Source organism: Vidua chalybeata, chromosome 2 (genome assembly GCF_026979565.1).
Source record: "Vidua chalybeata isolate OUT-0048 chromosome 2, bVidCha1 merged haplotype, whole genome shotgun sequence".
In the NCBI taxonomy this organism is placed as follows: Eukaryota; Metazoa; Chordata; class Aves; order Passeriformes; family Viduidae; genus Vidua; species Vidua chalybeata.
The window spans coordinates 28,636,966-28,709,054 of record NC_071531.1 but is presented as its reverse complement, the minus strand read 5'-3'; the positions used below and the strand labels follow the sequence as shown (position 1 = coordinate 28,709,054).

At 37.4% G+C, this 72,089-nt stretch overlaps 1 long non-coding RNA gene across 1 annotated transcript; it reads left to right on the top strand.

The window, feature by feature from the left end:
* The first annotated feature begins 49,840 nt into the window (after positions 1–49,840).
* Positions 49,841–51,958, top strand: LOC128784639 (uncharacterized). Its single transcript, XR_008429560.1, has 3 exons — positions 49,841–49,917; positions 50,316–50,420; positions 51,661–51,958. It is a non-coding gene; the product is annotated as an uncharacterized LOC128784639 (long non-coding RNA).
* Positions 51,959–72,089: the final 20,131 nt, after the last annotated feature.

Here is a 72,089-nt window from a genome sequence, read left to right as displayed (position 1 = left end):
GTGGAGAAGGACCAAGCTACAACTTATCACAACCCAATTATTTCAGCACTGATTTTTAGCCAAGACTTCCACCATAAGTCCTAACATATTCCTCAATAGTAGCAATAAAACAAGTCTAGCCAATCTGTCAAGAGTAGAGCTAGCCAGGGGAAATCACTGGTGCAAAAGGTGAACTGGTTAAACAAAAATTGAATCTTAGATGAAAAATTTAATCAAAACTTAAATGTGAACAAAAAGGGTTATCCATCAAGATTGCAAAACTTCGACTGCAGCAGTCACCTAATGCATTAAATAAAGTGCTGAATCCCTGTGAATGGCCCCAGTGATGGTAAACATTCACCAGCTTCAGTGAGGAAAATACATGTCAAAGGAAAGGAGCCACACTGTTACTGTCCCTAGATATCATTACTCTTCCACTGCCTCTGCCCTCTAAAAAATTGTGCAGAACCAATTGAAAAGTTCTTGAAGCACAATTATTTGCTCTGAATCAATAGTTCAATGTAGGAGGTCGCTAGGCCAGAATTTCTGTTGGTAAATCTCCATCACTTGAGCATTTGGCAGTAGCACATCGTGTCTGTCATCTTGCTTCCTGACATATTGCACAGGCATTAAAGACATAGGAGAAAGGGGCATAGGCGCATAATGACTAATAAAGGCCACAAAACCTGAGACATAGTTTACTTCTCACAATATACAAGTACCTTAGCTAGGAATTATCGTCACATGTAATGCTTTTAATAAATAAATTCATTCGAGAATTTTAACTGATGGGGAAAGCTTCCTGAAGAGTCTAATGCTGTGATAACTTAATGGGACTATCCATATCCCAGCTGATAAATGCACAGCAATTCATGTCAAGATACTGGCACTCTGTAAAGCTGATGGACAGAATTATACTTTAAATATCACTTACCTCCACAGGCTAACTAGTGTCAAAAAAGACTGACCTTGGAAATTGAGTAACAATGACAGTATTGTAAAAAAATGCATGTAATACCAAAACAAAAGAGGAAAAATTGGTTAATTTATATACTTCAATAGATTGTTGATTGTAGTAAAGCATATTATTTTCCTTTTATAAAACAGTCTGTGTAAAATATGATGCTTTGAGACCATAGAGATTAAAACTCTGTGTATATTTAGTAACACTTATAACTTTGACAAGGAGCTGAAGAAGTCTATATTAAAATTGTCTCAAATTTTCCAGAGAACATTATTTTAAACTGCTGTGACCATGCTGTTGACTTCTTTTAGCATAAACCACTTGGGCTGAACACACTTCAAGGACAGATGTCTTATTTCACCCTGCAATATTTTGCAAATTTCAGCTATAATGATTTGTTAACCAGATTATTTAGAATATTTCTGCTAAAAAAGCCTATTATTTCCAAGTTTTCAGAAAGCTGCCTGAAATCCAGTTCAGAGGAAAAGGGATGAATGGAGAGAAAAGGGTCAGGCTTGTTAGGTTGTGATGAAGTTTTCTGAAGACCATGTTCATACTGAGTGGCCTTTATTTCCTCACAGCTCTTAAGTGCTGAGGAGCTGTGCTGCACCTCTCCCACAAGTACATATGAATGCCCCCATATAAGCCTGCAGCTCAGGGTGTGATTTCCCTGTCAAGTTTCTTTCCAAGCAAAACAATATTTTCTTAAGGCAGGGAGCAGCAGATTGGAAAGCAGGATTTTTCATGCATTGTTAGCATCTGTATTTGCTTGCAATACTGAAGGATGAGCAAGAAATAATCAGTGCAGAAGTGAGTGAACTGCAGCAGGTGCTCACTGCACCATAATGAAAAATTCTAGCTGACCAAAACAAGTTATCTTATTGAAATGACTGGCTTGGTTCTGGAAATGTTGGCAGTTTAAATTCTTGAATTTGACAAGTATAGTTGTTGGGTTTTTTTTAAAGGCATGGTCCATTTTAGAGATAATATCACAATCATTTGAAAGATTTCTGGTGAAACATTTCCTTAACTAAACATGAAACTTCACCAAAATAGGCATTTTAAAGGAAGTGTAGATTTTGCTGAACTTTTTTTTTTAGCTATGAAGAAAGGATTTTTGCCTTATTACGTCAAGTTTATTTCAAGATGTAATTGAGCAATCCAAATTCTGATGGATATGGAACACACTTCCCCCTTTTTCCTCCTCCAGACTGTGGTTCTCCTGGCACTCCTATTTTGCCAGCCATTTTCCCTCTGTCTCACACAACAGTCTCACACAACATAAACTACCAACAAATATTTGAGCTACTCAGTTTAGAACAAATAAAGAATTGAAGCAGGAATAATGATTATTAAATGGCCCTGCTAAGTTATTGGCTGAGTTGTTTGTTTCTGAACATGTTAAATTCATCTAGGATATTTTGTTTTGGTAATAAGTATCTCCATATTTCAAGTTCTGTTAAAGAATCTGTGCATTTATTTTTCATTTAAATTTATTAAAAAAAACCAAAAACAACATCAGTACTGATTCTACTCAGTATCTAGATTCTTCATTGTTTCACCTAAAGGCCACAGAAAAAACTACAATGAAGGGAAGGCATGAAGAATCTTAGAAGAAGAAATTAAATCTGGTAAGCAAAAAATTCTGTAAATCTTTAGCGTTTGCATCAAAAGATATACGAAAATTGCTACATGAGCTAATTGTACATTTGTGTGATGGGTTGACCCAGCAGGATACCAGCTGTCCACCAAATCACTCTGTCACTCCCCTCCTTAGCAAGGATGGGAGGGGAGAAAATGGGGTGGAATAAAATTCACAGATCAAGATAAAGGCAGTTTAACAAAGCAAAAAGCTGCCCATGGAAGCAAAGGGAAACAAAAGAGTTTGTTTTTTTTTTTTTCCTTCCTGTACTGGGATCCAGCACAGGATTTTGAAGCAGCAATGGATACCTTTCTTAGCTTTATTCCTGGAAGCAGCAAGCCCATTTAGAATATGTCTCAGTTCTTTAGCCTTCTGTAGCCTCACTTCTCCACTGAGCTCAATCAATAAACCTGTAACCTTCCCAGAGAAAGTAAATATATTATTCCAATTTTTTTTTTCTTTTTTCTGTGCCTTACGGGTTTCCATATTACTACATTTTATGGTCCTGATGTTTGACACAAGTTTCCATGTAGAGCTTTCACAAGGGTTGTTATGCACCATGCAATGTTTACAATCTGCAACATTTTGGGTGTCCTTTCTAATGTGAAGCAACACTTCAATGACAGTATTTTTTGTTTGCTGCTATAGTTTGCAATACACAAAATGTTAGCTTTAGCAAAGTTAAAACTAGTTTGGATATAATGCTGACACCAGAACAAGATCATAAAACATACTTGAAAATTAGCCCTCATCTGATTTTACTTTCACTCATTAACCATAAGGAACTGACTTTAATTTTTGCTTTGCTTCTGATTGTGGACTTTTTATTTGATTTCTAATTTTTAAGTCTTTTTATGCTTTTGCTCCCCTTTTAAAACTGGAGGTGAACTTGGCCTAGCATTCTTGGTCAAGTGGAATGAGGTGGACTTCATGAGATTTCTTCTCCATCCTTTATTTGGGAAATTTGTCATAGTCCAATGGGTGTCTTTTTTAGGTGTTTCTTCAGCTATATTTTGTACAGTGTTTTCATCCAGATGGAGAAAACAGTGCATATTTAAGGAAGAGGATAAGAAATCATAATACTCTAGTTTGAACATAAGACTCTGTTACTTCTACAGGGGACTCATTTCATTTTTTCATACTTTTCTTACATTACTTAGGATTGTATGTGATTCTTTTTCAACACAAGGCTTTTCTTGAAGCATCTTATCACAGTAGAGTGATTCAGAAGAGCTGCTTAAATATCTACTTACATGTGTACAAGCAAGTATTTCTCACAAGAGCAATTGGGGAATTCATAAGCTGAACAGGATATGCATGCTACACTTAACTGTTGCAGTGAGGACTATATTTAAAATATAATAATAATAATATCAAAATAATAATAATAATAATAATAATATATAATTAATAAATATCAAAATAATAATAATATAAATAATTAATAATAATTAAAATAATAATATCAAAACTGATTCCTAAAATTTTGCAGTGATTGAATGGGAACACCTTAAAATTCAAACTTTAACATTACTTATTAGCTTTTATATTTAGATCCTGTCCACAGGAGAGGATCAGTGCAGCTACCAATACAGCAGTCATTAATACATTCTGTTTGGGGTGCAAGGCATGACCAACATATCTCCACTTAGTGGCGTCAGTCAGAACTGGCCAGACAAAGCAGTCTTAGAGGTAAAAGACATTTTTACCACAAGCTGACAGGTGTACTCAGATTATGGTGCAAGGGACGGGATGAGAAGATTTTTTCTGGCAAAAGAGGACATTGTACCCACTCAATCAGAAAAATTACTCTTCAAATATTAAATTTCAGGAATTTTTGCAATTGGGGTTTTTTAAAATTTTCCTGCTCTCTCACTTCTCTCCAGTCACCAAGTTTGGCAAATTGAACCCATAAATTCTTTACATACTCTCAACAAAAGGAAGCAAGTTCAACCCTGTGAGTGTTATTATCTTGGTGCTCAGCGAGTCAGAGAAATCAAATCGGTATTGATAATGTCACTTTAACTGCTTTCACTTAGCTTGTATTGGGTAATAAGAGGTGCTAAAGAGGAAGGAAGTTGCGGAAGGAAGTTGCGGAAGGAAGGAAGTTGCGGAAGGAAGTTGCGGAAGGAAGGAAGTTGCGGAAGGAAGGAAGTTGCGGAAGGAAGGAAGTTGCGGAAGGAAGGAAGTTGCGGAAGGAAGTTGCGGAAGGAAGTTGCGGAAGGAAGTTGCGGAAGGAAGGAAGTTGCGGAAGGAAGGAAGGAAGTTGCGGAAGGAAGGAAGTTGCGGAAGGAAGTTGCGGAAGGAAGTTGCGGAAGTTGCGGAAGTTGCGGAAGTTGCGGAAGTTGCGGAAGTTGCGGAAGTTGCGGAAGTTGCGGAAGGAAGGAAGGAAGGAAGGAAGGAAGGAAGGAAGGAAGGAAGGATTGCTGTCAGTGACCTACAATGAAATTCGAAGCATACATTTGGGTGTGTAATTTGGACACAATATAAACTCTATACTCATATATAATTATGTCTCCATCAATTTTGCACTGTTTTATTATGTGACATCAAATGAACATGCATATATTTTTAATAGTAAGTTTTGTTACATCATCAATGAGAGTCATTGCTGTAGGTAAGACTTGGCACTTATTTGGCAATAAGTAGCTATTGTTAATGCTTCTTTCCTCCCAAAGCAAACCTCTAACCTCATCAAAAACAACACATCCTTTTTCATTGAAAGAATGTTTAAAAGAGAAAACCCTTTCCTGTTATATTTGTACTGTTGAAAATAATTAATTCATTCATCTGTCTTTTGTGGCTCACTGATCTTTATCTGTGTGTATTTTCCCCTGTCTTTACATGATGCCAGTCTTCTATGCAGCTAATGACAATAGTTCCAGCAGTCTATAACGTACTTTTGAAATAATCATCTTTATTTTAAGCATACAGAATGTGTAAAGTAGATACACAGAAATTAAGAAAAGGAAGGTGTAATAGGCAAAAGAGACTTTATTTACAAAAATATTTTGGATCCAGAATCCTAATATATTTTGCCATTAGAGAATCCAGACCAATCACATTTTAAAGGATTCTGTGTGGACCACTCTGGTTTGTACAGTCATTAAGTAATCACAATGCAAATACGATTTTGGTTCCTACTTATGTTATCAGGTTTTGGGAAAGCACAGCCTTACACACATTTCATATTTTCTTATCCAGCAGGTACACATTTATTGGCTGGGTTTGTTTTTGGTTCTGCAAGTCTTGAAACAATTTGCAACTGCACATTTCAGTGTGCCTCTGTTGAATTCAAATATTTGAATACCAAAAAGCTAAGACGATAGAAAATAATTCCATTAAGATCCCTGATAAGAAAAAGGGTTTCAGACATGTGATTTTGAACCTGTATACAGAAAGTTACATTGCCATTATATATTTGCCAAACTTTGGTGTGAAATATAAATAATTATAATTTTAATTATCGAAAGATTATCATTACCTAGTCACCTCTTTAAAGGTAATCTGCCAGTAAAAAGTGGGATGTTGATTCTTGTATTCAGGCATTTTTTTCTGTTAACTTCTTACCTGTGGTAAGCAAATATGTAAAAATGCCCTCTTGAAATATATAAGCAGATATTAAAAAATAAACCATTGATCTATTAACACTTTGGCACACTCCTCTGTAGGTAAGTAAATAGTTCAAAAAGCACCATATACCTGATGATTTTCAGTACGTTTTTTGCAGTTCACAAATGATTCATGAGCAAATTGTGATATCCCCACACTTGTTCATTACTTTAAATAGTTCTCATGTTTCTGCAGTAAACCATGATTCCTTTAATAGGTCAATAACTTGAAGACTTCATAATTTTTGCTGTGCAGCAGGCAAGTAGTACAGCATGAATGTTCACCCATCAGAAACAGTGTTTTGTACACTACATTCTAATTTAAAAAAATCCCCAAATTCCTGTAGTCATATTAATTGCATAATTTCAAGATTGGTTTTGACAAATATCTGTAATTTATTATAGATCTTTGATATTTGATTATTTTTTTTCCTGTATGTGTGTTAGTGAAACTAACCTCTATCCAGATCTCAAAATTGCTGAAATTCATCCAATAAATAATTCTGTATAAAAAAGTGTCTTAGCTGTGGAAAGTTTAAAGAACAAAAAGATGACATTAAGCCCTATATAATAAATTTTATGCTATCATTGTGCAGATTCCTGGGCTTCAGTGACAAATAGGTCAGAACTAAGAATTCTTTCACAAAATTTTGCAACTTTAATTAATATGCACTCATTTATAAATTAATATCTTCCTACTAACTACCCTTTGTGCTGTTTCAGTGATAAACATTAGTGGAAATATTTACCTCAGAATAAACTTGAAGCTGGTAAAATGAAAAACCTCTTTCTTATTTGTTTGTGTTTTCGAGAGCTATATTACTGTTTATAGAAAAACATCAGATTCTGAGCCAACATTTAAGGGTTTAAAGCACACGCATAAAATACACACAACCAGCTGCATATGTACATATATGCACACAGACACACGTATGAAACCCTCGGAGTAAACAGGAAACAAAAGTAGTTCTGGAGTCCACAATTTCACCTGCATTCAATGTTTATGTATTTCTGAGCTTGTCTGTAATCCTGATAATTAGGCTCCTGGTACTGGTTCTGCTGAAGTGCCTGCAGTGCATTAGAAATGTCAAAATGAATCATTGTAGGAAACACTATAGAAGATCTACAACAAGTAGAGAGGGGAGGAATATAGGAATATTAAAAGTCAACAATACATAGCACTTCATTTGTTTATTACTTGAAAAATATTAAGCAAAAATCAAAACATGTTTTGATAATTGCAGATGAAAAGCAAATAACTAAAGAAATAAAATTGTGCAAGTAAGAATAATTGAGAAAAAAACATGCTATTAATCTTTTTTTTCCCTAATAAAGCAAAAGAAAGAAACATTTCCCAGGTTGTAATAAAATATTAATACACTAAATGTTTATAATTTTTTTCTACTGGTCACATTTAACTAGGCAGAAATTTAAAAATTCTGCTGGCATGTTTGTTTGGAATAAAAAAGCCTGTAGGTCAAGTCTTTCTGAGAGAATGCCAAATGTCTTTGTGTCCAGTTATTTATGGTTTCAGATAATTGTACAGAAAATATCAAATTTGCATAGTGTGATTATTGCTGATTATTTATCTAGCAGTCAAAATGTTTCAGTGGTTCCTAGGATGACAGATTGACAAGTACTTAAAACTCATTCATTTTATGAAATTTGCATGTAATTAGGCAATAATGAAGGGGATGTTTGTGGACAGCGGATTATACTACAATATACTGGAAGTGATTCAAATGCTTGACAAAGTGTTAACATTATCTTCAGTTTCAACTAAGTCTTGAATATTTGGCTCAAAAAATCAGTGGAAAAATGAAATGGGCTATGGAAAGTTACTAAATGCTTTGCTAGAACAAAGTATATATATATTTTTTTACTTCACTCTTTGTCTATTGCTACTTATTTATGCACTGTTGATGAATTGTACTTCAGATATTTAACTTATATCACATTCAGCTCAGCTCATCTGTAATAGTTTTGCTGCCACTGTTTTGGTCATTATCACAGTGAAGTCCTATGAAGAATGGCTTTCTTTGGTTTCTTGGCATCTGTGTGGTATCTGAATTTTAAAGCTCCTGCTTTGAGATTCATACAAAAGAATGTGATTTTGAAGAACTGATTTATCATACAAGATATAATTTGTTTCTTAACCAGTTGTTTCTGCACAAATAGAATATTTAACTTTATGATGCACCCATTAGGTGGAGGTAACCTTCACTAATACTTTGTGGTGGCTGACAACTGCAAAGGTCTCCTACTTGTACATAGGTAAAAAATTAGTTCAGATGTCCTGGTGTCACATTTTGTTTGCTTGTTTTGATTACATGAACCTGTATATCCCTGTTACTAGAGGATTTAATGTATATGTACCAAATGCATTTCTACTTCTCACTCCATAGTCAGTGGTCACCTTTTAGACACATACTAGTGTGCAGGGACCTGAGTAATGACACATGTTATAATCAGCTATTTTCAAATATTTATCTCTCATTTTTGGAGTATATTCTGTAAATTAATTTAATATGCTCCCAAAGTAAGAGTAAAAATGCCATTTAACTTTTGTAAAAGGAAGAAGGTTTCTACATATGGGATCTGCAATGCAGACATGATAATCAGGGAATAGCCTATAGCTGGTCAGTAGAAGAGAGAGGCATGTTAAAAATCTGCTTATCCTGTTTTATGGAATACAAGATCAGCGTCTCTTTTACAGGGCAATGCACACATCTATTAAGGCAGTGTAATCTGGAACCATGTCAACATTTAATGGGATTTTTTTACCAAATGTTTTGATGGTGGTGCCATTCCTGCCTCATTTTGCTGAGGGTAGTGGTTTAAGCTCCCACACAGGAGTCTGGCATTTGGAATAATCAAATTCTAGAATAAAAATCTGAACTCTCTTGTCTGATGATTAAGTCACTCACATGAGGAGAAGTGATGTGTTGAGTGTCCAAGGACACGAATGCTCCAGCTACTGTGTTATAGAATCAGCCTCTTTCTTTTTAATCCAGGTAATACTTAAATATCTTTAAAACAGCTGTGGCAGAAGAGATTGAGATAACGATTGGCCTTGGTAATCTTAGAGGCCTTTTCCAAACTTAATGATTCTATGACTGTATCATTCTAGGATTCTTGCAAAGTTAACTATTGCATGATATTTATACATTCCTAAGGAGGGGATCCCCTGATAGCCACAAGGTCAGAAGAGGAAAAAACTTAATGAGCATCAAGTGCTCTGGCTGAGCATCCTTTCCTGTGATGTGCAGAGGCACCTAGCACATCTGAATTCTCTAGCTGGTTCTGTGCAACTTCTATTTCAACATTCCCGTTTTGATATGAATAAGCATGCCATTTAAGCAGATATAAAAGCTCAAGCTTAATCAAACCCTAGAATGAGGTACTTGCCAGGATTCTCAGTGCTGTTAAGACATTCAGTCATTTGCATTCTCCAGAACTGACCTAATGAAAACAATGACACCTGGAAACTTCAGGGGACTGTACCTATATGAATACCCAAAATTGCTCTAAAACACTTAAATCTTGTATTTAAAACACAAAATCTTTTGTGGATTTAGATGTTACTCTTTGAGGATAATGTGATGGGCTTCTCCCACAGAGCCCCTTCATGATTCCTTGTAATTTCTGGATGTCTGAACTTTCAGTTCTGCTTTTCTGAATCAGTGTAGGCTTCTAGAGGCAAGACACAAGGATTATTGATGCAGCTGTAAGGATGCAGGGTTTATTGAAGTGTTCAAAACCACAGAAGAACTTGATAATGGTCATGCAGGAACAGGAGCTTCTTCCACCAAAAAGGCAACAGGATTGATAACCCAAGTGAAGCTCATCTACACTAATTCACAGAGGACAGCACACAAACACAAGGAGCTGGAAGCCATTACACAGCAGGAAAACACAGTTGTCATCACAGAGACATAGTGGAAGAGTTGCACAAGTGGAGTGCTGAAATGGATGAATGTAAACAGTTCAGAAGGGACAGGCAAGGAACGAGAGGTTGTGGGGAAGTCCTGTATGTTAAAGAGTGTTATGACTGTTTAGATCTGGATGATGGCGATGGCAGGGTTGAGTGTTTGTGGGTAAGAATCAAAGGAAAGGCAAACATGGCAGATATACTGGAGGGAGACTGTTATAGACTGCCCAAGAAGACTGAAGAGACACTAAAAATATTCTATAAGAAGGTCTCACAATTGCTAATTCTTCTCATGAGGGATTTCAACTTCCCAGATATCTGCTGGAAATGAAACACAGTAGAGACGAAGAATTCCATGAGGTTCCTGGAGTGTGTGGAAGGGAACTACATGACACAGATGGTGAGGGAAGCAGTTAGGGAAGGTTCCCCATTGGATCAGATGGCAGCTGGTCACTAGTGGCATACCTTAGGGCTCAGTTTTGAGGCCAGTCCTGTTTAATATCTTTAGCAGTGGTCTGAGTGAGGGGATTGAGTGCACCCTCAGTCAGTTTGCAGAAGACTCCAAGGCAGGAGTGTTGATCTGCTGGAGGGCAGGAAGGCTCTGCAGAGGGATCTGGACAAGCTGGATTGATGGACCACCACAAGTTGTATGAGGTTCAAGAAGGCCAAGTGTTGGACCTTTTACTTGGGTCACAACAATCCCAGGCAGTGCTACAGGCTTGGGACAGAGTGACTGGAAAGCTGCCTGTTGGAAAAGGACCTGAGAGTGATGGTTTTCAGCCACTGAACATGAGCCAGCCCAGGTGGACAAAAGCCACTGGAATCCTGGCCTGTGTTGAAAATAGTGTGGCCATCAGGATGAAGGTATGATTGTCCCTCTGTGCTTGGCAATGGTGGTGCCACACCTCAAGTCCTGTGCTCACTTTTGTGACATTCACTACCCCAAACACACTGAGGTACTGCAGCATGTCCAGAGAAGAGCAACAGAGCTGGAGCAGGGTCTGGAACACAAGTCCTGTGAGGAGAGGCTGAGGGAGCTGAGGTTGTTTGTACTGGAGAAAGAAGTCTGAGATGGGACCTTATTGCTCTCTACAACTACCTGAAAGGAGATTATAGACAGATAGGGTTTGATATCTTATCCTGTGATAAGCAACAAGATGAAAGGAAATGGACTCATTCTGTGCTTGAGGAGATTTAGATTGGCTATTAAGAATAAATTCTTCATGAAAAGGGTTATCAGGCTTTGGAACAGCACGTCAAGGGAAGTGTTTGAGTCACCATCCCTGGAAAGTGTTCAAGAAATGTGAATGTGGCACTGTGGGACATGCTTTAGTGGTGGACTTGGCTGTGCTGGGTTAACTAAGTTGGACTGAATGATCTTAAAGGTATTTTCCAAAACCAGCAATTAATTAAGCAGTGTAGCTGTCATATGCAGTTATGTACCTGCTAAGATTGTATCTCTAGAGACCATTTGGTATCACCTTCTGGGAAGTTTGCTTGTATGGTGGCATCAGCTGATAAGTACTCAGACTCCACCATCTTTTTGCAGATCCAATTCTAATCCATTAAAAGTCTGGATCCTGCTTGTTAACAATTTAGGTCATCCTATGAAAGATAAAATGGATACATATGACAGAAGTTTAACTAAAAGTAATTATTATTATGTGAGATGAAAAACACTCCATCTTGGCTAGCATGTGTGCACGTAAGATTTGTGCACCCCTTTCATCTGTAACAGCAATACATCCTCTTCTGGCACTGATCCCCAGGTGTATTCCAATGGCAGAATTCTTATCAAGAAGCTTAATCTGCACATATCTAATACAAGATCTTTCACCCTTCTTGCCAAAGCAAATGGCTTAAACATTTGTTCAGAAGCAGGAAAAAATTTTGTACTCACTGATGACTACATATTGAGTTCTATCAAAGATTTTGGGAGCATTTTTCAAAAACGATTTCACATTAAAGAGGCCTAAATGTCAGGAGAAGGAGGGGGAGAACATTCAAGCCCCTCATGGACCTTTCTCAATGAGTTTTCTACATAGTATTCTCAAATGCTTTATGTAACCTGAATTAATTACTAAATCTATCCCCTTCATTATCTAATTAACTCATTCCACTGATTTTTTCCCCTGTCTTTTAAAAAGCTGTTCAATTACTAACATTTCAGCATCTGCTTCTGTATTCTGATGCAAGGCAGAAGGATCTGATAGTTTTTTAACTCATTCTGACATGTGCAATTTCAGAACCTTCACATTCTCCCCCAGTATATACTTAGCTACCCATCTGGTTGGCTTTTTGATCGAAGGGTTTGCTAGTGTCAGGAAAGCTGTATGAGAAAAAGGAGAAGGGTAGGTAGAGCGCAACAGGACCATAAGCCATATTGCTAGGCACAAGGAAAACAAGGCCACCCTTTATGGTTTCAGACAGAGGAATAAAAAGAGAAGTATAGTATAGTATATGTATAGTGTACAAGGTGGCAGCTGGAAAGGTTTGGATATAAGACCTGACTTTCTGTGACAGAGAAAAGAATTAAAAGAAATGTTCATTCTTTCATTTATTCATAGAAGAAGAGAGTACAAGAAAAAGAAAAGTCTTTGTGGTACCTGGGGGCTTCCCTAGTCTCATGGGTTCTTTAAACTCTGTCCAAATTTTTACTTTAGACCCCCTTTTAAAGGTTTTTTATACATACAGAATGGTTTCATAGCTGTGAAAGGATTACCTATCTTTGAACTATGGAGTTCAATAGTAAAGAATACTAGATTATTCCTTGTAATGTATTCATTTCTTTCATGCTATTCTCTGTGTTACTTAACATTTTGATTTCTGCAATTAAAATTACTTTAAAATAATTTAAAGGGCTCTAGTTAGAAATACAGCTCTAAGCTAAAGTTTGTCCTTCATGAGCTGTCAGCTTTAACTGAGCTACAGCTGGTGTTTACTGTTTTTGGAGATATTTGATGGGCAGTGGTAGTGATTAGTTATCTGCCTTCACACTGGATTATTTTTGATTTTTGAAAGGAATAGAGAGAATGTGCATGGGACTTTGTTTGCTCTTGGATTATACACTCTTTCTGCTCTAGAAGTGCCCAAATTTACCTAGTTATCAATCTCCGTGCCTCACTTTTCAAAGTGAATTGTTTCTTTCCTGGGTAAGGACTGTTCCAATTATACTATTGATGATTTAAAAAGCCCTTACATCCTCAAAAATTTTCTGCTTTCCTGTCCATCAGCCTCATTCACTTCCTCTTGCTCCAACACCAAAGCATTCAAAGTGGTGGTCCTCAAAGAAACCAGGTTTCCCCCATCCCCTTTCTTTTAGGGAACTGATATTTTTCTCAAAGGAAGGAAACAACAAATTAAGGCCAGAAAAAAATTAAATTAATGTAGCGTCTCAGGGTGCAGTTCTCTATGCTCTTCCATGAGCAAGAAAGGAGAGTTATGATCATCTTTCCTCCTTCCTGAAAGATGAGATGAATGAAGGGTCCCTAGAAAGTGACAAGGAGCTCCTGCAGCAGTTTATGCCGCACCTGCTACAGAGATATGGATAGGAAAAATAATCCCTAGGAATCTGAAAAAATGCAGAGGTAAAGCTGTAATAGTACAAATAATTAATTAGAAGGAAACCTGCTAACTGGGGAAGTCAGAGACTAGGTTCAGGATGAGTTACATATCAGGTTTCTAAACCATAGAATATATGAGGAAAACTAACTTTTGCATGCACTGGAGAAAGTGGATTTGAATCTTAAGACTTTTTAACCTTTAGTATTTGCTAGGAGTCTTGAAAAACCCTTGGCAATAGTGCGAGCCATTCTGTGGTTTCTCTGTCATTCATTGTGTGCTAATACCTGGCTCATGACCTCTTCTGTGACATCTGGAGCTCTTGCAAATGACCCCAAATGGCACCTGATTCATCACCTTTACTAATGCAAGCATGTTACTCCTCATGCTTCCTTACAATCACAACATGGCTGCAGTATCAAAATATTACTAATGGCAACAATTTGTGCTTAGATTCTATCTGTGACCAACATGCTTTTCTAAGACAAAAAGTGTCTTAGAAAAGTGCTATGTTTCTTTCATACACTATTTGGGCAGATAAGCTGGCCTCCAGAACTGTGTAGAAAGAGACTGAAAGGCTTGACAGCCACAATTACAGCAGTATGTGGTGAGTCACAGAATGGCTGAGTTCTGGGAAACTGGACAGTGCCTACTTCTGGGTACCACCCAGAGAAAAGCATGACACAGGGTTTCAGTTCTCCCTTCAAGCACTGTATGGCCAGGATGAGGCTAGTTGTGACTCCCTGATACTGTGCCATCAGCACCCAGGGCAGGCAAAATGACCTTTTCACTTCTCCATCTTGGTATAAGATTCCTTTGGATTCTGTTACTGAGTTGAAAGCTGATCTTAGTTTCTTATCTGTTTGCACTTCTCTAGCAAAATTTCATCTTTAAGCCCTGTACATTTCCACACAGTGCATGGAAAGGGAGTCTTTTAATTCAGGAGTAGACATGAGCTTGCTTTGAGCAGTTTAAAGGTAACCTAACATAATAGGCATGCAGCAGTAAAAGTCTAGTATAATCAATGTAGTTCTGCCTTATCTCTTCATATCATCAAGCCTTTCTCCTCTCCTTGCACTGGGACGGAAGAACAGCTGTTCCTACAGCTGTTTTGCCATCCCTACACCCTTTATGAATCAAGGCAATACCAATGGCAGACCATGACCAAGGTCCCAAGGCATCATTTCCAGTATAAGGAAAAGCTTAAAAATGATGGAAGACAACCTCACATAGAAGCAAAACTAAACTATCTTTTTTTTTTTTTTTTTTTTTTTTCATTTTGAGACAAATAATAACATCTGATTCCTTCAAACTCTGATGATGTTTGCACAGGGAAATATTTAGCAAGAGAAGTAACATTGAAATGTGGTCCAAATAGTTAGAGTGGTTCACAGAGAAAGCAGTGAAAATGACCAAAGGGTTGAATCATTTTAGTTAGATTCATGGCAGTGGTCCTCCACCACAGAAGAGGTTGTCACAGGGCAGCAAATCATAGATTATGTGGAACAGAACTCTTCAGAGCATTGTGAAATGAGCAGAGATTTCTTTCTGATGTGTGATATTTTACCCCCAAGCAACAAGGTATGGGCTCCTTGTTCCCCATACGGGGTCTTCCTTTGCTTATCAACAGAAGTTTTAGGAACAAGATGAAGGAGAAAACCCTTCTCATATGAGTATGATAACTCTAACAGCTATATTTTGCAGCAGCCAGACACTTTTCCAGGAGTTGTTAGAGAGCTATAATAATCTTTCAGTTATAACAACCTGGATAATAGTGGCCATGGTCTAAAAGGCTGGGGAATGACACCTCAATCACAGAAGTATCTATTGTTTGAAGAAAAGAATGGTGTTGGAGTGTTCCTTTCAAATCCCAGGCAGCATTTGAACACATCATTCATGCTCAAGCACTGAAACTAGCAGAGAAAGAAAAAGAACTGTGCCACAATTATAACCACATGCTCTGAGTCATGCAGTTGCCGAGTTCTGGGAAATTATAAGGCCTCCAGTTCTGGGCATTGACCAGACAAGATGACAGTGTCAAGAAAGCCCCCATTGATCACAGGGGCAGAACAAGAGAAAACAGCTGTAACAACTCAGAAAAAAAGACTTGATAGTTCAATGAAGATCTCTACACTGTGCTCAGCAGCAGCCAAGAAAATAAGCAAAATATTGGGATTCAGAAACTGCTAAGAATTGTAAAAGGGGGTAGAATACCCCAGAATATAAGGTGTTGGGACAAACATCCCTTGTAGGCATATTATATCTGCTTTTTCAGAGACCTGCATCTTTCTGTACAGCTGAAACAAGTAGACAAGGAGAGATGATAAAAGACTAGATGGACCACTGATCTGATCCAGTAGTGCAATTTCTCAGTTTCTGACAGTTGGCTGGAATCATAGAGTTAGCCTGTGGCACAAACTGGTATTAAACCTTTATCTCAAGAGTCCTTGTTCAGTTTCTTTAACCATAAGACCATCCTTCATCTCCAATTTCCTCTTTCCATTTCTTCTGAAAATATCAAAGGAGCATAATTTCTCCTAATATTGTAGCATTCCAGTCCTGACCAAAACCAGGAAGTGAGCAGCAGGTGAATAAAAATTAAGCTGACATTTTCAAACTTCAAACAAAGATCTGTGTGAGGCAAGGAATGGTTCTCTTAATTTAATCCAAATTGGTTCACTCAGCTCTGGTGATAATCTGATCCATACCACAGCAAGTTTTCAGTCAGAAGAACAAAATAGTGTGTGAATTATGCTGAACCCAAAAAAACACAGCCTGTTCATGGCCATACACTCAGTAGTTCAGGATGGGAGTAGGGGAAGTGGGAGGGAGGAATCGGGTGGTGAATAAAACTCAAAAGTAGTTGGCGTGGTGCTTAACAGCAGTTAAGCATGAAAAAAAAGAATAAAGATAGAAAAGCAAACAAAAATGAGGCATGTATAAATGGAGGTATTGAACCTAAGTCAGAGGAAATATCCTAGCGCTATGTAAGAAGCCGGTGAAACCATATTTTGAAAGCAATGTGGTTCCCAACCCTCTTGTATTAAAGGCATGTTATACAAATGCATTTACTGTATTGAAGGGTAAGAAAGTGGCTATAAATAGGCTAGAAAGACAGGGGTTAAAAGTAGCATACATGTTATTGAGAAAAGAGCTTGGTGAAAGACATGCAGAACATCTGAAAGCAAAAATGTGGATGTTCCGGTGGTGAGTGGGTTATTCATACATCCACAAACAGAAAATACAACTTAGAGAATTGCATGTTCTAGGGTCAAATTTTTAAATCCTTATTATATTTTTATTCTTTGTTTATTTGGTTATGCAGTGACTTTGTCAGTATTCATTTGAATACAGAGAACCACAGGTCAGATCAGGCATTTGAGATCTGTGAGCCAAGATAGGAGTTATTGTACACAGATCTTTTCCCTTGCTCTATGAATATTAAGCTACATTCACCACTCCATTTTCTGAGACACTGCAGTTGACTGCTTTATGTCAAAAATATCTCTCCTTCCCTTTACAGACCCAGCACGCAATGGGTCTGCATTTCACACACCACTCCCTGGTGATCTGCACTCCTTTTGGTTCTCATCAGCTCTTTGGAAACTGCTTACATTTGGTTCTTGCATGGGCTGTGGGTGGTGAACGGAAAAACCTTCTTTCAACCTTCCCTACACACATCTGTGTAGGGGCCTATAAATTCAGTTTTTGGTAGCCTCTTTAAAGGATAACACAAAAAGCCCTAAAGGTGTCTCCCAGCAAATACTACCAAGCTGCTGAATTAGAATTAATATGTATCTTTTTTTTTTTTTTTTCCGCAATCATTCATACCAGAAGAACAAAAATGATTGAAATAAAAGGTAATAATTCTGTTATCAATGTACTAAATAATGCTTTCTAAAAAGCAAAAGATCAGTGACATTTAATCCATCTGCAAAGAAACACCTTTTAACTCTTTACACTTACTGAAACATATTTTAATGTCTATAAATTGATGTAATGATAGCCACAGGAAAGAACTTTAGTGTTGCTATTTTTAACACAAGAAGTTACTTCAAGCCTCTAGTCAAAACTATATTGATCCCTTTTCCTATGAACCAAATGCCTTATTCATCTGTTCCAAGTATTTTTTTTTTTCTAACCATTTGTCATTTACATAACACTGAGTAACCAGTCTTGGGAATGTCCTAAACTACAGAAAGCCTCTATAATAATTTCTGACACAGGGGATTTCATGGAGAAATCCTTATATTCATCAGCTGCAGATTCATTGCACTTTCTGTTTGACTAACCATTTCCTAGTGGAACACTGATATTTTATTTGGCTGGCAATAGCTTCTAGCACAGGAGAACAGTTGTATTTTTGAAACTACCTATCGGAAAGAATTTCCTTGTTTATTTTTCCTCTGTGAGTGTGTGTGCATGCATGTGTGTAAATGTGTGCATGCATGTGTATGCAAGTATTTTAATTAAATATGTTTAGTGTAAGTTCTCCTTGACACATCTTTGTTCATTAAACAAAACAAAGTCAGTGTAGTATGACCCTGGATCATCTACATATTTAAACCATTTCACTTAGAATGCTTTTATTTTCTTCTCTCTCTTCATGCCTCATTTTCAGTCAGCAATAGTCTATAGAAAGATTTCTCTAAATAGATTTTACTTTGTATTGAAAAAAAATCATGTAAGTTGCCCTGAATTACTTTTTCCACTGTCCTAAAATATGAGCTCCAGTAAAGCAAGAACAAATCCTTCAGCTAAGAGAGAAATAAAATGTCACCTATCACTTTGTTTTTGTTTCTCTGTCCCTTTGTGTTTCTAATTATCTTCCCATCCATAGTGTGTTTCTCAGCAGGAAGAAGAAAGGAAAAAAATATACTTCTGAAATGAGCCTTTCCAAAAATGAAAATAACATTTTATCATCCTGGGATTTTCAAGAATCATGAAGAGAAATAGTATTACAAAATGCATGTGAACTTGGAGTTTACTATCTTAATGGAATTTTCTGTGGAGTCAGGCTATCTTTGCTCTTTCAGCAAATCTGGGAATCCTCAGGTTTATCCTTAGGTACAAGGTGAGAGAATAAGGATATTGAAACCAGTAATTTTCTTTGAAATTTTACTGGATTTTGTTTGCATCTTTAATTTTCTCAGCAATTTTAACTTGCTCCATTTGATTAATACATTTTGGGTCCCAACACCCTTCTTTTCTCCCTGCTCCTTTCTTTCTATTCCTTAAAGGTTTTGTCAGTAAAATTACTTAGAAAGAGGGCATACAGTTTTGAGAAAATCTTTTTCTACCTCATTCAGACATGTGTATTGAAGGAATTTTAGCTCTTTATACAGCTTATTAAATATTTAATGAGACATGATAGTGGGAGTTTTCAAAGCCATTATATGTAGCAGTACTTATGTGGACCTATGTTCACTTTTTTTTTTGTTTCTTTGTCTCTGTTTCTTTTTTTTTCCTTTTTTTTGTATTTGTCTGCAAGTTGAATCTAGTTATATTGTACTAGTCTCTCACACACGAGTAAAATACACTCAGTGACTATCTTTTTACATCTACTTAAAACATTCTGCTTCTGCAGTGATCCATTTTGTTAAATACAAACACCAGAATAGTTTGGTTAGCGAGCTTAGAAAGGTATAGCCACAGAAAAAGTGAATTCAATGGTTTTGATGAAAACAAGTCTTTGACAGAATTTAACCTGTTATAAGGAAATTTCTTAATTTCAGTGTTTAAAAAAACTTTACAAGAGAAGGGGCAAAATTTCTGTTTTCCCAGAAACATTAGGAAAAGATGCCTGACAAAGTGTAGTATAGAAATGGATCAGACAGATCATCAAACAGATGTGTGCCAGGACTTAACCACACAATTAATCTCTTTCCTCTGGTAAGGAAACCAGATAAATTGATAAAAAACCCAAAATGCATGAAAGGAGATGTCTGCTTCCTGGAATTCTGAGGTAATTTTTTTGAGAGTGTATGTTTGTGTGTATGTGGACTCTCCTCTGGAGAGTCTCTGCTCCTGATTTAAAAAAAAATATCAGTTATTACCCAAACTGGAAAATGTTCCTGCCATACCGTAATCCTAATCCCAGTCTACCTGACAGAACATTTCACTAGAAGAGTTTAATTTTTCAGTACCATTTTTCCTCAGTGAGAGCTGCCTTCTATTCAAACATTATAAATGAGCCTTCTTTTGAGTCCCTAGAAAATGCACTGTATCATTCACCTCCTGTCAGATTAGCTCTCGTTACTTGCTATCTCCTGTGGAAAGTGCAGAGGGGATTTCACCAGTTATAAACTCCCCTTATCTTCAGGTTCTTTGGGCAGACTTCAGATTTCCCCTGGATCTTCATCTTTAACTTTTTCAAATTGTTTTGCAGTTCAACTTTTCAGCTTCATACCTGATTTTTCTCTCCTACTTTAGTTACTTTTTATTTATAGGTAGAGAAAATTAGCTAAGTAGGGCTACTAGACTTCCTTTTTCATTGTGAGTTACATTTCATATATCTCTCAAAATCCTTTTTGTCATCTGAAAAAATATATATATATTGAAGCTTTTGGACAATTGAAACCAGATTATATCAGATTACACTCACTTTCCATGTTTTCTTTTAATAGATAGGCATCTGTCAGATATAAAAAGGGCAAATGACATCTCATTGCTTCTTAAATGTGGTCTTAACCTTCATCAATGGTGCCTCACCTCACTATTTTCAGCTTGAATTTTTTATTTCTGTGTTTCCCAAGACGTTTTGCATTCCTACACACATCCTTCAGCTGCATAAAATTAATGGTGTGACAGAAGGAAGATTTAAAGAGGAAAGGAAAATTTTGTTTCTTGATTCTTCAAATCTGGATGTACTTAGAAAGCTTGTTATATCTCAATTTTAACATCAAAATGAAAGAAGGAGGAAGTCTGGGAAAAATAAATGTGTTGTTGAGCAGCGTTTTACTTCTGTGAAAGAGTAGAAATACTCAGGACTTAATGATACATAGAGATTGAAAGATGCATCTCCATATTCACTCCAGTCTGGAAATTTCTTATTTCTCACTCCGGAACAACTGTCTCACCTCAACACATATTTTACTCTAAAATCTTAAAGGTTATAGAGATGCATTTCTTTGCACCTAAACTTGGATGTCCAATGAACTAGATATTATTATAGAAACCTTTCCTGAAATGGAGTAACAAAAGAGAAAAGGCAAACTGCCTAATACTACATAGTGCCTGTACATTGCTTTCCAGACACTTACATTGTCCTGCTAATATTTTTTGAACATCCTCTCATATAGGTCCAAATCCATTATTTACATACACGATGGAGTGTAGCATGTAATCCAAGGTACTTGAGTGTTAGGATTATGATAAAATAATTATAGTATTGCAAATAAAACCTCATGTGTATGGTTACAGAAACACAGAATCATAGAATTGATTAGGCTGAAAAGGATCTCTAGGATGATTCAGTCCAACTTAGTTAACCCAGCACAGCCAAGTCCACCACTAAATCATGTCCCACAGTGCCACATTCACATTTCTTGAACACTTTCCAGGGATGGTGACTCAAACACTTCCCTTGACGTGCTGTTCCAAAGCCTGATAACCTTTTTCATGAAGAATTTATTCTTAATAGCCAATCTAAATCTCCTCAAGCACAGAATGAGTCCATTTCCTTTCATCTTATTGCTTATCACAGGATAAGATATCAAACCCTATCTGTCTATAATCTCCTTTCAGGTAGTTGTAGAGAGCAATAAGGTCCCATCTCAGACTTCTTTCTCCAGTACAAACAACCTCAGCTCCCTCAGCCTCTCCTCACAGGACTTGTGTTCCAGACCCTGCTCCAGCTCTGTTGCTCTTCTCTGGACATGCTGCAGTACCTCAGTGTGTTTGGGGTAGTGAATGTCACAAAAGTGAGCACAGGACTTGAGGTGTGGCACCACCATTGCCAAGCACAGAGGGACAATCATACCTTCATCCTGATGGCCACACTATTTTCAACACAGGCCAGGATTCCAGTGGCTTTTGTCCACCTGGGCTGGCTCATGTTCAGTGGCTGAAAACCAGCACTCTCAGGTCCTTTTCCAACAGGCAGCTTTCCAGTCACTCTGTCCCAAGCCTGTAGCACTGCCTGGGATTGTTGTGACCCAAGTAAAAGGTCCAACACTTGGCCTTCTTGAACCTCATACAACTTGTGGTGGTCCATCAATCCAGCTTGTCCAGATCCCTCTGCAGAGTCTTTCCCTCATCCACTAAACCTGTCACCTTGTCACAGGAGGAGATCAGGTTGGTCCAGCAGGGTCTGTGTTTCATAAAGCCATGTTTGTGCTGGCTGGGCCTGATCCCTCGGCTGTCCTGTATACAGCAGGTAATGGCACTGAAGATGATCTTCCCCAGCAGTGAGGTCAGACACACAGGCCTGTGGTTACCCTTACAATCCTTTGTAAGGATCCTCCTTACAAACCTTCTTGAAGGTGGGCATCACATTTGCCATCTTCCAGTCAACTGGAACCTCCCTGCTTGGCCAGGATTGCTGATAAATTATGGAAAGTGTCTCAGTGGCATTTCTACCAGCTCCCTCTGTACCCTTGGGTGGATCCTACCTGGCCCCATAGATCTGTGTGTGTGTAAGTGGTGTAACAGGTCACTGACCATTTCACCTTGAATTATGGGGTCTTCACTCTGCTCCTTTTCTCTGTATTCCATCTTGTTTCCTGAATTCCAACCAAAGTTCTCTGTTCAGCCAAGCTGGCCTGCCTCCTGCTGGGTCATCTTTTGGCACATGGGGTCAATCTGCTCCTGCATCTTTAAGACTTCCTTCTAGAAGGACATCCAACCTTCCTAGACTCCTTTGCTCCTCAGGACTGCCTCCCAAGGGGCTCTCTCAACCAGTGTCCTAAAGAGGTCAAAGTGCCCCTCTGGAAGTCCAAAGTAGCAGTTCTGCTGGCCCCCCTCCTTGCTTCTCAAAAAATTGAAAATTCTGTTATTTTGTGATTTCTGTGCCCAAGAGGCCCTCTGACCATCACATCATCCATAAATGTTCACAAACAGGAGATCCAATGGGGAACCTTTCCTAGCTGCTTCCCTCACCATCTCTATCATGTTGTTATCTTCCACACACTTCAGGAACCTCCTGGTCTGTTTCCTCTCCATTGTGTTGCATTTCCAGCAGATGACTGGGAAGTTGAAGACCCTCATGAGAACAAGTGCTAGCAATTGTGAGACTTTTTCTACCTGCCTATAGAATATTTTTTATGTATCTTCATCCTATTTTTTTCCCTTGATATTATAAAATTATACTGCTTGAAGACATAAGGCCTTGTTCTAACATCCTAGATCTGACATTTCTTAGTATTTGCTGAACACAGTTTAGTAGCAAAGACCACCACAGGTGGAAACCCACAAGCAGAGTCCACAAGCAGAGAACAAACAGTCCATGGTAGGAATCCTTCAGCCACACACTTCTCTGGTGTCCTGTCCTCCTCTCTGTCTTTCACTATCCAGACTGTGTTTTTTCTGGGGTGTCAGTGACAGTGGCATGAAAGTTACCTAGGTAGTCCTTCAGACTTATCAATGGTCTTCTGCAGACTACATCAATCCTGAGATGAAAACCTCATGTACTGTGTCTCTCAGAGATTTAAGATGATATGTAAATATTTTAATTCTGGCCATAGAATAGCTTTTACAACCATCTCCCTTTGTCCCTTTCTCCTTTTTTACTTTCCTCTCCTTTCTGCATCTCACTCTTCTAAGATCTATTTAATTATACCCATAGAAAAGAAAATGCTGATATCAAAAGAGCAATTCCCTCTTTTGATTTCCAATTCATTTTCTCCTCTCATTCAAGAGAATAGAAATATACAAAGTAATTTGGTATATAAAATGATTCCCCATAATTTTAATCCTTTTAAAGTGCTTATGGAGATTATCACAGTTTGATTTATTTTGACAAGGGTGGTAAAAATTGTAAGAACAATAGTCTACTAAAAATGTTTTAAGAGCCTGTTGCTGTGTTACAGGAATGAACATTTTAGGTGTTTCATGGGTTTGGGGGATGATTTCCTAATACAGCTAAGTGAATTAAAGTAACACAAGGAACAAGCATTCACAATAAGTAGAAATGGACACCATTCTGCTAATGCTTGAAGACTTTTTTCCAGTAGTTAAGACATCACATTTTTCTGTTCTATGTCTTTATTTTATTGCATCTTCTTTTGCTTTTCACAGATCAGGCAGCTAGATGTCAGAGCTACAAGGGAAATCATAGAATTGCCTAAATTTCTTAGTCATAAAGCCTGCCCTACCAAGGATTTGGGTTTGATCATAATATCGAATATCTCCCAGGCAGAATCACAGAGGGAGGGGCAGAGCTCAGCCTCTTGCTCTTATAGGTCTTAACTCACCTCCCCTTTACCCAATATTTCGTTTTGTGTAATGAAGTTTTGTCTGTGCTCTGTTTTGAACAGAGTGTAGTAGCTCAGTTCCTGAAGGATGAAATGAGTGACTGAGAATGTAACAATGAGTGACAAAGGACATTCTCAAGGTCAGACGGTGCACTCAGCTGCTCAGTAACATCATGGTCCCACAGAGAGAGAATGGGTCTCACCATGTGATGTACACAAGGCTTACTCAGCCTTATACAGCAAGGTTCATTCAGCAGCAGAGGACAGGCTGCTCCATAACCCCACCACGAAGTCACTGGGGATGATCTGTGTCAGGATTAGGAGTGCCATCATGGCACAATGCCACAATAGTAAGTGTGTGTGTGCAGTCTTACAACCTCCCCCAGGCTTCTATCACCTTGGTGTTTTGTGATCCCAGTGTCTTACACTGGAAGGGAAGAAACACAAAAGTGAAAATACTAGTTTTCCAAGACCATTAATTGCATCACACATCTATGGTGTCAGGTCATCCCATTGCAAGAAAACATTAGAAAATATATATCAAGTTTTCATTACATTTATTTCCCCTTGTTGTGTTCTTATGCTTTTTGGATATATTAAATTTTGCTCATTGAAGATACTTGTTATTTGTGATGGATAATATATGTTGTTCAGGATAAACCTGAGCATTTAGAAACTGGTATTTCTGGAAAATTGAACTTCAAAAAACCCCAAAAAGCATGAAAAAAATACTACTGGAAGAGCTTAACATTGTGAAGTATGTGACAAATAAAATTCAGAAAGTAATCAGCTGTTATCATAAGATAATTTTTAAACTATCAAACCTAAATTTACAACTATTTCAAAGAAATAGTGATCTTTACAAATACATTAAAACAGCAGAAAAAAAAATGAAAAGAGGAAGAGGGTGAATAACAGGGCAGGCAAATGACTGATCTTTCTGTGCGGTTTTCACTCGAGCACGAGAAGAATGATTACATCCCTACAGCAGTCTTCAAAGTGTTGGAGTCAGAGAGTGGAATAGGAAATGAACTGCAGTTCAGTGACCCTCTGTGGCCTGAACAGTGGGAGCTGGTAAGCACAGCATTTCCACTTTATTCACTTCTCTTTTTTTCAGCCACTGTCAGTAGAAGGCCTTCCCACACACATGCTTTTGCATCTTTATTGTAACCTGAAAAGAACTAAATGTAGCAGATATATCTATGTATAGGCAGATATAATCTGTATTGGTAGATTTTTCAATGCTCTACATACACACAGGCTTATTACACATATGTATGATATAGTAATGAATAACTACAGTTTTCCTGAAGAAGTCCGCTTTCTAATTTGAAATAGAATACATACCGAGCCATGAAAATTTCTTTGTGTTTCATTAGGAATAAAACCACAAGTTGGTCACCTAGGTCTGTTCAGAGAATAGATATAAAGTGCCACTTTCAGCCTGGTCTCTAATTTTCTGCTTCCTTTGTCATGAAACATCAACAAAATGCCCTCAGTAAAATTTCTCTCCAGATAAGGAAAGCACCCTATATAAATAGAGCCACAGTATAATGTCACTTAAGGGATACTCGATCTTCTTATCTTGATCTATTCTCATGATATATGTGAGAAGCATAATCTAATGCTTAATAAAATCTCTAATGCGCATCAGAGTTTTCCATAAAGCTGCACCTCTGCTATGGCATGATAAATGTGCATGTAAATATACCCAGGAGGTAAACCTGCAAGATGTTACAGTATGTGTATCCTTGTGGACAAGTCAAGAGGCTACTTGATGATCCAAGTGAGATTATTTTTCATGCTTTTGTTTTGTAACTGGACATCCCCTGATCTTTGGAAGGGAGTTCCAGACTTTTTAATGTGTTTATCTTAAGAAAGAAGTGAAAGTGAATTATTAATCATCACATCTAGATTTACCAAACTTTTTTACTAAGGTTCAGAAGCAGCTCTGAAGTGATGAAATTATCACTTAGATGCTTAGGGAAATAGAGGATTGAGGGAACTGGTGGGAGATTTTTTGGAGCTTTTTTTTTGTTGTTGTTGTTTTGGGTTTTTTATCAGTAGATAATGATGGCCAATTATCCTTTTGTTCACTATGACTGAAGGAATCACTGAAGACTGTCAAGGAAAAAAAATTAAAAGTCAAGTCTGTAGTCTGATTTTTGTGTTTGTGTTTGAAAGAAATCCTGCATTTCTGTTTAAAAAAATCCAAATTTCCTTGGTATTTCTTTTCACTGCAGCTTCAGGTCTGTGTGATGCCATTTGGACTCTTGGAATTGAGAAGAGGGTGAAGAGTAATTTTTGCCATCACTGTAGAATGATAGAATCACAAAGTGGATTTGATTTCAAAGGACCTTAAAGATCATCTAGTTCCAACCCCACTGTCATGGGCAGAGAAAACTCTCACTAGAACAGATTGCTCAAAACCCCATCCAACCTGGCCTCGAACACTTCCAGGGATGGGGCATCCAGGATTCTTTGGGCACCTGTTCCAGTGTCTCAATACTCTCAAAGCAAAGAATTTCTTCCTAATATCTGTTCTAAACCTGCTCTCTTTCAGTTTAGAAATATTACTCCTCTATATCAATATAGGCCCTGATAAAAAAAAATCCCTTTCCATCCATTTTAGAAGCCTCTTGTAAGTTTCTGAAGGCCACAATAATATCTTCCCAGAGTCTGAACAATCCCACTTTTCTCAGCCTGTCTTCTGATCATTTTCATGGCCCTCCTCTGGATGCACTCCAACAAGCCTATGTATCCCTTGTACTGAGAATCCATTGAATGTAATAAAACTGAAAAGAGTGAAGGTGTCATTAAATAAAGAGCTATAAAGTACGCTTCCAGACAAATCTAAACCATCATTAACACCATAGTATAAAAGGGTGCAGGGTTCTTAGTGCCTATTACACTGTCTTTAATGTCATTTTTCTTTATTATGAGTAAGGACTACAAGGCAATAAGATCTATTTAGGCGCTTTCTTTACAACAAAATTTATCCTCAAAAAGCTTCACAGAATCTCTTGATCGTATTGTGAAATGTGAGAAAAGTACCTCCAAGGCCAGTAAATATCTTTATTTTTTACAAAATCTTTCTGATATGAAAGAATTTTGTTAAAATCTTGTGTATTTTTACAGTATTCTGAAGTTACACTTTTCTTTCACTTATTCCATTTTTATCTGAAAAGACAAGATACATATTTGAAAAGAGATATGCAGAGAACATGAGTCTAGCAGTCTGTGTTTTTGGAAACTCTTTTTTTTTTAATTGAAGGTTTGTCTGTTTTCATATGGTTTTCACTAAAATTCTCTGTAGTTTTACAAAAGAGACCAAGTCTTCATTCCTCTTACATTAAAAATCTGCATTTTACAAAAGAAATGCCTAATACAGTACTCCTGAGAGCCCAACAAAGAAACTCCTAAATGAATAATTAAGAGGTGAATTAATGTTTTTATGATTCAAAATCTGGGAATATAAATGGAGGGATGTTGCGTCATCATGTGGGCTGCAAACAGAATAAAGGGTTATGTTAAACGAACACTGAAAATAGAAACTTTGCCTTTTCCTCTACAGTTCCTTGTTGAAGGCAACCGCTTGATAATTACTCTTGACTACTTCCAAATCCCATCACAAGAACTGTCTTTTCCTCAGCCAAGGAATTCTAATTCACTTCTGCTTTAATTAAAGAATCAGACCTTTCTCCTAGGACTCAGCCTTTCCTGGACTCGCTGTTAATATCAAAACTTGCCCACTTGTCCACTACACCCTCAATATCTGGGCTATATGAAAATTCTTATGTCCTACACAGCTTACTTATATTTATATGTAAGAAGAGTAATTCAATCCCTCCCTATGTGTTGTGATCAAGGCCCTAGATCATTCCTTGCACGACTCACACTGCATCCGAAATGATCTTCAAGGACTCCTGCTGGCTTCAAAGAAACAGATTTTGTTTAGCATTTTAGCAGAGCAGCTTTACTAAAGAACAGCTCTGCAGCTTTGGAGCATGGCACTCCTTAAAATAAGTGGAAAATGTAGAAACTGTGTCCTTCCTTCATAAATATGATTCTGTCTGATCTCTTGATGCGTGTTCACACCAGTGGGCTCTGTCTGTTATCCTTGAGTATCCAAAGGCTCCAGCTGATAGGGTCTTTTTTATGCAGTTTTCTCCAATGGACATACCACCCATTGAATATACCAGTTTGGTGTATCACTGAGCACATATTTTATGAAAAGGTGATGGCCACATTATTGCACCTGATGTTCATGACAAGAAATAAGTTCTTGCATCTGTGATATTGAAAGGACTTCATCTGATCAGCAGGGAGTGTACCTTAACCTAAGGAGAAGGAAAAATAATATTTTACTCCCTTTGTGTTTCATAAATAATTCTAAACAAGTGCTTCCAACTTGTAGTCATGGAGGACGTTATAGTCTGCTCTGTAGGCACTCCACTTCAGCAATCTTCAGAGTGCTTTGACAGAGGGACCAAAGGCTGTGAGCAGTATTCTCTGCCCTCTGTAGTGCAAAGCTTTGGTCCTCAGTAGGTGTAGGATGTCAGGTTTATGTGTGCCATGATATCAGGAGATAAATTTACTGGATTTTTACCTGATCTCTTACAACACAGGAACATCAGGGCTTTCTCTTTAATACAACATCTATATTCTTTGCATCTAATAACTGCAGTCACCCTGAGTATTTCTTTGCATAACCCAAATGTACTTTTTAAATCCTGCTTATCTTTACAGTGTTGGAGGTATCTTTCCTTAATTTCACTGCTGCTTTGTTGTAAGTACTTTTCACCCTTTTTCCTAACCTAGCAAAGGACTTTGGGTCACTGCCTTATCAAGTACATCTTTCTTGCTTCCCAACAGGGCAGAGGGCTACATCAAACATCTCTGCTTTTGGCTGACTGGTGTCTGAATTTGGCCTACTGTGGCCTCCACCAGCATGTCTGACCTGCTATTCAAACTCCTCTTCTTCAGGAGCATAGCATGTGTCCTTTACAGATTCCTCTGCTGAGCCTATCCTGCATGGATAGGCTGTCTCTGGACTAGTGCTGCACTAGGGCTTTCTGGTGGTTTCAGTTCCCTTGACTCGTGAGGGCAAATCCTATTTTTCACAGGCAGGGACATGCATAGGGGATTATGGCTGCAGTAGGTAGGTTGTTACGACCTGTCCTCAGAGGAGGAATTCCCACAAGCAAGGCTCATGACATGTTGCATGTGTGTGTCATGTAAACCCAGTTGTGAAGCACTTTATGACACCTTCTTGAGAAGGGCTGCCTTATGTGTAAAACTGGCCATAAACAAATGACACCTGCAGTCCTGCACAGGGCCCCAGGCCTCTGCATTACTCTGTCTGAAAGAATGTCACCCCTTGCAGCAACAGCATCACACCCAAGACTTTATTACTGGTGAATTTCAGAGGCTTTCTGCTGACACCCAGCCCTGCCTGGTGGGGTTTTATTTCTCTGATGCACATTCTGCGTGTTTATATTCCTCAAGGCACTTTGAGGTCAGCCTATCAGTCTATCTTTGAAACAATCTTAAAGTTTCTTTTTTCCCTTCTCAAAGTCTCCTCCCCATGCTGAAATAGCATGTCACATTTGAAGCACATGCTTTCAAGTGAAACTGCTGCTGTAGTACCTGTGGGTCTCCCACACTCCAGGCTGGTAATCGCGTCACTCTGCCAGTGCAAGCCTGACTGATGGTTGGTAAGTAGAGAGCGGACACAAAAGCAAGGCTGGCCAAAAATCATAGAATCATAGAATGTTAAGAGTTTGAAGGGATCTTAAAGATCATCTAGATCCACCTCCTCACTGTTGTGGTGAGAAACACTTCCCATTAGACCAGGTTGCTCAAGGCCTTATACAGTCTTGCCGTGAACACTGCCGGAGTTGGAGCAACCTCCCTGGGCAACCTGTTCAATGTCTCACCACACTCACAGTAAAGACTTCCTTCCTACAAAAAACTGTTCCCTCCTGCTCATTGCTTTAAGAAAGGACCAAACTTAACTTGGATGGAGCATTTCCCTCTGTTTCTGCTGGCACAAGCAAAGAGTGTCTCCATGATACACTGCATAGCCAGCCCTGCCAGCTGCCCTAGGAGCAGCTGGAGACCCAAAGGAAAAGAAAAAAAGTCTGAGCTGGTGAATTATGAAATGGTGTTTAGGAGCACTGGGATGGTTTAATGTCTGATTGTGTGTTTAGTATGGGGTTTTTTATTTGCAAAATAACCTAATGATTTGTTTGTACGCATAAAGGTGTTGAAAGTACTGTCTGTTAAATAGCTGCTACCCCACAGTTAAGAGATAGGAGTTCACAAGACATTAGCAGGCCCACATAAAAGCCAGTTACAGAGGAGATTTTGTGGGTAAAAGTGTGGCTACTGAGAACTGATGAAAGCTTTAAAATAAGTCTAAGATCTTTTTCCCTTTGTGCTCATTTGGGGGGGGTGGTGGATTTTTTGTTTCGTTGGTTTGTACAGTTTTGTTCCATAGTAGTGGAATTTGCACCGCTGTGAGTACTATTTATTAACACAGTTTGCTGTTCAGTCTGAAGTAAACCCCTTCATTTCTGGCTGAAGAAAGCTGCTGTGCCTAACTCTGCTGCTGGAAGAAAATTAAGACAGGTTCTCAATCTAGTGCTCCCATTTTGCTCCTAAAGAAGCAATTTGAGTAAGCCTCTTTTCTATTGCACAGTGCCTCCCCTATAAGACAATGCCAGTGGGTAGATCAGTGTCCTGAAGAATGTTACAGAGCCAAAGACCTATATTTGAGGGAAGTAAAGTTTATTGTTTGCCAGAGGAAGAGGGATATACTCTTTTATACAGGCAAAGGAGCCTTTGCCTGTATAAAAGACGAAAAAAATAGTCAGAAATATTTGTATGTATGACAAAGTGCACATTCTGCAAAAAATGTGAACCAATATCCTCAATGGTCATGCGAGAGCAGGAAAAAAAGAATGATTACTCTACATTTATGTGTGTGTGTGTTTTCACAAATTTAAAAAACTATATGCACATTCAAGAATATACATCTTCATGACCAGATTAAGTTGCATGGCAGCTGAGCCTTGCAGAGCTCTAGTCCTAAGTGAAGGCAACCACGGAAAATGAGGAATGAGCAATAAAAATGTTTGACTGTGATATCTGTTTCTTTTATGTGAGTTTATGCAAACAAATGGTTTATCTAGTGGCTCAGGACACTCCTTGCACACTTTTCTCTAGGTTGTTACATCATGAACTTATTTTAATTAACGGTTTTATCTAATAAGACCATTTTAGGTCCTTCCATGTTAGCCTGGTAAGATAAAAAAAGAGTCATTTGCAGGGAAATATACATGTTAAAAGTGAGCTCAAGTAATTTAAGGACAATATGCTGGAGCTAGTTGCCATCATCATAACTTGAATTTGCTATTGGCTAGATGTTTCCATTTATATTATGGGAAAGGGATAATGGAGAGCCTGAAAAAGTGAAACAGCATGAAAAATCAGGAAAAATATGTAAATTCAAAGTAAAGGTGTGCTCATAGGGAATAGTTTTAAAGCAAATAAATACTTGGTGCTTTAAATAAGTGAAAAGAAAGCATTCTTTTAGAATATAGTTACACATCTTAAATTGTTCTTCATCATTTTTTTACCATTTAAATTAAGTTATGTTATATGTGTGACACAATAATATATAGGGATATCCCGCACAGTAGTCTCTAGTAACATTTTTAAGTATTGTCAAATAAACAAAACAAAAATATTGACATCAGTGAGGTATCTATGCCACAACCAGATTTACTTGATATTTCCTTACAAGTGGAAAAGCTAATGTGGAACAGATACAGATAGATGTACAGTTGTTCATCTGTACATGAACTATACCTGCTTAGGCCTGCTTTTCTTAGGAGAATTAGATAACACTTAATGAGACTGGTAAAATGGACTAACCATGAGGACACTTTATCAAATTACTAAAACAGGAAGAAATATTATGGGAGAACCAATTAAACAGAGGACAACCTTGAAAGTGTCTCTATTTTGCATCTTTTAAATCATTAAAGACCATGAATTCTCTAAAGTACCTGGGAAATAAAAGTCAGGAATCTGGAGAACTGTACTATGTACACTCTTCAGATACTGTAAGAGGAAAGAAATATATTTGTGTTAAACATTATTAGGTATTCTTGCAAATAAGGCAATTGCCCATTTGAGAACTGCCAAAAACTTAGGATATATTGTATTTTACCACAGCCCGCTCATACCCTATTAAAATACTGAACATTCTCAAAGGTTCCCCCCCACATCAAAAAAAGGTTCCAGATCTAAAACTTTAAAACAGCTCATCTGTAATTCATCTGTAGTTCATATCTTCTAAATCCACCTTCTATATTTTCTCTTCTGTCTTTAGGCTTCAGGCTGTGAGACTGTACTGTGGAGAGCGATATGCAGAAAACATCTGTGTCAGCTCTATCTGTCATGGGACACTTATTGCTGAAAATGTGATGCTTATTCTCTTGCCCTGTGAGGTTATACTTGGCACTCTGTGATGGTCTCAATCTTTCATATCTGGAATACAGAACCACCAATATAAGGTGAGAAAAGCTAAGACTTGTCATCAAAATGTGGAAAACTGGTTGCTAGTAGCATGGGAATGTAATGTCAAAGCAAGTCTGCCATCCTGGTTTTATGTACTGTTTTTGTGGGATGCTGAACTGAAAATCATTGGATGGAAGTAAACCTTCACTGACTTAAAACTCTGCTGAACTATAGAAAATGAAGCAGGAAAAGCCTGTGTTTTCTTCCTGAACTTCCTTTATTTTTGCATTTCATTGAATTTAGTGGCAAAATCTCCACTGAGATTCCTGATCTTTAGTTCCAATGGTTCATGTCTATCTGAGCTGTGAATTTCTTGGAGCAGAAGAGATTAGATTAGCATGGAGTCTGCTCCAGAGGCTATGGCACAGCAACTTGTGCTGACTGGAACTTTCCCAACAAAAGGTGTAAAAAAATGTAACCACATTGTCCCTCTGAATAGCCTTTTTTTTGCCATTTTTAAATGGTAAAAAAATAAATTGATAACAAAAGGACATGGAAGGATATACTTGCTTTTTCAAACTCCTTTTCAATTCATATTTTTTATCAATGTGTTGTGATTACTCTGCAGTACTTTTCATCCTTTCTAGTCAGTGCTGTAGAGATTACATGGTAGCAAGTGTTGGATAGTGCAGGAGCTTTCCTTATTTAGATTACTTCATCACATTCTGTAATAATAGTTTGAAACAGGAGTTTTATACAGGAGATATAAAAATTCTTGCTATTTTGCTGTTGAATTCATGGGCTTGGTATCTAACTGTTCCTCTTTAATTTCCTTTCAAAAATTACCCACGAAAAAAACTTTTCTTGCAAAATCAGGCAGACTGCTCAAATTTTCCAATGAATGTTGTTCATTTCATGCTACTATCACAGATATAATGCAAGGGAAATTTTAATGATAACATTGTAAAATGTACTTTCTTGGCTTATGAACATGAATCACCCAGAGACAATTTAGAAAAAAAGGAAAAGGAAAAGGAAAAGGAAAAGGAAAAGGAAAAGGAAAAGGAAAAGGAAAAGGAAAAGGAAAAGGAAAAGGAAAAGGAAAAGGAAAAGGAAAAGGAAAAGGAAAAAAAAGAAAAAGAAAAGAAAAGAAAAGAAAAGAAAGGAAAAGGAAAAGGAAAAAAGGAAAAGGAAAAGGAAAAGGAAAAGGAAAAGGAAAAGGAAAAGGAAAAGGAAAAGGAAAAGGAAAAAGGAAAAGGAAAAGGAAAAGGAAAAGGAAAAGGAAAAGGAAAAGGAAAAGGAAAAGGAAAAAAGAAAAGAAAAGAAAAGAAAGGAAAGGAAAGGAAAGGAAAGGGAAAGGAAAGGGAAAGGAAAGGGAAAGGAAAGGGAAAGGAAAGGAAAGGGAAAGGAAAGGGAAAGGAAAGGAAAGGAAAGGAAAGGAAAGGAAAGGAAAGGAAAGGAAAGGAAAGGAAAGGAAAGGAAAGGAAAGGAAAGGGAAAGGGAAAGGGAAGGGAAAGGGAAAGGGAAAGGGAAAGGGAAAGGGAAAGGGAAAGGGAAAGGGAAAGGGAAAGGGAAAGGGAAAGGGAAAGGGAAAGGGAAAGGGAAAGGGAAAGGGAAAGGGAAAGGGAAAGGGAAAGGGAAAGGGAAAGGGAAAGGGAAAGGGAAAGGGAAAGGGAAAGGGAAAGGGAAAGGGAAAGGGAAAGGGAAAGGGAAAGGGAAAGGGAAAGGGAAAGGGAAAGGGAAAGGGAAAGGGAAAGGGAAAGGGAAAGGGAAAGGGAAAGGGAAAGGGAAAGGGAAAGGGAAAGGGAAAGGGAAAGGGAAAGGGAAAGGGAAAGGGAAAGGAAAGAAAAAGAAAAGAAAAGAAAGAAAAGAAAAGAAAAGAAAAGAAAAGAAAAGAAAAGAAAAGAAAAGAAAAGAAAAGAAAAGAAAAGAAAAGAAAAGAAAAGAAAAGAAAAGAAAAGAAAAGAAAAGAAAAGAAAAGAAAAGAAAAGAAAAGAAAAGAAAAGAAAAGAAAAGAAAAGAAAAGAAAAGAAAAGAAAAGAAAAAAGAAAAGAAAAGAAAAGAAAAGAAAAGAAAAAGAAACCTGTTAAAAACCTCATTGTCCAGTGTGCCATCTTGAATATCCATTATATACAAAGGTAATAATTGTGCAGAGCTTTTTCTTTATCTCTTGAAATCTTCGCTTCCTCTTAGCAGGAAGGCAGGATTCTGTGGGGATACCACTTTGAGGAGATTGCAGCAGTAGTTGTCTCTTTAGGCTGTACTCACCCCTTTTCTGCCTAAAGCTTGTAGAGTAAGGAATTGAGGGATGCATCCACTACGGCATTGATAATGTGTTCATACAGAGAAATCCTTGGGTTTAGGCCAAGGCGTCCAAGTTTCCCAAATACCATTGCCAAGCTTCAACATTTCTCATGAATCACCATGAATCATCACAACCTGCTGCCCTTACCACTGAGGTACACCTCCCTAACAATACCTTACAGGTTTTTAAGCTATTTTCATGCTACAGGTTTTAAATAATTATTGGTTTTATTTAAATAGAAATTTCTCTGTTTCAAAGCTTGGATTTTACCCCAAAAGTTGGTAAGTTTCTGAGAAGTTTTATAGAGTACTTTTACAGTCACAAATAAGGAAAATAATGGTAATTTATGACTTTTCATGTATCACAAGATTTTATGCTGATAAAGACAGTGTTATGCTATCATGCACAATGCCCTCAAAATGCACTAGGACATTTTGGACAGTAAGTCCAACAAGGTACATTTTTGCTTGAATTTGGGCTCTTCAGATTAATACTAAAGCCCCCTTTACTATGTCAGTTCCTACTGTATAATCTTTCCTGATTCTCTTTTATGTGTGTGCAAACTTCACCATGTACACACCATCTTTTCAGCATAAAGTCAGCCTGTTTCATGACGGCATCTGCTTTCAGTGTATTGTCTACCTGCTTTTTCTCTCCGAAAAGCAAATGAGCTCTCTACAGTTACTGTATGAGAACTTTCCTGCTGCAAACTAAAAAAAATGTACTATTTGTGGCATTTTAGAAATGGCTTTAACTCTTCTTGCATACAAGGAATACTTCTTCAGCTATAAAGAAGAAAATAGCTCTTTGATAACATTGAAAATTTTGTTAGTTTGAAAGTAACAAACTACACTGTGTCTGCAAACATTGATTTGCAAACAAGAAAACACAAGTGAGTAAATGATGAGTAGGATCAAGATTTCATTTGCTCCTTTTAATTGATACCTTTTAATTTTCTGTTAAGTAATTACTCTTACTATCTGATTTATACTACTGTATGGGATTAATTCAGTGATATTTTAATGATAGAACATTTTATTTCTACCATGTGAGGATTAAGCCAGTGTTCAGTTGCTGATTTCACTAGCTGTAGTTTTGCATTAACATTAAGTACTTAGTTAAAAATAGTGGAAGATAATTATATTTAAAGTTAACCCATATAAGGAAGTGAAATCCGATGATTTAGTACTATTTGAAACACTTATAAAAATATATTGAAAGTTTTGGTTTCAAAGATTCATGGCTTACATCTTTTACAGGATTAAATCTCCATGGTAAAAAAAAAAAAAAAAAAGGAGAAATGGTGTTGATGGATGTCTATAATTATATACAATTCCATCAATACTTTCAATATGTATGGCATTTTCAAAATAAGATCAGGAAAGTAGTAGCTAATAAAATACTTTTCCTTTTTCATGCTGCCAGAATATTATCCAGAATTTTGTAGATAAAAATAACCAAATAAAACTAAATTTTGATATGTTTGACATTGGAAGAAGGATGGAGGGGGAGGGATAGAAACGTGTTGCTCTTTTCTAATTGTCAAAGCATGAAAAAGTAATATTAAAAATAGTGAGCTCTATAATCAAATATAATCAAATCCAAATAGAGATTTGTTCCCTAAAATAGCCCCATCTCCAGGAGCAGTTATATAGTAAAACAATGCTTATTGAAATGTTAGTGGAAATTTTTTCCAAAGCTATTATTAAATTATCTTTCTAGGATTTTAAGAATGGTAATTATTAATTCTTTCATATAGTTTTTTAGGATTGTTCTATTAGTATAAAAGAGAAGGACTTACCACATCTATTTTAATGAAATCCAGTATTCACATTAAAAGCATAAGCTCGGTAATATTAGCCAGCAAGAAAATTAATATTAAAAAGATGGTCTTGCCTCAGGAAGAGTTCTGTCTCTAAATTCACCACTAAGCATTCGTAGCACTACAAAGCAAAGTCTTTATTATGTTCCAGCATTCCAATACTACTTCATGTTCTTGAAAGATGCATATTTATTTAGTTGGGTTTTCACACTGAGATTGTTCTTTATGGGCAAACCCTGCATACCCATGGGTTTTTGGTCCAACTCTACTGTGGATAAGTAAGCACTCAGATAAAGCACAGATGAAGTGAGGAAAGTTATAGGCAAAAGTGTAATTCTGCTTAACAGCATTTATTTTGTTCAGTGGCCTGTATGGGAATCACAAGAAATTAAGAATCTCTCCATGCCATTCATTCAGTGAACTGAAAAGGCCACTGCAGATGGAATACCCTGTTCTGGGTTTTTTACTTGTAGGCACACAAAGAGTTTTATTTTAAACTCATTTATTATGTACCTGTGCAAATAACTTGTGTTTTATCTAATACACAAAGCAAAATTTTTGCCTGTTAAAAAGAGGTGTCAGAGCAGAAAAAATTATAGTCGGTTAGAGAGAGGATAGAAAAATAAATTGCAACAAATATAGTTTAAATAAAAAGAGAGAAATCAAGATTGTATTTCCAGCTTTATCTTTCTTAGATTAAAATTAATTGGACCTGCTTTAGGAAAAACTAAGTTTTCATTGTGGTATCATGGACACCAAGGACTTGTGGTTATCACAACTGTTATTTAAAATGTGCTTCATGTTGTAAAGGAAACTTTATTCTAGTATAACAACTAGAGTTGTTTTTAGCAGATTAGAGCAAGAAAGAGCAAGAAGGAATCTGCAGCATTTTTTCACTCAGTTACTGAGTCAGAGAAACTAACTTAGTCACTGCTATACTTTTTTGAAGTATTAGTGGCTCAGCTGAAGGCAAATACCATTTTCCCTGAATTGGAGAAGGAATCAGAATCTGAGTTTCTCAAGCTGCAAGCTGGGGCCTTCCAGACAATGGGCAAAGGGTCTCCCAGTGTGTCTTGCAGTTATTCTGCCTTGTACAGGTTATAATGATCACTCCCTACTGTTCAAAAAGAGTCAAGCCCTTCTGCAGTGGCCAGAGTACAGACCCCACAATATTCCTAGGGTCAAGATCCTGCTGTAATTATGACTTAGTATTGAAAATTTTGACAAAAAATGTCAACTTCAGCATGACCACCATAGTCTTTGGCCGGACCTGTTAACATGAGACATGAAAAAGCACAAAGAAGTTGGATCCTGGGTCTTCAGTGTTTTAAAGGAGTGCTCTGCAATCCAAAAACCTCACTGGGAATTCCATTATGGAACCTGAAGAAATGGATCCAAGTGTTAATTTTTCTGGTCTAGGTTGGCTTCTTGTGGTTTTTTTTTGACAAGCTCCTTCCCATGATGACTTTGTATTTTGATGACTTGAACATTTATGATGAAAAAGTACTTCAAGAAAAAGATTTCTGACCAGTTATGATTAATACTCTGTTTCGTATTATTCTCTTTCGTGAAATTTTGAAAGCATGGCCTTAGGGATAATATTTTAAATAGTTTCTGTTAATTGACAGTGTCATTTAGACATCTTCCTTCCACTCCAACCCTGATAATAGGTGTGAGCTATATTAATGCAGTAATTATTTAGATCACTTTTAAAAATTTCCCCTTTTTTTTCAAAGGACTTTTTACTTAAAATGTTTTGTAATGCTTTTATGTCTCTGAATCTTTCTCAAGTAACAGGTTTTTCATGTATTATTTGGAAAGAGACATTTCAGAATCCCTCTAGAATTATTTCATTTGGAAAACATTCTATAGACATAATTTGCTGGAGGCAAGCTAGCAGTACAGATTAAAAGTTTACAAAAAGACAACAGACAAACCAGTATTACTTTAAATCAGACTGAAAAAGAACATTTATGCTAAGCCCCAAAGACCTTTATTTAGTGTCTTCTCAAAAACTAAAGTATATTATTACATACCCAGTAAACTATTGATCTTCACTCAATTGTGTACTTCATTAGCATTCATTCTTCAATGGTAGCACAGGCTCTCACAGATTTTTAGAAATTCTTTCCAGCTTCACCAGAATTAGCAAATGATTAATAGGTGATATCAAATGAAATCCAAAGGAAAAAAAAAAAAGTTTTCTAATTATTCCTAGGTGTAAAGCATCTATACTTAGAAAATTACATGTTTCTCTAAGGTAAGAAACATACTGACACTGTTAAAAAATAAAAAAAAATAGTACGTAAATAAATGAAGAGCTTTGAAATCTTCCTTCATGCCATGGTAATAGAATTCATTCATTCTTGCATGAGTTTCAGTACATCATGATTTATTTCAGAGTAGGCTACATGGGTACAGCAAAATAGATTACTGTTTCTTATCTCCCCTGACTTCTAATTGTTATGCACTATGATTTTTTATATATATATACACACATAGGTGTATATATATATATATATGTATACTTATTTGCTAATATTTTTCAAGTGGAATGTCTTAATTCTTGCTTTCATGCTAAAAGGAAATGTTATTTGGTGTGGTTGCTTTGCAAAAATTTTCAGTCAAGTGCATGGTTTTATGAGGTACAACAAATTAGTAAGAATATCCAAATCATAAAATGAAAATATGAAGCTAATATTGTACTATCATCCCTAAATCATAATTTTGCATGTAGAATATTCAGTGAGGTCAAAATAAGCCAGTATTTTCAGTGACAGTTTTGGGACTAGAGGTCTTTTTAGCTGCTCAACTTGAGGCACTTAAAGACTGATAACACCCTCTCAGGGTACTATGTCAGGATCTGCTGTTGTGTCTGTACTGTTTTTTTCTGGGACAGAGTTGACTTTTTTCAGGGTGGGTTGGATGAGGTGATGTGTACCATATAATTTGTCACCACAGCAATGTTGTTAACACAGAGATGGCTTAGCTATTGTTGAGCAGCATTTACCCACATACAAGGCTTTTTCTGTCTCTCACCCTATACCACCAATGATTAGGCTGGGGGTGACAAGGAGATGGGAGGGGACACAGCCAGGACAGCTGACTCAGCTGACCAAAGGGATATCCAATACCATATGGTGCCATGCTCAGCATATAAAGCTGAGGGAAAAACGAGGAAAGGGGGACTCTCAGAGTGAGGGCAGGTGTCTTCTCAAGTCATTGTTACACAGGATGGAGCTCAGCTTTCCTGGAGGTGGCTAAAGGACATTGGTGCCTGCCAGTGCAGGCTTTATCTCAACTAGCTTTATCTCAACTCACAAATTTTCTCACTTTTATTCTTTGAATTCTCTCCTATCCTAGTGTGGGTGAGGCAGTCAGTGGCTGCTTAGAGTTGATCTGCCAATCAGGGTTAACCCACAACAGGTTTCCTATCATGAGAGCAGTTCTTCAAATGTTTAAACTTCATGAAAGTGTGAGTTGAAGATTCCAAGAGTCATTCTCTGTTGGCAGCCTTTTCCTTGCAAAGGGCAAATTTATTAAGTGATTTGAACCAAAGGGTGGAATGTGAGACTTGAAATTAGACCTCCATTGTTTATCAGAAACTAAAAATTTCTTCTTTGTATCATTCTTACTTCAATGCCTCTATTCTCTTGACCCTCCTTCCATTTCCTAAAAAATCCACAAAAGTTAAATGAATCACATCAAAAATTGGGATATGACCATCAGACTCTCACTTCTAAACAAGCCTCCTAACCCTACCAATATTTACTCATATTTTGCTTCATATTTAACTAAATTTCTGAAAAGTACCTACTTAAATAAATTCCTACATCTTAGCAAACAACCTTCCTTCTTTTCTTCACCTATTTGCATTTCCCAGCCACTCTGAGCCTAGGGATTTAATATATTCAGCCTAGTAGTATTGTCCATTGCTATGAGGAAGGTTGTGTTCACTAAAAGGGCAGAAATGGTTTCTCAACTTGCCCTGAAAGTACAAAACACACAAGCCTCTGTTAAAATTTTCTGCATTAGTTGTAGGGAGTAACTAGTCATCCACTCAGATCTGCTACCCTACTATTAATGCTAAGAGAAACACTGACCAGGTAAAAAGCTACCAAGGAGCTCTTTCTCTTGCCAAGAAGGAAAAGGAATAGGAAAACAGATAATGGGCGCACAGTATTAACAATATGTTTCTTTAACAGTACCTCAAACTGCCAGATGGGAGAAGTGGCCCCATGTGGCCCCATCCCTTCTCCCAAAGCCATAGAACAAAGACTTGTGCCATTCTTCTACACCCTTACTGTTGTTTTGGTAGTCTTTCCTGCTTTCAAGACATGGAACTTTCCTCCTTCTTCAGCTCCCTGCTCTGACTCTGCATGGAACTTACCTCCCCACTTTGTAGCTGCTCTCTTTTCAGGGGGTGCTGCCACCAATAAGCACATTTGCCTTCATGTGATAAGATTGCAGGCAATTGTTCAATTGATGCTACACAGCTAATGGGAAGAAAAGGCACGAAAGCTCCTAAGATTTCCATTTCCATAAATCTTGCCTAAGGCTCCAGCTGGAGCTGTCCTAGAGGGGCCACATACAGTATAGTACAGTATATTCCCTGACTGCTTCTTTAGCCAAATAAATTTTGTTGATGAGTCATGTGGGCACTGCAGAGCATTTCAAAGTCCCATCTGGCAGAATAAAGTCACTCACCTTCAAAGCATAGTGCATCTCAAAAGGTTCAGCATTTGGATTTGGTTTGAATTCTTGGATCTTTATTTGAATTCCCTGAGACTGTACAACAGGCTTTCTTGCAGAATTTCCATCATTCCAGCTTCTAGTTTAAGCCACATAATAGCACAAGAAAATTTGTTCTCTTGCTATTACTGTCAAAAGCAGAAACGTACATCAGGAGGTGAGGAAAGAGGTGGAATCTGAATATATCATAACTTTGAGTAAGATTTGGTTCAGGATTTGTTCTAGGAATAAGTTAAGGATTCTGCTATATGACTTGGCTCTTGTTTAATTATTTATATTGATTTGGGGGCTGACTCATTTAATTTAACAACACCTTCAAATATCTTATATTTCTACTAAATTACCAAGTCAACTTCTGTTTATGTTCCAGCCTGGCAGCTGTCTCTCCTAGTGCAGTGATCTTTAATTTCAATGGAGTCTTGCAAAATGGAGTCTTGTATTTGCAAAATGCTGTGTATAGTCCAGCATTTCTTATTTGCTTCAGTTCTTCTAAATGATTTCTATGAAGAATGCAATGATTTTTTCAAATATATAATCTTTGAAAAGATTATATTTAGTATCTTAAGCCTCAGCTGAAATCTCAGTATGCTAACTTTTTCTAGAAAGGTTTAAAGCAACTTACAAATACTTAAATATATTCCTTCTTCTACTGGAATGCTTGCATTTTCTTATCTGCATGTTAAGAAAATAATAAAAAAATATAAAATTTTAAAAATTATAAGTTTAGCTACAAAATGATTATATTTTTTCTTCAGTTCCTGTCTGGAAAGAACACCTCCAGAACACTTATAAATCTGTGGATGAAATTTACACCTCTGTTTTAAATTCATTCCATTGGCCCTGAGAATGCTGGATCTTTTTCAGGTTTTATCACTTAGAAGATTAGACTAAGATAGATCATGGAATATCTGGAAATATCTTGCAGGCTGCCTTTCATTACTTCAAAGTCATACTGATGGCTCATTTTTTCACAGTTGCTGATAGATTCTGTAAAACCTAATTTTTAGAGGTACCAGGTATTTTGTATCTCTCACAAAGTCGAAATGTAGATGATCGGTATCAGTTCCATAGTTCTCTCCACTTTCCCCCCACCCCCCCGGGAAGATATTAGTTATAGTATATAAATGTAACAAAATACCTATTTGCTAAAAATGATAACACATCAAAATGTTGAGAGTATTCTTAGGACTAGGTCATGTCCAGTATGTCTGAGGGCATTTTACACCATTTCCGTTTATAAAATACTAGTTCTAGGTATAGTTTCTCTTTCAAAAGCAGAATGAACTGTTGCTTGCTAATGCACCAAGCACCAAGAGCTGATGAAAAATGAAGGTATTTCCAAATACCTCATTTCCTATTAGGTACAGCTGAGGCTTCCGAAATGCTTTAACATGCTTCGCCCTAAAACAACCACTGGGCATTTTGGTCTTTTTTCAGAATTGTGTAAGCAAAAGCAGTGTGGAAAAGTATATTAGAAGCAAAGTGGAACCATCTAACATTTAGAGTTTTCAGCAAAAACATAGAAAGGGGAGAGTGTTTAAGCTGCTCACTTGCTAAGCAACATTTTACTTAACCAGGTCCAGAATAGTACACTGTTCATAACGAGTAAAGATAGTGATAACATTGTCAACATGCTTATTTGTCTATACAGAAAAAGAATTGTTAGAATTGCATAGCCATACCACAAACTGGTCAGTTCTCATGACAGAAGAAAAGAAAAATTAGAGGGAAAACGGCTATAACTATGATGTAGTCATCCCAAGAAGGTCCGTAATTTACCTGTTACCTTAATACTGTTTGGTGAGAGACAGGCCAGCAAACACAAGTACCAAGGAAACCTTGGGAGGTACAAAAAAAAATTAATAAAAAAGAAAAAAGAAAGAAAAAATTGGTTTTCCAAACACTTATGATATTAAGTGGTTTCATGCTTTAGTTTCTTCACGTTATACTCTCACTTCTGAGTGCAAACTTTGCCGATGGCAAAGGGAAATACAAAGTGTTGACAGTTAACTATAGCTGGCCACCTGGCCATCCATTACACCCCAGATGTGAATTGTGAATTTTTATATTCTTTCTATTTGAGGAAAATGCTTCCTCTGATGTTCTTGAACAACGCTTTTCAACTGGAGAAACCCACGGATTCTTATTTTGATGGCCTTGTGATTACAGTGTGGATCTATGGAAAAATGGTGGGGACACAGAAGAACGAAAGATTGTGTGGTATTTTTTGCCATCTGTCTGCCTGTAAATTGTGGACCCAATGCAGTAACTGTCTGGTGCATGGAAGTCCATTTAAACCTGCAAAATAATTATTTAATAGGTAGATTTTTGTATACTGCTTAGTGAGTAGTTCAGCTGAGCTGACAAAAATCCTTCCTCAACATGAATTATCTAAAGAGTATTTAAAAAATGTGTGTTTCTTATACATCTTTGTTTGAAACAAAGAATGTCTGAAGTCAAAAATTTAATCTCTTTTCCTGTATTCCATACAAACACAGGCACAGCACCCATGTAAGAAATAGAATGCAGAGTGCAACTGGGTATCTGATACCAGAGATTTAAGCCTTGGCTCCCACATCCTGCTTTACTGAGGTCTGGATCTTCCTTCACAGTTGATGCTGCTGTACTTTGTGACCCTTCCTTATGGGATCAACCTGCTCATCAGTTTTACACTGCTAGACTGGGCAATCAGTCCAACTATGGCATGCTCTTGGACTCTTTAATTATTTATAGGAAATGAAACCACTCAAATAGGATTGTCTAGATAACCTGGTGGTGATGGCAAAAACAAAAACAAAAAAAAATGGGATTCTGTTTAGTTTCTTGGTCAGCTTGAGATACCATGGAAATATGAATCTTGATATTCTACATACTGTGTGAATGATCTTGTCACTAGGGCAAAGTCGTTGTCTCTTTACAAAATCAAATTTCTGACCATATCACAATCCCAGGAAAATGGATGAGAAGGAAGCTGTACTATCTGATTTAGGGGGCTGAAATAAAGGAAGTGGCTACTACACCATAATGATGCCACTTTAGTCTGCTCTCTCTCTCTCCATTCAGAAATATGTGAGCAAAAGCAGTGCCCCTATCAGCTTCTCAGGACATAGGGAGATGTGTGACTTAGATGAGAAGATAGACTGATTTCCAGTAGTTTTACTTAAGTCAGATCATCCGTAAATCTCTTTAAAATTCAAAGTTTTACTAAAAACCATATTTTCTATTACCCATTTATTGCCTACAGGATGTGACTCTTGCTTGTTACTAAGACTCCTTCATATATTTTGACCTCAATGTAGAAAAAAATTGACAAGCTCATTGGCACTGTCAGAGTGACAGAAAGTATCTATAAAGTAAACAAGAATGTTGTGGGTCTTTCATTTCTGAAAATCCACAGTTACACCTCTCTTCATCTGCTTCATGCCTCTTCAGCGGAGTTTTCTTCACATGCTCCACTTAGCAGCAGTGGCACCTACAGGATGGAAGGCAGTGGAGGCTGCTATATCCCAGGCAATCATTTCACATGATCAGAGAGATGCTCTACTGCATGCTGACAGTAGACTTGGCATTAATTCCTAGTCATTGCACAAAATTAAAATGCATTTTGTAATTTTGATGCAATATCTGGCACACCAATAGCTTGCTTCTGCCTTAACTCCACACTTAAGTTATGCATAGCGTTTGCTGGAAGGAAAGGCTCTGTTTGTAGGCAAAGCTGAAAATTTACCACAAGACACAAGCATCATCCAACTGTCAAAAACAGTTTTTTTCTTGCTGGCAAAGAAGAATTTTTTCCCATTTTTTACCTTTCAAGCTTAACTATCAAGTATGGGTTTAAAAAAAATAGTAAAAAGTGCACTGTGGGCTAACCTCATGAGATGTACATCTTGTCTGGCATGATTTTTTTCAAGTCTTCAATTTTTTGTCTTCAAAATAAAGCAACATTATCCCTGCTATCACACCAGTACTGAAGCATGAATTTTAGGGTTTGTAGCATTAGATCATTTTTGTTGATCTTCATGAGTTTGCAGTGGGGACTTCAAGGTCATTTGGTCACCAGGGTTAACTTTTCATCAATGAAAAACAATAAATGCTTTCAAAATAGGTGGGTATGTATTATAAGCATTTAATTTCCCCAAAACTGCAATACTTGTTAGAAAGTATTGAAAAAATAAGTTCTTGTTTCCTTTGACATGTCCTTTCTTTAAGCATTCTTCTTAACTTGCTGCCCCTGTGACCTCCTTAGTAGCAGATACAATTCATTTCTTATGCAGACTGACAAAAAAGATGCATGGTATATGGCACTGCATATCTTTACTTCATTATTTCCTCATAGCAAAGACTTGAAACTGTAATGTGTGAGAAAGAAAAGGTGCCAACATGACATTTACTACTGCTAATATGAATCTGATTAATTCTACAACAAGAAACATCATCTTAACTCTTTATCTTCTTGTGTGTGTTTTTTGTTTGAACCAAATTGATAAATCAGAATATTTTGACAAATAACATATACTTGCAGCTCTTGTTGAAGCAAACAATATCACAACCTAGTCATTTGCAGTAAGTTTATTATAAGGGAAGCAAGAGGCTGTCTTTTAACAATATTTACATCCATCTACTAAGCTGAAATCTGTTTTATATAGTACATTTCCAATATATTTAGCCATAGTTACACTTTATTTTTAGGACAGCACAGTGAAAGTTAGAAATAGTTTCACTGTGCTTCACCATGTCTTATTCCACAGTGTTGTGATTCACCACATTCAGAGAAAAAGACTTTCTCATAAGGAGGTGTTACTAAAGCCTAATTATTCTATTTGTGCCTTTTTTAGTAACACAGAATGCTTTCTTTCTGTTTGGTACTTGTGCATCCTAGAGCTGACTTCCTTGTATCTCAGTGATGAAGCTTTTTTATTAGTTTATGCAATCAAAATTATTTAAATAATTAATTTTTATTTGTCTTTCTGTCTCAATTATGGCTTGCTTTGGTTTTGTACTTTAAAAGATTGATTTTATCTTCTCATTTACTGGTGGACAGCATGAGGAAAATTTCATGTTGTAGTTTCATATTCTTCAATCTCATTTCTTACTCTTGCAGGTTTGGTTCAAATGTCAAATATGTAGAAACTGTGAAAAGTACCATAGAATGTGCCAATGTATATAGTTTTATGGAAAATGTTTTTCATCAAGGGGAAAAGGGTAAAAAAATAAATTGCATTACAAGGAAGGAAAAAAAATCCCAAGTATTTGATTTATATACATATAATGTTTCCTTCTGTATAACATATATATTTAAACATTTATGAAAATTATAAAGAAATAACCCAGAACATTCAAACACTACGATTTTTTTAAATGTAGGGTGACAAACATTGGATTATGATGTTTGATGACCTTGTGAATAAAATATTTTCATTGAATTCATTTTGTTTTCTTCCTTTATTGGATCACATTTAAAATGTCCATAGAACTATTGCTGTGGAGAAAAATAAGCTAGCTGCTAACTCAACTGTCTGGCCAAAAAATATTGAAAAAGGGGGAAAAAAAGAAAGTGACAGAAAAAGGATTTATGAACCAACACTAGAGGAGGATAAACAACATTCAGCCAAAGTCCATAGGCTATTGGTGAGTAAGTGAGGTTAGGACTGGCTGTTGCTTTGTAATTCCAAAGCAATACAAATAACTTTGAACACAACCAAATGACACATAGGTCAGGATTTTAAATGTGAACACATGCTCAAGAGGAAACCATACAGCAATAAATGTTGTTCCTGTTTTGTTAGTTTAGATTCTGAAAGAAGCTTTTGTGTGTAAAGATGTAACACGATCCCATGCCTGGAGCCATGCCCCATGGTACACAGACTGCTGTGTTTGTCCCCGGGTACCAAAGACAGAGAAAGTTGCAGCCTATCTCCAGCCTGGCACTGGCTTTTGTGAAATTTGATTTACTTTTGCCAGAATGGTACCAAAAAGGACCTTTTTTATCATTCCTCCAGGGGATTTAGCAGGGAGAGTGTGAGCCCTGCTGAAGGTAAATCTTGATGATCATTGCTTTAAAAAAAAAAAATTAAAGAGCAGTTCTGTTTCAGTATTATAAACTCTCCTCTTTGAATACCTTCCAGAAATCTGCTGGTTTAATTTCTTAGTCCCATCTGTTTCTCTCTCACTGGCTATATTTGTTAGTATTTCCTCAAGCAGCATGTTGTATTGCCCTTACTGTGCTGGAGGAAAAGGGCATAGACTGATCATTTTACAGGACAGGGAAACGTTTATTTTGGGCTGAAGTAGAGTGCATTTCCTCTCTTCCTGCCCAGAGTTATAGAAAAAAAATCACTGGTGGAAAATAAAAAAGAAGGAAAAAAAAATAAAAGAAAAAGAAAAAAAAGCACAGGCTGTTTTGGTATACCAGGGAAAAAAAAAAAAAAAAAAAAAGAGGCAGCAATGTCAGGAGGGCCATTAGGCTGCTTATCTGTCTTTCTAGTTTGGCACGTGAAAGCTCCCAGCTCAGCATGCCATGTGTCAAATCTATCATTTGATATGTCAGGAACCATTATTCCCTCTTTTGTCACCAGTTTTGACCAAAGGATGAAAAATTGCTGTCTTACACAGACAAAATTATTGCTGAAAAAAAGGGCAACTATGGCACATAGGAGTAGGCCAAGGTGAAACCTGGGGAAACTCTCCTTAGATTAGGTCTGGGTTAAGAGAATATTGATCTGTGTGCTAAAAACTGTTGATCTCTCTCTGAGCAGAGGATGACAAATTGTAGCAAACAAAAAATTGAGTGTCTCCAAGGACATTTGAGCTGCTCTCTGTTTTCTATGAGTATTTGTTTGGTTTGTAAGTTCTGCTCTAGGGATTTAAACTAAAATAAGCAAATATTAAACAGAACAGAAACAGCCATAAAATGATACAGTGAGAAACTACAGGAAGACTACAATCACATAGAAATTACACTGAGTATTAAAACTGATAAATGGCTTAATAGTAAGAAAAAGCATGTGTTCACTGCAGAAGTTAAGCATATTGTAATTTTTAGGTGTTTTATTATAGCAAATGGGATGCCAACATCATATTGTTTTATATTAATTTCTGGAACATTAGTTTCAAGCATTTTTAGAAGCACATGATGCTCTGTATGGGTGGTTCCCAAACAAATTTTGTTAAAGGCAGTAAAAAGCAGAGGCTTCACAGCAGCTTGAGCATCTCTTGTTATCAACAGCAAGTTCTCCTTTTCTTCATTGAGCATACCCAGAGATGAGATGAGTGGTGGAGACCTATCATTTCCTGTACTCAGATCAGAGAAAAAGTCACCTTGCTTGACACAGTAAGCACCCAAGCAAGACAAATACCATTTTCACCTCACTGGAGAGAAGAAGTAGGTAAGCAGGTAGAGACCTCCAAGGAGAAGAGAATACTTCACTGAGGGAGAAAATTGTGGCCAGGGTTTTGTTTTACTTCATGTTTTCTCCTTAGAGCTCAGAGTTTGAATCAAGTTGAAAGTAATGGTCATGAAAGGCCCTTTCAGCCCCAGGGGAGTTGAGACATACTATAAACTAGTGCCATATATAACCAAAAGTTTAACAGGGATTTGTTTTCTCAACTTTGAGACCCAGAGCAACTGTGATTCCTTGAGTTTGTGTTGGCATGAGCCTTGGGCCTCCTAAGGCCTTCTTGTCTGAACAAAGCCGGTGATTGAGTTCGTTCAGTGCACATTCCTCCCCCCCATTCCTGCACACAGCTACCAAGAGTCATGCATCTCCTGTGACCTTTCTGAACTTGGCAATGCTGGTTTGCTACCCATATACTTTCCCATTTTCTGCTGCTTCCCACTGGAGGTCACTGCGGCAGAGGAGTTGTGGACAACTTATCTGAGCTTCCCACTGCTACAGATACTTAGCAGCAGGTGGGAATACATGTGGCTGACTTGTATCATTTTGAACTCTTCAGTGAGCATAAACAGTCAAAAGACACATATGGTTTTTGAAGGATGTTGCAGAATGAAAAGAAAATGCCATGGAGATTTTCAGGGTCCCTACTCCAGCTGAAGTTGACTGGTTGTAGCAGAGCTCACCCGAATGATCAACTGAAGGGTTTCATCCAATGAAAAATGCCAGTTTATCAAAACCGAGAATGAAATATTCCAGAGTCAGGACTATTTTGATATACTTGCAGTTGATTCTGAGCTGAGTTCTTGGCAGATCACCAGCCTCCTTCCTTGGCACTGTGATCCTGAGTTGATGAGAAGACACAACAACTCCTAAACTCCCAAACTCTTTCACCGTCCAGCAGCTCCCTTGATGACACAGAGCAGAACCTCCTCCCATAGCCACAAATATTTTCTAAAAGGCCAGTTATATTCCTGATGAATGTTGTGCAGTAAGCATGGCATCCCAGCGCAGAAAAGTAATTTAGTTCCACAAATGTTTCCCAAATAATATCTATCTTGACTAATTTGAAACTGAACACATAAGTTCCAACACTCTTTGCACTTGGCCAGAAAATAGAGATACATAAATACTGAAAATGTTACATTATCATGAGATGATGCTCAGACATATCTTGCTTAAAGTTGGTAGAAATTCTTCTAATATCTTAAACATAATTCATATTCTTATTTTCAATGTAAAGTTTCTCATTTGAAACTTATAATTTGGCCACATAGTTCATTTGTGAGAGTTTCACTCCACTCATTTTCATAAGAACATTAAAACATGGTGAAAAAAAAATTTTTGTTGTTTGAAACCAAACCAAGCCAAATTTAAGCTCACAAACAAATGTTTATTTCATTTCTGTTTGTCCAGATCAGAAGAAAAGTACTAGTTATTTGGTTTTCTGACATGAGGTGCAAATTAAGTTTGTGAGTTTGGGGGATTTGGAGAGCTCCCATGAAGACTGTGACCAGTAAGGTGAATTTTTCCCTTCTTTTTGTTTACAGTAAAGTTAAGGTAGATTAGGTGGGCAGAAAGCAACTCTGAGCACAATTCTATTGAAACATTTAGATTATAATATAGCATATGTAGAATGTCCTTTTTTGGCAGTGGCTCTAGGGATCTGTGAAGTGTGTTATTTAGTATTTTCCTTCCCTGAGAGGGAAAAATACCAATTCACTACTCAACTTAGTCATATATTCTTATGAATAGGCACTTGTGATTTGTTCCTAGCTCTCTGAAACTTTTGGAAAGCTCTGGTTTTGGTTGAAGACTGTCACAGGGATCTAGAACCTCTACCCTTTGAACTTATCATTGGCTCAAATGTTATTTGGCAGGCTTATAGTGAAGAACAAGAGACCTGAGCTGGTGAAACAGCTTATTACCCACAAAAGAGGCAGCCCCTGCCCCTTCTCCTATCCTTGCCTGCTTTCTTCTCTGTACCCATTCTGGCTCTTGTCTGACCCCTCTGTGAAGCAGCTCAGCTTACTGCACTGGCAGAACCTCATTCACAATTTTTAGTGCATTCACTTTCTGCCTAATCAGTACTCTGAACTGATTTACCATGGACTCATGAGAGTGTCAGAGCCATTAGAATAAACATATTAGGAAGGTACAGTAAGGGTTAAAACATGGTGGGAAGAAGAGAAGGGGAAGAGATAGAGAATTGACCAGCTCAGAACATGTCATGGAGGAGAGGAGGGTACTGTGGTATGTGTATATTGGTGTTGCTCTGACACAGTTGCATCACCATTTACAAATGAGTATTTTTCTCGGTGACTGCAAAAGGTAGCTTAAGTCCTAAGTTTTTTTACATGGGGATTGACCCAATAAAGCAGTTACACATTTAAAGACAGGGTTGAATTGAAGCGGGAGGAGACAAAGAATTTACTCTGCCCCCTTTCCTGTGTGTCTCCACAGTAGTATGATGCTACTTGTCTTCCAGCCTTAACCACCTGGACTGGCACACACACCAAAGCAGGGAAACAGGAAAAAGGAGCTAAAACCTTCTGATGCCTTTTATGTTTAGTTGGTCACTACAAAGGCTACATTTGAGCATGTTGATAATAATACCTTTCTCAGAATTATTGTCACAACTGTACCCCAGTGAATCCCAGATACGGACCAGAAGCAAATAAGTGATGACTGTTGGCTACTATTTTTGAGTATAGTAATCTTTTTTTCTGCTCTAGAGTCCCTCATATTTCTCTCGTATCAGTTTCTTTCTAGGCTGACAGTGCAAAGCCCTGCAGAGCAGCCTCATTGCCAAGATCAAAACAGCTTCTTGGAATTGCACAAGGGCTTAATCCTTCCCATACAATCTTGTCACAGTCTTCCCAAAATCCTCAAAGGGACCAGGGAGGATCACTGTTGTTCCTTTCAAGCCCCTAAAAAGATGAAAACATGCCACCTTATTAAAGTAGCAGAAGCAGTTTCCTTACCTTTGATGCTATTCCACCATCAATGAGTTTCTCACAAATGGAACACCCCATCTCTACAGGATATATATATAGCAACGCCACACAAAGTGTTGATGCCACATGGTGAAGGAGCATGGACTGAATTGGTGTGTCTGTGTTAAGAAAGCGTACAGCTTCATGCTTTCCAAAATGAGTGTACCCAAATAAGACATTAATATACAGTACAAACTGAATTTTGAAGTCAAATTTTTATGTTAGGATCTCTTTAAATGTAGTTTGGAAATCACAGTTTTACTATATAGTGCAAGGAATACATGGGGTTAGGTGATTTTATGGTTTCTACTGTTTTAATGAATTGAAAAGGATACTTACCCTTACACATGTCAGCATGCGAGCATATTCATTTCCCCCCTACATTTCTATCATTAGTCACATTCTAAACCTATCATGTCTTTCTTACTGTCAGTGGCCTATGAGTTGCATGTGTTTTTTTGTGGTATAAGTCAGCTCTAGATCATAAATCCCCAAATATAAAAATTCAGAAAACATTTATTAGGCCACCACATCAGTGTTCCTGATAGCGCAGGACTGTTCTCTTCAGCTTCTTGGAGTGCTTCCATCAATATGGTATCTGGGTGTCTTCTAGCAATACTTAAATGACAGCTGTCATGTATGATTCATGATTTCTTTAGTCTTCTTATGAAAAAAAAATATTTTGTGTGCATTTAAAAGAAACAACAAAATTGCAAGGAAAAAGCTGTCAGCTATATAAAAGTAATTTAGCCTTCTCTAGGCAAGCAGCACATCAGTAACCTCACCACGGCTATAATGCTAATTCTGATTGAGTATTGTGAATACAACAGTTCAATGGTAGTTTTCCATAGCTTTGAACATTGATAAATAAGATTTTAATTATTCTTTCCCAATTTATGTACTCTTTTATCTAATTTCTGTTTACATTCTTCAGTCTGCATTTTTCAAAGAATCACTGAAGCTAGAAATGATTTCCAGTATGATCAAGTCCAGCTTTTGACCCAACACAACTACGTCATTTGAACCATAGCTCTAAATGCCATGTCCAGTCCTTTCTTGAATAGTTCCAGGGATGGTGACTTTATCACCTCCCTGGGCAGATAATTCCAACACCTAAACACCCTTTTGATGAAAAAAATCTTTCTGATGTCCACCTTGGACCTCTCCTGATACAGCTTCAGGCTATGTTCTCTTGTCCTGCTGCTAGATTCCAGGGAGAAGAGACCGAGCCCCACCTTGCCACAATCCTCAACTGATAAGGACAACACTGAAGCTCCTTTTCTCCACAATAAATATCTCCAGATCCCTTTAGCCACTCCTTATAAGACTTGTGCTTCAGACCCTTCACCAGCTCTGTTGCCCTTCTCTGGACACACTCCAGCCCCTTAATGTCTTTCTTGTAGTGAGGGGCCCAAAAGTGGACACAGGATTCAAGGTGTGGCCTGACCAGAGCCGAGTACAGAGGGACAATCCCTGCCCTCATCTGGCTGGTCACACTATTGCTGATACAAGCCAGAATGCTATTGTCCCTCTTGGCCACCTGACTACATGCTGGCTCATGTTCAGACAGGTGCCAACCATCATCCTCAGGCCATTCTCCACTGGGTCACTTTTATTCTCCACTGGGTCACTTTTAATGTTTTTTTTTTTACACAAAAAAAAAACATTTCCAGTAGAAGTATATGCACTCTTCAGAAACTTAAAACTTTCATTAATTTGTACTCTCATATATGTAATAGAAAGCCTAAAAAGTATTCCCAGCATGCCATCCTGTCTCATTCAGCAACATGAAACACAGGCACAACTGACATATAATCTTTGACGCTACTTCATTGTTTTTTAGACATTCCCTGAAGATCCTTTTATATATTGTCAAAATCCCCTTATTCGTAAGATAATTTAGATGTCCTAAGTTCCATGACAGCCAAAAAATTGCTTTAAGCAATTATTTATGTGATAATTATTATTATTCATTATAAAGCTATTTATCTCCTATTCAAACATTAACCAGATTAAGAAAAATGATACCATAAAAATGACTCTTGCAGCTCATGGCCCTTAAACTCCAAGGACAAAAGTTATCTACTCAAGAATATAATCTTTCCTTTTGCTCTAGGCAAAAACTTATTTAAAAAATGCTGCACTTCAGTCAATTGTGTCATTTTTTCATCTGTTGTCACACTCTGTGGAGCTCTCCCTGTATGGAGAAGGCCACAAAATGGCTGATATACTTTTAGACCATACAAATGATTTATCTTTTTATTGGTCTCCCTCAAGTATTATGCAGGAGTATATGAATATGTTCCTACTTTGTTCAGTTTTAATCTTACTACAGTAGTGTGTGTTTATTGACATATGAAATGCAACTTGATACAACATATAACCAAATTACTATCAGCAACGATGTATAAAATTTTATTTAAAAACTTGTAAGTAAAGCAAGGAACTCGTTAGTATAAAATATGTGTGGGAACAAGTTGTTAAGTTTTTATTTGTGCCTGGATATTTGTGAGATATAAAAAGTAATGTAATATGGCTTTTCAAATCAGTTGGTCTAATTTGACACTACAATCATGCTGTGTATTTCAGTGCAGTAATTCAGAGAGCAGTTACAGTTATTCATATGTCTTCGCTGCATTTCTCTACCCATATACTTTGAGATACCTCTTATGCTTAAGTTGAGCACTGAATTTCCAGAGGTTGTGACATTTGGCTTGGGGAAACCACAAGAGCTTTAGAAGAACACTTGTAGTTAAATTACTGATATATCTTTGTCTTAAAATAGTATTTTGGACTAGATTCATCTTGTTCTTGAGTTTCTAAGGGCTGGTTAGCTAGTCCAAAGCTTCTTTTCCAGTCTACGGAAAGAGAGAAGCAGAGACTGTGCTGTCCTGTGTCTTTTGGAAACACCTATTTAATGAGCAGTTGATGCAGAGATTGCTGTCCATCTCCATTGATCTCAGACTGGCACGCACTGGGGATTTACCAGTGTCCTGGCTTTTCTGGGTTGTTGAAGTAAGATTGCTATTGCTTCAGTGTTAACATTTGTACTGAACCAAGTTCTGCTCTCAATTCCATACATAACAGTACACGTGTATAGAGAAGTGTTGTCTCCAGTCCCCATCAACAACACGTGGGCCAAACTGTTCTGGGTGTCGTGTGAAGGCAGTAGCCCAACACAGTGCCTGCCCCTCCCAGAGAGGCACCCCTTCTCCCAGGCACTCTCTTCTTCCAGGGTCAGCAGAGGAAGTGAACCTGTGTCTGCACCCACTGTCCACAGAAAACCCTGTCAGGTTTGGTCACTTAAGGGCACCATGTTTGTTTGATATTTTTACTTACAGCTATGTAAACAAAAGGGCACTCAGACCTTGTTCCATTTTCAGCTCTTTGATATTAACAACTAGACTTCACAATGCAATGTTTTCCCACATAAATGCAAAACTGTGCCTTTGAAACCTTCAGCTGAGTAATGTATTTCACCACATTCCACTCCTCTTATCACCAGTCTCCCAAGGACATGGGTTAGTCTTCCTACTTCTAAACTCATCTCCTCAGGGAAGTAATTTTTTACAAAGTATATGAACTTTGAATTATTTTTCAAGAATCTTGTCTTCCTTTTTGTGGCAGAGCTGTGGGCAGTACATTATTCATGCCCAGAAGCCATACCGTGGTTTCATAGCACATACTTTCCCATCTTGCCAGCTCATACCCAGCCCCAAGGTATGTGGATTCTTCTACATATCCTAGTCCTCTTATCTCATTAGCTCTATTGCTCTATATGCAAAGACTTTGAAGGGTGGAACAAGACAAAGTATTTTGACAAAATCTTCCTCCATGGTGAAGACCTGACATGGTTTGCAGGTGAAGTTAGACTGAGTACAAACTATAGTTTAATATAATATATGGGGTTTTTAAAACACTAGTTCTGCTTTTCTGTAAAAGCTTTCACTGGCTTATTCACTATGGATCTCTCTGTCAGCACTAGTGTTTTATTGCTCACAAGAATCTTGCAGCATGAGGACTCCTGCCCAGATGTTTCCACCAGCCCAGGCACGTTTCCTAAGCATGACTTTCTTCTACTTTCATAGAAGACTTTGGACTGTTATGTTTTTTATTCAATAGATGTTTGTGTTCTCACTGTTCAAGTCTTGATACTTTCACTGGCCTTGCTATTCTTTGCTAATTCTTAGTTTGAGGTTCATTTTACCTGATTTAGGTACCAGATTTAAGCAGTTTAAGCTGGCTAATTTAGCTAGGAATAAACTGCTATCAAAAATAGCTATTTTAGGCTAGGATGATTGCCTTCTGGAAGTGCTCATCAGTTCCCATTAGGTATAGAGGTAGACTGGATGACTAGCTGTCATGGTTGGACACTGGCGCAATGCCAGCGTCCCCATGAAAATGCACCTTCCCTAAATAAATGCTGTGAGATGTTATCAGGAACAGAGCAGAGCAGGCCCAAGCTTAATAAGAAAGGGAACTAAAAGAGACAGTTCTCCTGGGAGTTCTTGCTTTTAACACCCTGTGTTCTCAGAGGTGTGTCCATACTTTCAGTGGTCACTCCAGGTGCCAATATCCAAACCTGACCACTGATTGGTTTGACCCAACTTCCTGGAAAAAATTCACTTCCATGTCAAACCACGACACTAGCTTAAAACAAGATTTAACATTAGCATGGTTCAAGGTAAATGAAGTTGGTCCCACCCTTGTGCAGGAATGAATGAATTTGGACAATGAAAAACCAGAGCTCTTCCACTTAAGGCAGAACATTTTCCCTCCCATACTCTGCATCTGACCAGGAAATGCAGCCTGTCACAGAGAGAGCTGTACCCTGGCAATAACCACTGGCACACACCTCATTTTGGTACAAGCATAATTCTGATTATTTCTTAAACAGCAGAAGAACTGTCCATTTAAGAAAAAATCACTTATCTGTAAATTATTTTCACTTGTTTAGTGAAATCATAAATCCTTGGGGTATCTGAAGTGTAATTTAAGGAAAGCTGAAAAATTGCTTTTTCATTCTTCTGACACTATCTCACAGTTTACCCACAAATCAATCTAAGTTCCTTCTTTGAGCTCCAGACTGAACAGCATCATGATTCCATTCATGAAATTAGAAAGGTTACTCACCTCCTTCTATCAATTACTCTATCAGCAGCTTGGGTAAAAAAAGTGCCATGAAACAGAGAGGAAGTACATTATAACATCTTGTCTCATGTTTGCCAAATGTCTTACAGTTTCGAAAGACCATTGGAGTGTAAAGTATAACAATCTATAATAAAGCAGGTTTTTTTCCTGGGTTCAGTCTGATTTCCTGTTTGTAAGGCATACTAGACAGTGACTTTCAATGTTTTCCCAGGCTGTAATATTATTTCAAAATGATCATGTTTCATATGGTATGCTTTTACTAATTCAGTTACTCTGTGAAGCATGATCCAAACAATGATAACAGATAGGACAAAACAGGTAACATTGTGAAACTTATTTGAATAAAATTATAATAAAACCAATATAAATCTATTCACTATATATATTTACATTTTTTTGTTGCAAGAGAAAAAAAATTTAGTCTTTAATGACAGCATTTAGGAGAGGGATGTTTCAAAAACTAAAGAGTGGTTGCATATAGACAGAAACCTGTCCTTATGTGTCACATTTTCTATCCAGAAATTCAATTATTGTAATACAGTTACATCAGTGAGAAGTGGAAATCCTCATAAGAAACTATTCAGAAGACCTCTCCCAGGGCAAGAAATCTTGACAATAATATTTTGTCTTGTTTTGGGGGGGGTGCATTTATTTATTTTAGTTATTTTAAATTTGATATGGTGGTTTTCTTTTTCCCATTGTGCCACAGGACCATAATTAGAAAAATACTTTCATCTTGCATTTTTCAGGATCCACTTATGACATTGTGTGGTTCATTAAATATGAGGTAATCTTGAGATTATTTACATGAAACATTAAAGGGGAAAAGATTTTGAGGAGGCAAGCACTCATAAATTGGTATATTTTAAGAGGCACAGTCATGTATGTATCATTAGCAGTGTTATCATATAAAAGTAATATTAAGTACTACAATCACGAAGAGATACTGACCCTTTTCATTCCTGAAAGTCAAACAGAAGTTTCACACACCTTCACCTAAAGTTACCTATAACATCCTCAAAGATTATTAAAAAATCTTTAATCTTAACTGCACTCAATTCCTAATACCTCTTTGATCTCATCACAACAGCAGTAGGCTGGTGAGTTGAGTCTGGGGCAAAAGCTGTACTGTGACCTGATCTGAGAACAAATATGTACTGGGTTTTCCCCTGAAAGGTAGTGCAATACCTGAATTTATTTGCTGCTCTTCACACTCACTCCCTATCATAGTTTGTGTAGACTGAAAAGGTCTACCCTTGCAAAGAGAAGATCTTCACTGGGAAATCTTTGTCCATTCAGATGCAGAGCACTTCCTTGGCTTTATGTTACTGGGTGGGGGGGCAGGGTGTCATGACGTGAGAACAGACAACTTCCTGGAGTTCATTAAACCATAAGTCCAGTAACTTGTTCCTTAGGGAAATAAACTCAGTGCCCTTGAAGGAACAATGAGAGTCAGGGCAGGAGAAACTTCTACTGAAAAAACCAGATGTTTTCAGCCTGCCTTTCAGCATTCTGTTAGATGGTCTAGAAGGCTGGTGTTGGGTGACTGAAGGGCTCTTATACAAAGGCCAAACTAAAACACTGAGCTTTACCAGTGGCATGGGCTCAGTCTCATGTCCAGAAAATTCTTTTTGAGCAGCAGTGGGGCTGTCTCTTGACCTTCAAAACAAGATCCAGCTCAAGAAAAAGACAAGAATACTTGTAAATAAACTCTATTGTTTTGCCAGCTGCTTTCCATACTTAATCTGTCTCTTAAAACTGAAAAATTATAATTGCACCTGATGTTCTATCCTTTTAGGTCAGCTCTCACTCAGGATGTCAGTGTGCCTTTCTTGGCTTAGATTGGCTTCAGTGTTCACTTCTTCATTACAAAAGCTCCTTTCATTTAAACTGCTATGAAGTGTCCATTCCTGCAATTGACTTCCTTGCATAATTCCCATTCAAAGCAATATGAAGTCTGCAGGTGAATTAATGACAGTGTAGATTTCTGGCTCTAGCAGATTAGAAACTGCTATAGAAATTGCTATAAATAAGGGCTTCTACTCAGTTGTCCCTGAAATTATAAAGGGGAACTTTATGGGTGGCACTGTGTGCAAGTGTGTGTGTACTTTTAAAGGAGTGACTGCTGTGAGACCCATCCAACTGTGCAGCATTGCTACCTACCTACACACTACTTTTCATCCAGCAGATTTCCTACACTGCAATTTTATAAATGGAATATAGATGAAGACAATGAAAGGCCAGTTGTATCCAAGATTCTGAAATGTCTAGTACTAACAGAACTTGTAAGGACATTTCCCCTTCCTACATTAAGATCATATACACAGTGTTGGCAAATAATTGCTTCTATATCTCTTTGCTCAAATTCAGTTTTTCACTAATTAAAATCCTCCCTGCCTTTCTACCTAAAACATGATGTGAGGCAGCACAGAAAGCATTGATTTAAAACATGAAATGAAATCCTGTCCTGGCAAACTGACAGTCTGGATGATGGTCACTGCTCATTAGGAAAGTCGTCTCAATCCTATGGCTCCCTGACTGTTAACAGAGCCTTTCCCAGGAGTAAGGTTATAGCAAGAGATAGGCTGCAAGTTCTACCTTCTTCCAACCTGATGCTTATTAGTTCTGCTTCCTGACCTCTGCTAAAGGAGGCACTTTAAATAATCTGTTAAACACAAAACAAGCAGTCGGGTTCTCTGTCCTGGTTTACCTTCAGCTACCACAGGATTCATTTGCAAAGTCTGCACAAGGCCTGATGGCATACCTTGGGACCTGCAGGTGGTTCAGACCTATCCAAAGCACATGATTTTTTGTTCCAGGCTGTGCTTGACCAAACCTAACACATCTTAACGTTTGCTTCATAGACAGTGAATGAAAACCATCAACTGCATGAACACAAAATCATACTTTCTCTGGCATACTGTCTACAGACTGGCGTGAAAAAAGGAGGAATGAAGCTCATATGCAATAGAAACTGGGGAATTACTGAGGCTGGCTGGGAAGGATGGGGAAAATAGAATTTTCACTTTTCTTCCTGCTTTGTACTGAAGATGATCGCAATCTTCAGAAAAATCAGTTAGAAAGTTAAAAAAAAAAAAGGGGGAAAAATGTTCAGTGTTGATTTTAATGCTCTTTTTCTTTACTCTTTTAATTTTTAAACTCTCCTGCACAATCTACAGAGGTATGTTAAGCTCTCTGAAATAATTCAGATGCAGATAGCGATCTCTAAGTCCCACAATATATGAAGCCTCTGAGGAGCCTTACTTAAAGTGCTTGCAGAAGAAAGGTTTCTTTTTACTATGACTACGTGTTTTTTCATTATCACCTTTTTACTTAGATGGCAGTGATTGGACAGGATAGGTTCTTTGCTAAGCCATAGTATCTTTATCCTTTACAATTTGTACACATTTAATTATATGGATGTATTAATTCAATCAGATAGATACCATTTCTTTTCAAGACAACTTATATGCATTTTCTGCTTAAAATATTTGAAGCAAGTTATAGGTCATTATTTTTTTCACTTAACCTTCTGGTCAGTCTTTGGGTATATAAGAAGATGGTTTTCTTGTAAAGTTTATTTGAACTTACTTTTTATTCATTATATACATTATTCAAGTAATGTAAAAAACTACCTGAACAGAGCTATCCTCATGGAGATGGAAGTGAGGAAATGCAGATGCTTACAGTGTGTTCTATGTAAAAAATGAGAGCAAACAATAGGCCTGAATATTATGCAAAGAACACTGCACCACATTTTTAAAACATTTACCTCTAAAATATATGCAAGCTCAAGCAAAGAAGGTCTGTGACATCCCTACAGATTTTATTTTACTTTAGATTCATTTCTGGAAGAATGCCATCTCTCTGCTGGTGATGCAATCTTCCTTCTTTTGAGATCAATGTAAACGCTTCCATTGACACCAACGTAAATGTTCCTATTGACTTTGCTAAGAACAGCATCTGACTTGCTGATCCTTTCTCATTGCAGATAGGAGTGTTACAGAGGGATGTTCGTGCAGTGACACAGAGATACTTGCTGATGCATAAGAGGGATCAATTTAGTTCAGTATTTTTTGGACACATTCAAGAGTTTTTCAAGTCTCTTTCTATAGATAGACAAACTTCAATGCATAACAGACAGTTTACCAGATTACTGTGGGAAAATAATTTGTTTAGACAAGAGTAGCTTCAGGGACAGACTTTCTCATATAGACTGCATTTTCAGAAATTGTTCTCAGGACTTGCTCATTGCTATTTTCTACTCCAGCATGCCAAGATGTTTCTTCAACTCAGGACCTGATCCAATAACCATGGAAGACCTGAGATTAGGCTCTATACATCTTGTTTTGGGTGAGAAAGACCCATTGTCTATATGAACATGAACCCTGTGAACTTTTTCGTGGGATCATTTAAAGCATGGATTAAGGTTGGAGCACACCAAGTTTCCACACGGGTTTTCTGAGAGTAGGTTTTCACTGTGATAGAAAAGAGACATACCCTGGTCATTGTTTGTGGCAGCCATTTATAAATGTGACACAAGGACCAGTGCCAAAACTAAGAACATAGTGCATGATGTTGCTCTGCTTGCCTACATCCTCGGGGTCTGTGATGATCACATGAAGTATTCAGTATTCCCTTCAAGATGGGCTTAGTCTCATGAAAGATCAGCCACAGGTTTTAGTGGTACTCTCTTAAAAGCGTTTTTCCGTCATCAACTTGTCTTTTACTCTATTTGGCATATATAGCTTTTATCACCCACATTTTAAAACTAATAAGTATCATTATTTTTAACCGGGACTTCAATTTACTGTACATAGTTCCATATGTCAAAATAGTTTTGTCAATGCATAAATATTAGCAGATACCATGCAGGACAGCTCCAGAAGAGTGTTCGCTAGTCATCTGCTTTCAAAAAGCTGGGATAAAATTGTTTAATATAGTTTGATAAGACCTACAAAAACCTGCTGTTTTTCTCCATAAAATGTGTTATTTTTTGCAGACTATGTTTGCTGCTGTGGCTGGCAATCACTGAAAAGTCATCTGCATTTTGACTACTTTAACCCTAGTAGAGGAAATTAGAAAGATTAAGGATTGCAAAAATACTATAGAGTACTTATACTATTTTCTCAACCAGGCTTCTAATGTTGAAATTTTGAGTATGACATTTTGGTGGCTTACTTCTGTTTAGCATTAGTTTTGAATTCAAATTTTTGGCCTTAAAAAATATTGAGATATCCATTATTAACGTAAGTCTGTGGAAGGGTGGATGCCTCTGAAAATCAGAAAAGCTGAAAAAAGCTGAAAAAAGGCTACAAAGGAAGCAGAGGACCTCTTGATATTTATTTCCAGCACTGAATATAACCAGAAAACCTGGATTAGCTCAATTTCTTATACTCCTTTCCTTAGATTTACTTTACTTAGAAAGGTAGACTACAAGCAGCATCTTGCTTTGACCCCAGATGGCCTTCTTGCACCTTTGTAAGACAACCAAGATCTGCTGTTATTTGAAATTCAGAAACTTGTAATTTTGGCAGATTTGTTTGATTCTATTTCTCCTTAAAGCCTGGGAGAATCCCTTGCCCTGGCTCTGTGGGACACAAGACCTTTCTTACTCCAGGCACTGAATGGAGACCCAGAGGGGCTCCTGCAGCTTTTTTGGTCAGTTATAGTGTGGATTAGTGTAGCTGGCGATCCCAAACAGTGTTGGGGTTTGAGCCAGGTCAACAAAAAATGGGCTTCATTCAAATTTAAAGTATCTACAATTGAGATACTACCCCGAGCTTTCTGTTAAGGACAGGACCTGAGGGACTGGCCTGAAGATGTCACAGGAGGTTTAGGCTGGGTATTAGAAAAAGGTTCCTCAACCAGAGGGTGATTGGACACAGGAACAAGCTCCCCAGGGAAGTGGTCACAGCACCAAGCCTGACAGAGTTCAAGAAGCCTTTGGACAATACTCTCAGGCACATGGTGTGACTCTTGGGGATGGTCCTGGGAGGGCCTGGGAGTTGGACTCCATCTTAGTGGGGCACTTGCAACTCAGCTTATTCTGTGATTCTGTGATATCACGATTCTGTGATTCTATGTGACAGGGAGATAGTCACTTTTAAAACATTCTTTTGACCACTTTTAGTTATCTAAAGTGGCTGAGATAGCTGTTTCAAGCCTCTACAATCTTACTAAATTTGGTCAGATAAATTACAGAAAATCACCTCCAGAGCAGAAGGAGCATCTGTAAAAAATGGGCACCCCTTGCTAGCTTTAATGCACCTATTCCACACAGTCAGAAGTGGTCTGGGGATCACACCAGTTGCTTACTGGTAATCCACCAGTTTGTGCTGTGGGACAAGTAGAGATATCTTGTGGAAAGCCCTGTAGGTGAGTGAACTGTTCTTTAAATTATCAGACACTATATTTCAACAAGCAGAAAAACAGAATCATCAAAATGATAATAGACAACTTCAAAAAGCAGTAGTCTAGTGGATAAAAAAGCAGGAAAATGGTTTTATGCTAAGTTTGGGGATGTATGCAGAGAAGCCACCGGACTGAGACCAAACCACAGGTCTGGTGGGACAGTGCAGCACTTCAGCATCTGCTACTGTAGCTAGAAAAAGATTGAAAAATAAAATGGTTAGCAATAGAGAAATGTTATATTCCTGGGGGTAGAAATAGTAGAAAGAAAATACGACAAATACTGTTGAACCAATCTTTTTTTGGTGAAGACAGCAGTTGCCACACACACGTACTGCATGCATTTGGCAACCAGATTCATCTAGCAGCTGCCAAATATCACTCTAACTAGAGCTACAAAAAGTTCTGAGATTAGCTTCAGGCATTGCTGCACATGTGAGGTAAGTTGTGTATGAAAACCCAGAGGGGCAATTATTTGTCTTTCTTTCACAGCATTTTCCCTTTTTCAGACTTGCGTTATTTTGTTTGCAACCGAAGAAAGAAAAGAAGCACCTTCCGTGAGGCATGCTTTCTGCTCTGTATGCTGTCACATTCCCATGTGTGAAGACATATTATCTATCTAGTAGTCCCAACTGTAACACCTGCTGCCACCCAGACAGTATCAAGGGGACTAACAGCATTAAATTGCTCTCTCTTAATTTCTGCGGTTGTGAGGTATATTCATATGTCTAATTATTGAGCTACAAGCACAAAGCATTCCTGTGCAGAAAGATACTTTTTCCATGAAAATACTAGGAACTTAGCTATTCTGACTCTAAGAGTGTGTAGCACTAAGGCTAGACATGAGACCATGACAACATATCTTCCTTTGTCTCCTGTAAATCTTTCTTTTTGCTACAAAGACACAATTTGGTATCAGTGCTCATTGTGCGAATGCTTTTTGGTTTTTTTTTCCCACTTCTCAGGTTTAAAAAAGCATAATAAGGCAGCACTTAAAAGGGCCAAAGAAGAGAGGACTGATATAACAGGTAGATATATCACAGGTGGAACAGCATAACTGCAGGGAAACTCAGAAATGCCAAGGCAAAAGTAATAGTATGCATTAAAGTAAATAAACTCAGCTGATATCCCAACAAGTGGCAGAGGTAACTGCCTCTGCTAACACTGAATTCAAAAATAGCACATCCCTACCAAAGTAAGGAGTGGAAAAGCATGGCTGCAAACTGTCTTCAGGAGCTTATCATTTTGGGACTGAAAACTATCACATTGCTGAGCTAAAAGAACTCTGAGTCGGTATAACACCAGGAGTCCAGACAGACAGGCACTCTATCTGTCAGTGCTGAGTTTTATACATGTAGAAACATATGTGGTCATTTCAGAATTACTTGGAGTGCTCCAGTCACTGAGTGAAACATGCAGGTGTCAAATAAAGACTGTCAAATCATAAGCAAGCAAGTGGGATCTCAGTCAGGTGGAGACCCCAGTAACCAAGTCATAAGGCTGCTGAAAGAGTCTGTGAAGTCAGTAACAGGGCTAAATTAGCAGTCTCAGATCCTATTCTAGTTAAAAGCAGCCAGTTCTAGCCTGATTAGATATGCAATGTCACAACAGCCAATGTGATGACACAGAATGCAAATCAGGATTAAAAAAATCTGTAAAAGTCCAATCCTTATTTCTGTTTTCTGATTCTTATATGCTGCTTATTGTAGCACTTAACATGTAAAAACCTCATCATTTTTATATCCTTATTTTTTTTAATAGCATCTACAATAGCAATGACATTGCTAGCAATAATATTTATTACATTTCAGATCATGGCAGTCTTATTTGGCTATTGTCAGCATTATATCCTAGAAATTCAAACCTCCTGATTGCCTTGGGGACATCTTTTTACCTTCATCCTTACAATTGAGTGCTGCATTTTTACAGTGCTTGAGATTTCTCAGGCTTTTTAAATGGAGTTTCCTCTGTGCTTTGCATTTTATTTTTTCTGTCTCTTTTGAGTATGGTAGTGGTCAGATAGAGGATAATGAAGATTTGGATAGAACATGATGTTGCTCAGAAAAAGATCATTAATGGGACATGCTGGAGAAGTTACAGACAACTAAGCAAAGTTTTTCACGTAAGGTCATGCATCAACATGCAGAGTTTATTCATGAAATTTTGAAATTCATTTTAATTTTGTTCAACTTCTCTTAGTGTCACCCTAGATGGGAACCATGTGATCAACACATCCTCCTTTCTTCCACTTTTCGTATTCATCATCATGATAATAGCAATACCATTTTCTCTTTCTTACTGGGTTAGACAGAAAACAGCTTGATTCGCATTTGTGTGGGTGAAGGGAAAGACAAGCCAGAGTTGTGTTTTGCACAGGGCCATGGCTTCTGAGGTAGATCTGCAGTTTCTAATAGCTATTGTCACCAGAACCTGAAGATTTTATGTGGCTTCTGTAAAGATTCTGAGTTTTCCACTTAATATTTCCTCCTTCTCCCCCTCAGTTTCATGGTTTCAGAGTGATAAGAACGTCATAGCCATGTAGACGAAGGTGATCCTATAGGTAGAGGCACAGAGATTTCATATCATATTGAGTGGTTTAAATATCAAGATGGAGACCTTGAAGTGGATAAATGTGTCAATTTGCTTTGTTAAGCAGATATTCTCTCATGTTTTCCCTCATGTGGAGCTTTTTCAGGTCATATGGCTTAATTTCTAGGTCTGAGTTGCAGTAATGCAGTCTGGAGGTCACTAATGCAGGGATAACTGCACAGTGTGATTACTGTGCCAATTGCCACATAGCTGTGACTCCAAGAGAAAGTGGCTATTTGGACACAGGGTAGCATCAAGGAATCAAAAGGGATCTGAGAGCTAGAGGCTCTTTTCTCATTATATTTGTGTACCAGTTTGAATAGTTGACTTAAAGACCAATAGTTCTGTTAAACTTGTTTATTTACTACATTTATATGGAACACCTATAGTTATTATGATAGAATATTAAAAAGTATTTGTCCTTCTTTTTTTAATTTCATTTTTTGTACATTTCTTAACATTTTGTCTGCAATTTATTTTTACTTTTCTGTTTTAGCAGATACATGTTCTTATTTTTATTATGTATGCCTTACATGTAAACTCATTTGGGGAGGAAAATATTTTCTCTCCTTATTTTCCTGTTGGAAAATGTGATGCTTGAAACCATAAACTTTACTGGGAAGTTTCAGTCACTTATATTATTAATATATTTTAAAGATCCTTATGCCATTTCAATGATTGGATTGCATTTCCAAGTCAACAACATCCTTTCTCACTTCATTTTCAAGTAAAGCACATTAAGATTTGTAAAACCTGTTCTGGAGATTTACAGGAGTAAGACACCAAATGACTGAAGGAGACAATAATCTTTCATATGATCTAATATCCTATAGCTGTTTATTTCTGATGGGTGCAGAGAAGAGGGAAATTTATTAATTAATTATAAGAGTGTAGTGAGGGTTAGCATAGCTTGTAGATTCCCATTCAGTGCAGCTGGGAGGCTTGATCAGGATGTTTTTACTCATTACTCTGGGCCTTCATCAGCTGATGAAACTAATTTTTTTTTTTCATCAGCTGATTAAGATTCAAGATAATGAATTGAAACATGCCAGAAGTAATTCCCTCCAGGACTGGAGAGAGGATATTAAGTTGCTTGCACGTGTATTTAGAAGAAACCACAAGAAGCATAGACTCCCCAGTTTCATTTTAACTGGTGAAAAAAGTGAGAGCTTTACACACACCTAAGAAATAAAAAACAGTCCCAAACTAGAGGACAGAGAAGACTATCATATTTTAAGAAGAATAGGAGAGGAAATAAGACAGGTAAAGAAACAATAGCAAAATGCGGTCAAGGGAAGAATTATTGCATGTGGATAAACAAAGAAGTGAGGTAAATATAAATTCCAAGTATTTGGGGCTTATTACTAAAGCAGCAAATACTCTTCAGAATGCTTTTGATCTTTTCTTTCTCTGCCTTGCAGTAAATGTATGTAACCTAAAATCATAGAAGTTTTTTACAACATTTTTTTACTTCATTTGAAAGTGCACTGTGTTGCTAAGCATTGACTTTGACAGAGGAGATCTTTCCATTCAGTTTGAAAACCTTTGCTGTCAATTTACACAAATTCCACTATATGTTTTCCTTTGGGAAACATTTGAAAGATTTACTTCCTATGGTTTTTTTAACACACGATTTGAATGGGGGGTTTTGTTTGTTTGTTTTCTGACAGAGTTGTGGCTTTAAGCTGAACAGCAGACGGGAAGGGAGGTAGGAAGGGACAAGCAGGACTTGTACTGGGGTTGTAGTCTGGCCAACAGTTCACTGCTCAGTTACAGTTAATGGGGTGAAAAGCTGCGATAAGGCATGTGATCAGAATAGTTAATATACTGTTCCTTCAGATAGCTGAATTCAGAGCTTCCTAAACGTGGTTTATTATTACAGAAGTTGAAAAAGGAGTAGTCTCAGAATAGGAGCCAAGTTTTTTTAATGTATCCACAGAAATGTCAGCATTATTTTAGCAAGTGATTCATAATATCTGTAATACAAAATCTTGTATTTTGTATGTTGCATTTTATATAGTAACTGGAAAATTATAGTATAGCATAAACTGAAAGTTAATGATTTGTACTGCATATCATGGCTGTGATCCCAGTGTCTTTAAACCACAAGGACTGGAAGTATGCAGCAATTTTAACTGCAAGGCTCTGTTACCAGAAAAGCAGCTGAACTCTTACATGTATGATTAAGGATCACTTCTCCCTGCAGAACGCAGCTGATCTTCATGTTTCTAAAATAATCTTCTTGCTGGAACACTTTTTTATGATTGCATACAAGGTTTTGGAAAAAGGCAAAATGCTGCAGAGCTGAAAACATTTATTTTTTACTTGTCTCCCCATGTATATATCTTTCCTGTAACAATTTCTAAACTGTCAGCTTCTCCAGGCACTATCAGTAGGCATATTAGAAAGCAGGAACTACTACTATTGTGCAATTTACAATGTGCAATTGAAGCAGAGCAATTGTCATACAATCTATAAAGACTAATAAACATCTTCAAAGAGGGTCTTAATTGCTACATGATTTACTACATGGAGAATACCTTCTCTTTTGTGTTTGGGAGTATTTTGCTGCAGGAGAAACCTTTTTAGCCAGTCTTTTATAGGCCAGTCTTTGCTTTGGTAGCATGCATTTACTAGCTGTATAATTGGTGGCACAGTTCTTCTATCATAAACATTGTTATCAGTTAATTAAACTTGAAATGGAGCTTTGTTCCACAACATGTTTTGTCAGATTGTTTTCCTTATTTATTTATCATCATAAAATTTTATTTTATGACTGGCAGCTTCTCAGCCCTCCAATAATAATATAAATCAAAACAAGATTTTAGTCTTCATGCAATTTCCTTTCGGTCTCAAAATATGAAACCAGATGTTTTGGGCATGCTAAAGATGCTTTTCATCTTTTTTTAGATTCTTTCAATGCAGTCAAAGTAAATGCATTTTTAAAACCAACTTATGAAAGTTAAATTTCCTTTGTTCGCCTGGGTGTAGTCTGGTTCGCATTGATGCAGCAGCAATGAGAGACCTTCCAGATAACACACAGAATGCCATTGAAGAATTACACATGTGTGTCTCAAACCTCAGACAATGCAGGAACTGTATTAATAGCAGATCAGTAGATTTGTATTATAGTTTAAAACACATTATGAATTAATTTTTTTTCCTTTCTTTCCTTTCCTTTTATTCTTTTTTCTTTTTTTTCTTTTTTTTTTTTTTTTTTTTTTAGGACTTGGGAAACTTTTAAAGGAGGGTTAGACTACAGGACATATCTATGTGCATCCTGCAGTCTGTATACAGTAAGTGCTAACCTACAGTATTTGTTCACATATCTAGCAGCTTTATTTCTAAGTTGAAACAGATTTTTTTACGATGCCCTAACGAATTGTCATCAGTATTTCCTTTAAGCAGTGAATCCTTTTTCAGTTGACATTAGATCTGGGCCTAAGGCTATTACTAAAGGACCTAAACGTTCCCAGGTGGGCTCCTCTTCAATAATAACAGAAGCCTTGAAGGGATTTACTGATACTGAAAAGAATAAGAAGTAATAAACAGGAACTGGAGCAGAGTGGGACAGTTTTTATGAACATTTACATGCCACTTGTCAGAACTCTCCACCCTATCAGAGTAATTCTGGCTTCTTACACCTGAAAGCAAACAAAAGCTTTTGGCAGGCCTGTGCACAGTGATGTGTACTGGGGTGGTTTGGGACTTTTTGTCTGCCTTACAAACAGGGACTGCAGAAGGACTTCTTTGAATAAGCCTCCACCTGATCAGTGCAAGAAGGGAGCAGACAGCTCCCATTAACCCTGCTCTGGTCTCAGGCATTAGGCAAATCATAAGTTTTATAGTGAGACCTATTCTCGACCCCACAAAATTGGAAGTGAAACTGGGTGCTGTACAAATTGCAGAAGAGATGTGCATTTGCTTTCTTGTGGCATCTGTTAATTCTCTGAACCTGGTTTATTCAGAAAAAATAAGTTGAGAAGTAGGTATGTTACTGCAAAAGAGTAGAAAAATGGAGCCTGAAAATTGAAATTAAGATAAATGTTATCACTCCAGCTGGTCACTTTATTTACTTGTTCAGATTTTCTGTTTTCATTTTTGGTGAACTTTAATCTATTTTGCTTGCTTTTTCAAATCAAATGTGTACCTGAAAAAGACATATGAAATTTACTGCAAATGAAATTTAGGACAGAAATTTGCCACAAAAATTATGTGTTTTTACGGTTGTGAAAGTGTATCTGACCCCTTACTTCAGTCCTATTCCTATCTGTACTTTTGAATGGTAAAAGGTAATGAAGACCTTGGTCTTCAGAATGAGTTTCCAAACAAGACCTAACCAGAGGAGACAAAAAACAATGCACAAGTGTTGGGGATGGAGAAAATTTAGTCAGGAGGTAGGCTATCTGGAAGAAATATTTTTCTTTGATTTGGAAGAAATGGGAGGGGGGAATGGAAGGAATAGATAATGATCATATTTTTAAGTGTTCTGTTCTTCGAGATAGGAGATAAAAGGTCTCAGTGACTATAGCAAAAGTGCAGAAATGTAGCTTGCTGGGAGTGACTTAATTAACAGGAATAAAATAAAGTGGAAGAGAAGGTAAATGTGGACGGACAGGTAGTTTTCTAAGAGCTTTGATTTTCAGTGTTTATATATAAAGAATGGCATGCAAATGAAACACTGCTTAGTGACTCTCACTTCTTTTGTGCAAAGCTATGCTACCATCATCTTCTCCCCTCTAAGAGTCAACTGAATTGTTATTTATTTGGGGAAGTGCTTGTGAGGAAGAAACTGGGAAAAGGCATAACTGGGAGAGTTAAGTAAAACATCTTTATAAATGCAAGCTTGGATGATGTCAAAGCAAGGATACAGGCAGTAGGTACTTACTGGCTTCTGGCATTTATTTTCAATGAAGGAATGTGTCCATAGAAATGGCTGGAAATAAGAAAACCATTACCTTGTATGAAACTTCTACTATTTAAGCATGAACTGCAGGAAGGACCAGTTCATCTACCCTTAGAACAGCTAGAAATACTTCCTTATTTACTTTGTTGTTTACCTCAATAAAATAACTGCCTTAGGTATCATGATATTGTAAAGGATGAGTAGGCAGCTTCACTGGCCATTTAACTTGAAATCTTTTATCCATCTTTCCCCATTCCACTTCTTTGTCATCCCATACAGGTTCCACTATTGCAAAGAAGCCACAAATATGCAGACAGATTGGAGATATGAGAAATTCCTCTTTACCCTCGTTAATATGGAAGGATATTTAGATATATAGGATATCTTCTATGTGCTCTACTTACAACATTTTTTAAAACTATGAAATAAGAAGCAAAGAATGTTGTTTACATCTTTTTGCATGGGTTTACTTGCAACTTTTTGTATACATCACCAAGCTGTAAAGCTTTCCTTGTAGGAGGGGTTACCTCCTGATTCATTTGCAAGGTGGTTTCTACCACCCCTTATCCTGTCCCCCTAATTCACTGCAATACCCCTTGCATCACTGCTGTTTTTTAGGCCAGTAAATGGCACCATATTCTGACCCTGTGTTGTGGTATACAGACTAATCCAGTGCAACTTTGTTGTTGGTCACTGGTGTAAAGAAATAGGGAAGCTGTGTATGGGTTAGAGCCATTGAATGCCTGCAAAACGTCAGAAAGTGTATACTTAGTTTATTAAATGTTCAACTAGAGTCTTGCTGAATACACACTGTTGAGATTTGACATTAACCACCTTCATTTATCATAATAAACACACACATTTTCCACTTGAAGTATCAAATCTTATTTTTTAATAAGAAACAACTATGTTTATCACAGCTTTCTGAATTCACTGCTCAGATATCAGACTAGATTCATAATGTTTTGATATTGTCCAGAAGATGTATGTTTTCTTTCTCTAGTCCATTTCTTTTCCCCTTTGCAAGAGTCAAATAAACCTTAACAAATACCTCCTGTCATGTGGTGGTAGGTCAGATACCTGTGTTATATAAATCTTTATGCTGAGAGTTTATGACATTTTAAACTTAGAGCTTCA